We start from the raw sequence: 72089 nt of genomic DNA, 5'->3' as shown, positions 1-72089 counted from the left end.
GGCGAGTGCCGGCCGGGTGCCGGTTCCGCTGACCAGCTGGCGGCGCCCAGCAGCGGCAGCGACCGTGAGGCCGGAGCCAGGGTCCGATGTGGGGTCACGCTCACCACAGCGGCGTGAGCACCAGCTGGTGCAGCCTGGATCGACCTGTTTAGCCTGGGGCTCTGTAATATCAAATTACATATGGCTTGCCTTATCACAGTTGGCTTTTGACGGGCACCACCGGCTATTTATGACCTCAGCACCAGAGCAATAGATGTCTTACAGATGCCCAGCACCGATCAGTGTTGTTCTTGTAAGTGGCAGCATTCTTGAGCTGTTGCATTTGGCAGGAGCTGACCATCGAGCGGGAACTAGTCAGCAAGCGAGCGTGAGCCTACGAAGCCAATCAGCAGGCATTTACTGCAGGCTTGGGCCGCAGGCGACTTCTATCTGTCACTTCCGTCCGTCGCTGGACCAACGCCTGTCGTCACACTAACGGCCGCGTGTAACTCGCACAAAATGAGCGTGTGTGCTGTGGTACTCTTGTTCATATGACGTATGGAACAAACGCAGCGGTGCCATTTGTTTCTGTTCGTGGATCTGATGGAAGCTAAACGTCCGTTTTGTTATACGATTTGTAAGTCAAAACGTTTTGCTAATAAAACATTTTTACAAACTGCTTTCTTTTCCCCACACACACCGTTGGAAATATCAAAATCCATCGTTCCAGATCTTGTCAGCGTGTCACGTGACCCTTGAGACCATGCACAAGACATCATGTGGTTCGCTGTTGGGTTCCCTAACCGAAGCATCACAATCTCGAGTCGCTCTGTGCCCTGGGTGTCGAGGTATGGCGGAAAACGTGAAAACAGCCGAAAAAGGTAAAATTTATATTCCTAGCTCGCGAGTGCTCATCCGTGGCACGTGGGATGCAACACGTTACATCACGCGATTGCCAGTTGAATTATCTATCGAACTGAGCTACTTCCGAGTTCCTGTGGCCCGTCGTTGACGACTTAATTTCCAGGATGGCGCACCCAGTCGGCTGGGCGCCGATCTGTCGAAAATTTTATTCGCCCGTGTTATGGGCGCCGGCGTTTTCCGAAATGCCGATATTCCTTACTTTCGCGGCGATTTCCAGCGGAGCCTGCGTCGTACAAAGTGGTGATGTGAGCTGAAGTCGCTGATCGTACATTAGCGGACGCTCTCAAGTTGGATTCTATCTGCTCTTGGTGCCAAGATGTAGCGCGACACGGGCAAAAAAAACACAGCCAAAGGGATCTTGCCATCTCGCGGGCGTGTGACACGTGGCACGTGCGGCTTAAGATTTAATGACATGCGATTCCCTATCGGAGCGTGCTACTCCCAAGCCGTTTTAACCGTGGTTGCCTGGATATCGGTCCGGGATAACAAGCGAAATAGCCAGGTGATGTGTTTGGTGGCCGCCGTGGCCCGCCGGCTGTGAAACGATTTGGCGCTGGCGACCTACCACAGACGCACGTGTGCCGTCAGTCATTTTACTCCAAGGGAATGTGTCTAGTCTTAGGATTTTCGTCAAAAAGACGCCCCTGCAGCTATCTGAACCGAGCCATTGATATCGGCAGCGATGAAAAGGCCATTTCAGGCTTTTAACAGTGATCATTCTATAAAATTATTTCTCTCACCCGAGGTGTCGATGGCTGTGTACGCTTTACGAGTGCGAACACAGCTCTTTCAGGCAAAGAATCGCACCAATGAACGGGATGGAAACGGCAAGTAAGTGTAACAATTAATGATGCGTCCGGCACAAACTGAACCCACGCGAAAATCATGCTTCAATAGCCTGCTAACCAAAGGCCGTTGCTTTTGGTGTAAGCTTTTTTTACCTAACCGCCGGCAAATAAAATTACATTACATCACAGTGATGGGTAAAATAACGACACGCGCTACCCTTATTTGAGAAGAGATGTGACTTCGTAAAATGTGCTCTCATTATGAGCGAGAAATGCCTTGAGCTCCGTGATTGAAAACTCGGAAGTACGCTGGAATTCGATCAGTACAGAAATCTTGAAAGAGTGTCATCCGTCAATGGACAATTGTGGGATAAACCTTCGTGAGAATATGAGGTGCACCAGAGAGAGGCTGATGGCATTAAAATCGTAAAGGGATATGGCACTTGTTTAATAATCAGACGTGTTGGATAAAGAAATACCAATGCTTATTTATGTACGTTTTATACATGTCTGCAGGTAAATAAGTTAAGAATGCGCAGCAGAGACAATGAAATTATTTAAAAGTTACACTTAGGGTGTTAAGCTTCAAAGCATGACAAGGTGGCATCGTTTCCAAACCACTACACGCATATATGTGCCGCCACTTTAAGCTGAATGCCTATACCACTGCTATATGACACTTTATGAACATGTAATACTGATTTTATGAGTATCTACAACATCAAAGATTTGCTTCCACCGACAATGAATATTGATCAAAAAACTTACAGCATGCCTTCGATATGCAAATCATTTCTTGCAAACTGCTTAATTGCTGTCATATGTAAAATGCACCGTCTTTAACTCAATCTGCCTTCGATCATCATTCCATTTGTCAAATGTTTTCATCCTTTGAAGTTAGCAGACTGCTTTCACGAGTCTGTAGTATGGCAGGGGTTTTGTATGGGTTTGAAATGTTATTGTTTCAAATGAGTGCTGTGCATTATACTTAGATGTGCCTTGGTTTCAACTTGAATTCGCATACACTAATAAAACCGTCTTTCCTTGCACGTAACTCATATCCAGTTTGTGAACCCTCTACATTATGGAATAATGACTAAGACTGGCAGTGAATGACAAGCATGAATTTAAATGCATGTCACCTTGCGAACGTTCTAAGGCCATGCTCCCATATGTCTGACTTATGTGACTTGCCTTATGTTTTGTAAATTAGATTAAAGAGTTGAGGATTGGTCCTCAAAACATACGGAAAAATGCATACATGTTACATAACTGCAAAACTTTAAAGTGGCTAAGGTGCATCCTTATTTTCATTCAATACAAAAATTAGGCCTTGTTTGACATAAACAGAACGTTGTCTTATTCAACCATTATTGGATGTAGGACCACCAGCCCATGCACCTTGCAACTTGTCCAGCCATTGGCCACAACCGGCATCAAACAATATTCATTGAAGTTGTAGGCATGGTGCAGAGGTCAGCAAGAATTATAATGCTTTCTGGACGCACACGTTTGAAATAATGACTAATCTTATGATCAGTTTCTTGCTACCTTTCATTAACGCTATAGGTGAAGAGCTACGAGCAAAACTTATCATAAAATGCAGCATAAGTAATACTACAGGCTTGAAACAAACATCAACACATGATCATTATATTTCAGCAAAAATAGATAAGAACATCAGGCATGACACTGGAAAACATATCAGATGGGGTGTGGCCACCACCACATTGACACGTGCGAAAAACATTTCACCTTAGTGCAAATGAACGCAATTCTTTAGGAAACTGGAGGCTCCAGCATTGATAACTACGGATGATGTAATGTCTTGTAATATACTGCACATGACGACCCTATGCGAACACTATTACAGAAACGGTTTAAAAATGAAGGCAAGAAAATGCTGTGGAAACGTTGAGTAATAGGTAAGTAGCCCAGCATCAACTGCAATAGTAAGTGCCCATGCGATCACCGGCGTCAAAGCGTTTTGCCTTAACTGTCTTAGTATGCGTATATTCCACTTAGCATTCTTGCATGATTCATCTTGTCTGAAAGACATGGAAATAATATGGAAAAGGGCTGCGCTATGAATTTAATTTCATTGAGCTCGAAGTTTTCATATGGCTTTCAAGTTTGTCGCACTCACATTCTCAAAAATGCAATCCATTAGCATGACAAAGTCTGCTGATACAGATGCCGCTTGAGATCAATCGAGGGTGCCCTGAGCATCGACAATTGTGTATATATTACGGATAGTGCCCAGGCAGGTAAGCGAAGGCAATAGGAAATATATCAGGTTGCCTTACCATTCTTTCTACAAGTAATAGTAATCATCTATACCAGCCATGCTATCATGGACCAAATGGGCCAAACTAATGCCTGCATTAAGTTCCTTACTCATGACCAGTAATGGCTGCCTACCTTAAACGTAACTTGCAAATAAGGCAACATTGCTACAGGAGTCACACGTAGACAATGTAAAAATTGTTTCACATACATGATAAGTAAAACATTTTTTAAAGTACAGTCATGCAGCAAAATCTTCGAAAACTGTGTATACGTTTTTAGCAAAAAGTACATCACTTGAAAAGGAAAGAAGTAAATTCAGCCCACTAGTACGACCCCCAAAGCCATAACGAATCTGGTAAGGGCTACAGCTGACTGCGATAAAACTACGTAACGAGTAATTATCCCTCCAATAGTAATCAACCGATATTTATCTAATCACGTTCGGCAGGTCCTGAAGTTATCCACTACTTTTCGCGGGTCGTCATGCAGAGTAAATGGTCCTAGGAATGGTGAAGAAAAGGTTCCAAATCTTCACCAAGCTCTGAAAATTATCCGATATTTACGCTCGGCCAGGAAAATTTTTGCTACAGTTTTCCGTGTTCCCAGCGTCAAATGCTATTCCGAAAAACATGATGCATTTTGGGACAATTCCCCAAGATCAGCTACCGAAGGAGCGCAGTGCGCACTTCAGACTGGGTGTAAGCAGATGCGTTCTGGATGGAATAATTGTTCTGATCATCATCCCCGTCTGGCCCATTCGATTAAACAAATTAACACATCAAACGAGCACGACCGTCGGAACAATTACTCCATCCGTGGCTCTAACACCTCTTCTCAATCCTTCCTTAAAACTGTATACAAATACGCGTTTGCACAATGGCCGCGGTCGGAGTGTTTGAAATTTGCTGTCAGTGCTGACGAGCTCCGTTTTTGGAAGACCATTTACTGACGCCAACTAGACTTTCGCGACATGAGCGGTGAATTAGAAGTGAAACGTTTTGAGGTCACCGGATAACTTTGTGCTGCCAGCAAAAATCTGGGGCACTTGAAACATGTGGTCAATAGAAGTGAATTATTAGGAACAAAGGATACCAATCGATGTAAATAAAAATATTTCAATGCTATGTGCACAAAAAGTCCCAATTTGCCTGCACAATCTCCCTTTAAAGGGAGTGAGTCCTAACGTATTCCGGCGAAAGCAGTTTGCGGGTATAGTGTTTTGGAAAACTAGATCAGAAAGCTAGATACCTGTATTCCACTTAACATGGGTGAATACAGTGTTAAAGGTCAACGACTTGCATAAAGTGGTCTAGCTTAATATTTGACCACATTTTCCGAAACACACGGCATATCAATTTTCTTTACACCCATATGTAATTGAAGACCACCTTATTGCTGTTCAGAAAGATAATGAATTTATGATATGACCTTTAGATTGGCCACAAATCCAATTAGGACACCAGCGGATCATGCACGGCGGCACGCCATGAGCCGGAGGGCCTGTATCGGGTCACCGGACGCGATCGGCTCGCTCCGTCGGGAGCTGTGGCAGCTGTATAAATGAATAACACATTTTCGTCGACCTTGCATTCCTGTCACCCATTATGAGTCACGTAGATGGAGAGCCAAATCATTTTTCAACAACATGGTTTGCAGCCATATGTCATCACTTCAAAAGCCGTTTATAGTGGATGGTAGCAAGCTATGCTACTGACCATATGTTCATATCAGCTGATGTGAACACAACAAAGTAGAACAGGAGGCTGAAATCCCTGAATATTTTTTGTCTGCACCGTAGGTTTTGTCAAAGCTATGTCGTTGCACTTAGTGCTTGGCGCTGCATTTATCCTCACATAATTACGTTGGATGTTCGAGCTGTTATGTTCTTGATGTCACTGCAATTCAGACGTGTTTCCCAGGGTTGATGACGACTGTAGCTGTGGGTTTCTTTCAATAAGCGTGCGCTTTTAACCTATGTTCTAAGAGTCGCTGTGTTTGTGGATCAGCATTCACATAGTTGAGAAGTAGGCCTAAGAGTGAACACGAAACAGTTAAGCTTAACTACAAGAATTTCAAAACAAAATACAAAATGGCTCGTAGAAAGATACTGTGTGCGTGTATGCCTGATAAATAATTCATGATTTAAATGCACAAATTTTTACCTCTCCGCGTTGTGCCTCGTAGGGCAATTAACGAAATACGTTCATAATCTGTCTGTTCACAAACGATCAGTGTGGTTGGTGCAGCTGTGAAACAGATGTAGCGTCAGTATTTGATCTTGTTCTGGGCATTAGAGGCGTTGAATCCTGTATATCCTGTCAGGCGTTGAATGGTCCATTCCCCCTCCCCACACTTCGATGCGTGGGCATTTCCCATGAAAGGTCGCGAGGACGTGCAAAACGCATTTTAGGACCACATCCCCAGTATGGTAGCACATGTTGAGAAAGTTATATTTGTTTCATACTGGGCTAGGCAGCAAAAGGCAAAGCAATGAATTTGGTTTGTTCTAGGCGGAAACTTTTCAGCATGAGTAGTATCTTTTTCTGCCGCGTGTATACTACGGCTGCGGAATAAATATAACTTTCAATAATGATGCAGATAATTTTGCTGACGAGATCATATTAAGTCGCTTCAAAGCATTCCACGAATGGATGTCTATGGTTAAGTTGCTACCCGCTCAAGAGGTTTTTTATCATTGGTATACCTGTAGGTCTTGCGTCTTAAAGCTTTTTAAATAAAACGGCTTTTTGTGAGTAATACATGAACGTCTTGCGTTTTAAGCTTTTTATAAAAACATCCTTTATATAAAACAGCTTTTTTGGATAACCCAGCGTCAAATTGACGAACATTCCGCCATGCATTTCGGAGAAGCATCTAACTTCTTTCGTCCCTTCTTGAGCCGTAGTGTGTTCAACAGTCTCCTGTAACGGCAAACAATTCATTCACGAGCGCGGTGTCGTTACCAACCTGCCAAATAAACCGGACATATGTTAAGCAATTGTTCTAAATTCTTGTGTAGAAAGTGTTGTACACAATGGCAGCATTATCATAGCTGAAACCGATTAGCACGCGCAGACGTGTGGCGGGGCTCATCCCGCCTCTTGGGCATTTGCATGGACAAAAAATAATGCTGTTCTCACATGAACGGATGACAATTTTTCGAGCCCTAGAAACTATTGTATGCAATTGCTTCAAGGTGCACCGTATAATCATCATTGCAAGAACCAAGGTCATGAACTAATCATGAATCGCGGGATCACGATCTCGCGATCCGAGCTCACACTTCCGTGTCTGAACTCGATCTTGCCTTTGATTTGGGGCTTGTGTCTTTAGATTCTGTAGCTCCGACTTGCCCACTCGTTGACAGGATTGCATCAATCTTTGAAACTGTAAATGACTACTTTTTCCAGCAAGCTGTACGCGATTTATCACCAATTTTACCACCTCCTTTAGAGAAAGGTTTAACTGAAAGCCGTCGGGATTTTGCGTGTACTGCTGGTTGCTTTGTGCTTCCAGCGAAAGCCTCTACAGTTGTCTTAAATTTGGTACGGAAATTTCGGATATTTGAAACCGCTTAACAAGTTAACAAATCTTGTTCGTGACGAGGCTAAGTGGTTTGCACCGCACTTGCCGTAATGTCGCTGCGCCGCCCGAACAATTTTTGCATCTTCTTCGACTCATTTCCACTGATTCCTTTTAAGAGCAATCAATGGAGGCACTTACTGAAAGCAGCAAGTCTGCAGGTCTTCATTTCCACGATCTCCCGGCAATGGGACTCCGCACTCAATGCCCCCCCCCCCCCCCCTTCGGAACCGCAGTGGATTGCTCGGAGGCGGCGTCGAATTAGATGTGTGCTGTATCGAACTTCATGTGTGCGGTTCCGTGCGTGCTGGGCTAGCACTTGACTCCGGCTCCAGGCTGGATCACAAAGGAATCATGTAACTTTAGGCCAGTTGTTCGTCCTTCTCAGGTTGAGCTCCAGCTCGACTTTACGCAAGGATTAACGGTGTACTATGGGGGCTCATAGCGCATGACATTGTAATCTACGGACTCGTGAGGAAAGACAGGTGCGTGAAGTCGATTAACACGCGCTCATCAGACATCGCTTTAGAGTTCCTGAAGAAAGGCAGTGACTGGTTTTAAGATGGGAACGAATGGTTTCGTGGTCACAGTTCCCCGCGCTGTGAACCGATCGCGCCCAGCCACCCGATGCCGGCTCGTTGGCTCATGGCGTGCCGTCGTATGTGATCCTTCAATGTTCAGTTTCGATCTGCGACCGATCTAGGAGTCTTTTTGTCGAAGCCGCCATAAATGGTCTTCAAATGCATATCAGCTATAAGAAAACGAAGACTCGGTTCTTCATGACATTAGGTTAAATATGAAAATAGGTCACAATATGTGCCTAGTTCACTTTGAATGTTTCATTGGCCCAAGTTTGATAGAAAGATAGTCATTTAACTTTTGGATGTACTCTCTTATACATCATACTCCGCACGTTATTTTTGCCAGAGTAATTAAAAAATAAGGTTAGTGATGTCACCGCGTAAATTTGTATGTTCCTGGTACCTTATCGGTGCGCCGTATAGCTCTGAAACTTGCAGAATCGTGCTCTGGCAGTGTGATTAACACATACACTAATTTTCGTAAAATTTGAAGGGGGTGCCGCATTGTCTTCCAGTCAACTTGTGAAATCAACGGCATCGCCTTCAAATTTGACGGAAACACGTGTGGGGATTAGTCACACGACCAAAACACGATTCTACAAGTTATAAGCCGTGCGGCGCATCGGTACGAAATTAGAAGCTAAGCATATGCGATGACGTCACAAACCATATTTTCGAACTGCCCTTGCAAACAGATGATGAATGACTCTTGAGGCACGTTTAGAAGGAGTTCACTGGTCGTTGCTCTTAACACTAGCATCCTCAAGTAGTTGACCTTCTGACCTTGTACTCGGTACGGGCTATAAAACTTTCGGCTTTGCCCTTTGTGTCCCGGCAGCCCACCGCACGGAGATAGAATCAGGTTTGTGGGAGCTTGGATAACCACAATAATGTTCCTAGTAAGTGAATTTTTGTCATGGGCTACTTGTAATGAGGTAATGAGGTTGAGGTTGTGGTATTGTGTTCCTTGGCAGGCATTCTGGTTTATTGTCCTTGGGTAAGCACTGGTGCTCGTAGCTTAAGCTATTACATTTGATTGCACTCTACGAATTACGGGCAAAAAGCGGAGGCCCCGCGGCTCAGCCGTCCGTTTTTTGGCACCTTTAGCATACTGCAATACGTAGGGTGTCAGGATGAACGAGCTTTGGAGATTGCTTATTTTGTCGTCTTATGTGACGCGTTCAATGTGCATGCAAGAGAAATGTAAAGAAATGCGATTGTTCACGCGACACGTCGCAATTCTTAAGAGCAAAAAAAGAGAGGTGCTCTTCCCACAAGTGGAAAGTGCAAGAACGCGACCACAAGCTGGCTGAAAAGTAAATGAACGCAGTGTGTAAGAAGTGTAATGCATCATGTGCCGACTTTATTTTTCATTTTTGCCTTCAGAACGAATCTTCCCACTCGAGGTCTTCGGCCTTGGTGAGAAGACCATTTCCTCAAGCAGGAGGGAATGAGCGCTATTTTGCTTTAATTTTTCACTCAGCTGGTCATCACGAGCACCAAAGCCGCTCCTCCCCAAATGCGGTGCATTGATTACAACCATGAAAATCAGGCTGCAGCAGTTCATTTGTCACAGAGACAGACGCGTCAAGCCAGGCGCATGAACACGGAGGAAAATGCAGCAGTTGTTACGGTTTACTCATTTTAACACTGCATCAAACATTTTGTGATGCAGTGTTTCTACATAGCTTCTGCTTTAGAATTTTGCTATAGGTGGATACGACTATAATAAAGTGACCCAAAGGGGCACTGCCAACTGCAATGCAACACTTTCCCTAACATCAAACGCCCCTCCTGCATCGTCAATTTCAACGTCAAATTAAACGTCAGCATCACACCCGTCGCATTTCAATATTTGGCATCGCCATCGATTCGTGGTAAATTACAGCATATCCCTAAGTTTACCATGGTAACATCATTTAAATCCAACAGGAATTCTGCTTTGCTTTGCTTTGCGCAAATGATACACAGTATGTCTGTTACCACTGTCGTTTGCTCCGTGTGTGTCGCCGACGATTTACGATCTTTCGGGATGGCAAAGATCGGTTCAGGCCACACAGTTCTGCTTGAGACCTATCCAGTCAAACTTGGACCAGCATAATAGGAGTTTTCGAGATTTACGACACATAAGTTTTCTTTGGATTTGAAGCGAACTGTCGTCAAAAGTGAAATCTGATGAGCGGAATCGAATGCCATATGACGGCGCCGATGGCCACTGCGCTGTTAAATCCAGTTTATACATTAACCCAGGTCCAGTTTGCACCTCAACCCAGATCCACGCAGCGCCCGCGGTTTCCGTAGTATTCAGCCTTCTGGAACTATCAACATGGTCAAATGCAAGTGTTAGTTTACTTCAGTGCACGAACTATTTCTGCTCTACCAAGAACATTTGATGATGGCAGATACCATTCTTTGAATAGTTTTCGGTCCACTTTATTCCCGCTGCTCACCGCCATACTGCTAATTTGACATTGGAAAGCAGGAAGCTGGCTTAACAATCTGCAGTTCCGTTGGGTTCCTAGACCAATGAATGCCACCAATTATCCGCTTCACGCCCCGGCCCGGCATGGCACGCGCCGCTTCTATAAATCGGGAAACATTAAAATTTATGAGGCACTCGGTGACATCTGAGACACAACGCATGCTGCCCTCACTGCTGCCAAAGATGAAAACCCGGGCACAATGCTGTCCCGAGTTCAAATAATGCCTTCAAAGGGGCACATCAGTCGACAATTTAATGCTTCTCTCCGCACAATAAAGCCTGATTTAGTGGCGCGTGAGAGTGTTGCCGGACGCGTGTTCAAACCATTGTTCCATTCTGCTTTTTCCACATATTCGGAGAACGTGTGATGTTATTAAACGAGGGGTTTAATCAATTTCCCATGCTCGACTTCACTGCCCTTTTTACGATTCTAAGGCCTTTGTATCCCCGCAAGCTGCACAAAAATTGGGCCGTTTACGAATGCGGCGCTAGGAATTATGGCAGGTCAAAGGGTCCCGTTCGTATAATGCAAAGCGGCATCTGTGCTCCTTGTATGGGGAATCTGCGTTAAGTTTCTAAAACCAGTATTGTCCATCTTGTGCAGCGCGTGACAAGGTTATAAACGCCGAGCACATGACGTCACCAGCGCTCTGAGGCCACTATGGTGCCTATCATCTGTCGAAGTAACAAAACACAACGCCAAGCCAAATGTTACAATCAGAGGGCCTCGGGCAACACCGCGTTGCGATACATCGTGTGGAAACATTGCAAAGGTTAGGGAAGAAAAAACCTTGTTTGAAATCAACGGCATGCATGTGTGACAGAGGCGTCTCAATCCGAGTCTTATCGATAATTGTAGGGAGAGAGCAGGACTGTCTTTTCTCACGCTCGTGTGTACACAGTCAGTCTGATGTCTTCGGAACGCCCAGAAGCTCGGCCAATGTCTTATTCAGGCCACGACAGCCGTATGACACTGTCTAGCACTGGCCTGTGGCCGGGAGCTGGCCCTACTTTCCGCATTTAGTATGCCTGGTTGGAAGTACACGTGGCTTGGAAAAGGAACAAGTTGCGAATGGGATGCCAATGGATCCAAACAATCATCAGTCAAATATGCTTGCTTCATGTCTCATATTTTGTTCTTTCTGACACATCTTATAAAGTTGCGGGTTTTGAACATCAACAAATAATGGCACATGTGAAACCGTTTTTGATTATATTCTGAGCCTTTGAAAGCATTCTTCCAAGCCGGGTAATGCTCGTAACGCGCCAAAAACGCCTGGATTGCTACGGGAATTACCGTATAGCAAATGCTCCCGTTCCCGTTCTCGGCTTCCGTCGGGGCTTTGTCCCACTTCTGTCATCACTTCCTTCCGTCATCACTTCCGTCACTACCTCCGTCACCACTTACGTCCACACTTCCGTCACCACTTACGTCACCACTTCCGTCACCACTTCCGTCACCACTTCCGTCGCCACTTCTCCGCCACAGTTTCCATCGTCACAACTCTGAGCCCGTCTCCGCGGTCATCTTCAGCGTCATGGCCGTCAGCATGGCTGTCTTCATAACCGTCTTCGTCGTCATAGCTCTGTCCTGTCTTCAACAACTCAGTAAGCTGTCTCAATGCTCATCACCATGACATGTGTCTCCATGGCGTCCATCACTGTCATCATCGTCACAGCACTGATGGCATCCTGATCGTCACAACTGTATCCGCCATCTTCTTTAAGACTTCGTCCAAGCCGTTTCATCGAGTAGATTTTTGGGATCAGCCCCTACGCTAAGCGGTGCGTGTCATGTGAGCGCTCGTCCTACCATCCGATCGTGAAATTCTGCCTTCGTGACGGAATTTTGCGGCGAAAACTTTCCGTTTACATTCCGCAATGTTCGACACGGTCCGTCCTGCCCTCTGACGTCACCTGACCTTTAGCGCGGTTTCTGCCACCGGTCGCAGGTTACACCAGACAAGGGCAAATAGCGAGCGCCTGAAGTAACTCGAACCCGTCCCGCCACGGCAGCCAAATTGTACGACAGCCGTTCTAACCAACTGAGCTAACAGGACGGGCGGCTCTTCACTACCACAGCTTTATCCGTGTTTCATGGCAAGAGCTCAGTTGCCATCTTCACTGCTTCGGCCCTGTCACCGTCTGCAACGTCACCACTCTGTTCCCGCTTTCAGTGTAAGAGGTCTGTCCCATCCTCATCGCCAAGGCTTTGTTTCCATTCCCAACGTCGCAGCCTTGTCCCCGTCCCCAACGTCACGGCTCTGTCCCTATATTCAGCACCATAGTTCCGTTTCCTATCTCCAACGCCGCCACTCCATCCCATCTCCATCGTCGATATGCTCCCATCTCCCCGTCATAGCTGTGTCTCCATTCCCAACGCCAAAGCCCTCGCTCCACCTTCAACATCGCAGTCCTCGCTTCCCCCAACGCCGCAGCTCTCACTCCATCCCCAATACTGCAGCAATGTTCCCGCTTCCATTGCCACAGCTCTGCCTCCATCTCCAATCTCTAGCGCAGCAGTCCTTCCCATCTCCAGCGCCGCAGCTCTGTCCCATCTCCGACCATTTTCCGCGGGGCTCTGGCCGCACCAATTTATTTCCCTCCGCGCGGCCGGCCCGGTCCAAGCGTTCAATATTGGCGTTGTTTTTGTAAAGGGTTCGTCGGCTGACGAGACGTCGCCTGCGCCGCCGCTGCCGTCGGGCCGCCGAGAAATCGACATTTCCAATACTCGTGGGGTCGGGCCGGCGCGCCGCGCATGCGCATTCCTCAATTATTCACCGTACGGTGGCGCTGTAAAATTGAATTTTTATCCGTGTTTGCAGCGCCGGCCGGCAGCGACCAATCAATAGGCGGGCTCGGGGCGCGCCGTGGCGGCCGTGGGGTGGGGCGGCCGGGCCCGGGAGTGTGGGGCGGTCGCGCGCCGCCGACGCTCGCGCGCCGCCGCCGACGCCGGCAGGAGTTCAGGGGCGGGGCCTGCGGCGCGGCGCGGAGTACCATTTTTTCCGCGGGTGTTGGATTTCGATCAGCACCGTCACAGTCGTGCCCATGACGCCGGGCGGTGAAAGGCAGCGGCGCTGACAACGCATGGTGAGTTCACAGTGCAATGTTTGCGGAAGTCATATCCGGTGTTGGCGGATGCGGACTTGTGTTGTTTGCTCTTTTGTGGAGTGAAGATAAGTTGCATTTGATTTTGCTAAATGTCGATTTCAAAGGAGTGATTAGAGACATGTTTAGCACCGTTTTACAACTTCCCGATATCCACATGAGAGATGGCTCACAATAAGGCCACAACTTAGTTGTCTGAGTGCAACAATGCAACTATCCAATTTTTGCTGATTTTTTAGCGATGAAATCTATATTAGCTTGGAGAATTACAAGTTATGTTTCTGCACAGTGACAACTTCGTTTTTAAAGCGAGCCGAAGCATTTCGGTCATGTACATGGGTTTGGAAAGATGACACTATAGAATATTCGATCTAAATGTTGCTGTACAACAAAAGATGCAAGACAGAGCTAGTATACTGTAAGGTACACAATGCCTTCTTGTAGATTAGCCGAAGATGTTTCGTTAACCCTCGACAGGTGGCAACTTGACTTGAATCGCAGTCCACAGAGGGGCCGCATACGCACAGCTGTGCTTTTGATTTTGCGGTGCTTAATTTTTTATTAACTTTATGATTGAGGCCGATGGTCGAGGGAGGAAGCGGAGCTGCAGGGTCCGTTTAAGCCGCCTTGAAACTGATGTGGATCTCTTGTCCGTTTAGTAGAAGGGTTGTAGGGTCAGTTTCACTCCTACTGAAACTGATGCGGTTCTTAAGAGTGCAAAAATGAAAGGAGCTTTTTCGCGCGGTTTGCGAAACATATGTCCGTTGCATGAAATCATATTGTGATTTAGCTCAATCGAAGCTAATTTTCACCTACGAATTTAAAAGCTTTGGGACAACGCTCATCGTAGTATTGTGTCTCTTCTTGAGTCAACCGTCTCGTCTTTTTCAGCCCAACCTGACACTAAATTGCCACCTGCCATTTAATTGCTACCTGCCACTATCTAGATCTTTCACGGTATTTGTCGCTGTCTAGTTTGGGACACTGGGAGTAGGCTGGTAAAAACAGCGCATCGGCCGACCGGCCGGACTATAGCAAATACACTGATTTGTCGTCGGCCGGTCACCAAGGTGAGCAACCAATTGAAAACGATGGGATATTTTTTGTCGCGGGATGGGATGGATCTTAAGAAAGACACCAAGGGACTGCAGGGTACGGTAAAGGGTATTTACGTCGAGGCTTACTGGTGTTGTGGGATAAAATGTGTTACAATTGCTCATGTAAGGTTGCGGAATGCGCGCTGTAATATTTTGGCGTGCCCGTCACCAACACCACCGGTCAAAAGCATTTCTGGCACCAAGCGTCACGTGAAAGTGAACATTTTTGTCGCCAACCTTATCCACGACGTCGACAAGTTCCCCCCCCCCCCCCGTGGCAAGCTGCGTCAAATATGGTTCTTAAGACCCAAGATGTCACGCAAAAAAATGTTCAAACCAAGCTAAAGGCACTTCAACCATCGCGTGTGATGTGAATCTAAGGTTTATTTTGGAAAACCTCTGGCATCTTCTGAGGTCTTCTTATTTTCGTGGTGTTAAGAACCAAGGATTGTGGCCGGTATTCCTTTTGGTTATCGCTTCGAAATAATTGAGTGTTTTTTGCCAAGTGTCGTTTCAAACTGAGTGCATTGAGATCTGTGTCAAGTTCAGTGTGAGGTAAACAGAGCTATCGAGAGGCAGTATAATAATGGCCATAGTAAAATGCACCCAATTTATTTCGATGTACATGGTAAAGACGCTTCGCAATTCACATTCTGGCACGTAGTTTGCTTTTGAGCAGCATGTCTTTACCGTTTGCTTTTGAACAGCATGTCTTTACCGTTTGCTTTTGAACAACATGTCTTTATCGTTTGCTTTTGAACAGCATGTCTTTACCGAGCAGCTCGCGCTGTGCCTGACGGACGCGTCATATAGCGTGTATTTTTGTGAGTGGGTAAACGGTTATTTGTCTGGTCGCAGCGGCTGGCATTTCAGCGCCGCCCTAGGCTGGGTTCTGGGAAGTGTTGGCCGTGCATGTGTGTGCCGTTTGTAAATGGAAACGTCTGAACGTGTGGTTCACCAGTGGTCAAAAAGATATCTCCCGCTAAGTGCGTTTTAATTTCTAGCAAATTCACACTTTCCTCAAGGAGAGGATTTGCTTAAAAATTCGTACGTGGGTGTATGCTCGCTGCTTACTGAGCTGGGTGAGAATGGTTGACCTATATTTCTCATGTTATTTACTGACAAGGCTGTATGGTATAAGACGATTTACCTTCCGGTTATGCCACCCTGAAGATGTAGTGGTTTAATACGTAAAACAACCTTTTTGATGTGAGAAAACCCAAAGCACCCATTGACCCATCGACTATCAGTCATCTGAACCTGTTTGATTGGATTGGTTCGCGTGTTTGCTTTTTCACCAGGTTCGCTCGCTCTATGTTGCTTGTTTTGAATTTTGGTTATTACTAGGAGTACAAATAATGTTATGGTACTCACATTTTGTAGCATTGTTTTACATTTATGATGTCACAGATATTTTAGTGATGTAGAAATGATTTATGGAATTAGAAATCATAACATGATTTCCTATTTCTTGTTATTGAGGAAGAATCCTGAAAATGTTGTAAAATGTTTACCGAAGAGGAACAATAAGTCGTTCTCCCAAGAGTTTGCGGACAAATTTTGCCGATCCAACCGAAGCAACTCGATCCAGTTTATGTGGTAAATTTTCATCTGAAATTTATTTGCGGGACAGGACACCCGCTAGTTGTTCGTGCTGTATGTAAATCACTTCCGCATGGCTGCACGGGTCTGACCAGTTGCTAGCTGTCCGTTATTCTTCAGTCGGCCAGAGCTCCTAAACTGCACGTGCCAAGTTGACCCTGCCCGGCCACTTACCAGCAGACCTTTTTGACAGTCGGGGGGGGGGGGGAGGGAGAATAAGATCCATGAGCAGTCGCGCAGCTGGCGTTGCGCGCCTGCTCCTGCTGCTGCTCGTGCTCTTATACCACAATAATATGCTCAGACTAAACCCGTTAGCGAGGTTCATAGCTTGCACAGATCTCAGCAATGTGCTGTGGACCAACTTGTGTGGGTTTACCTAATGGCGGCAGAGCCCAGCCCACTGCGAATTTGTCACCATTGAGAAGAAAACCTCCGCCCGCTGCTAGTGACAGCAAACAATCATGTTCTTGCCTCCAGAATATCATTATTCATGTCTATTTTTGGTACTTGGCTTGCTTTATTTTCTAAATGATGTCGGGTACTTATCTCGTCTGGAACACAAACAGTTGCTGCAACCTTGAATTTCACCGATACCAAAATCCACGGTCCACATACACTTAGCTTTTGCTCGCTCGCACGGTGTTTTCCCACACGTTTTTACGGAAAATTAAACTTGTATGCTGCACCATTGTGTGTCTTAATTTATGACTGGAAAGAAACTACTTAAGACGAAACTAACCAATGTTAATAATTACTCACCCCAAACGACTTTTATAAGACTGGTATGCTTGTTACTGTGTGCCATAAATCTGCTTTCATCTCTCTAGTAGCCTTGGTTTCATCGTGATCCATTTCTTTTGTGCATTGCGTTTCAGCACTGACATGTGTAATCGATTCTAAAACGTTGTCCAATGAAACAATAAATGCCATCTCGTCTGACCACAGTCTTAACACTTAATGGTGGATTTAAGCCATCAACACCGTACCATAATGTTACACCGTAATTCGCCATTCTGGTATAACTTCGTACCATATACCATACCATCGCGAATTTTTTGAGTGGTGATGTATGGAGCTATAGAATAATGGGTCGCAAAAGTGATGCTAGTTGACATCATGCAAGATGACAGCCACCTTCTTCGGTAACTGGCGAGATTGAGGATCAAAGTTAGGACGGTCCTGAATAGATCATTGCGTAGGACGGTTCTGAACAGAACGATAAGTAATCAACATGTGATGACAATGTTAAACTTAAGCAAAGAGGCCAAAAGTTATATCGTTGCCCTGTAACGTTTTTACGGGCTCCCGGAATGCGACTCACGCGCCCTCTGGCTATACTGCTGGTACTGGCACGGACACGAGTACATATGTAGAGCGAACGTTCTATATTTTAAGATGTTGAAACAAACATCAGATATCATGAGATGATCTGAATTATAACTACTGGTATGCTTTCAAGTGGGAAAAGCTGCTCTAGTCAACACAATTTTTGTGTTCAGAAATATGCTTCTCAATGCGTCAATGTTTGAATGCCCCGTTGTATCTTGCACCAATTTGAGTTAGAGCCAACTAGCAGCCAGTGTATTTGGAAATCCTGCTCAGGAACGCCAGATATGAACGGTTCGACAACAATTTGTTCTTGATCTTGATCACCGCATGGCCAATGGACTGGCAGGATTTGAATGATATGGCGTCATGAAAGTCGGGGTGGCCTTGAAATAGTCCACACGAAATGGCCTGAACATCTTTGCGGGCATGTAGCTTAGAAACTAGGGAGGCTTAGGTCTTAAGAAGGGCTGGTTGTAAAATGCACCGAGCGATCTTCAAGATGGCTGTTTCAGTTCAAAATCCGATAGAAATGTGGAACAGTCGCTTTAATCAAAGGCGGCCATAAGTGCGGTACCGGAAGTAATGTCTTTTTGCTGGTTTTTACCGTGACTCAATTTAAAAAATCTTGCCTCTTCGCTGTTTATGACAGGAAAACCGTTGGTGGTAAACACCCAAACGGTATATTATCTGAATCGGCGAGTGACGGGAGGAAGAACGCCGGCCCGGCTCAGGCCAATGCGCGTGGTGCGGTACGAGCAACCCTGTCCCACAAGTTTTGCATCATCTGCCGAGATCTGCCGCAAGCGAGTTAATGACATTACGTCTTCCTTTTTCCGAGCCCCTCTGCAGTACTGGTCCGCCATTCGTACCGCTGAATAGGGCAGGAATCAGATTATCCCGCGCCAGCTATAAAAAATTGTGGCAAATATTTTGAGTGTATTTTCCTGTGGAATGATCGTTCGGGCCGACACGAGTCGCCCTGTCATTTTAAATTGTGCAGAGCAGCGAAGAGTGTCGACTGCCGCGCGCTAATCGAAGTCGACTTTGCTAGTCAAGAGGCGAGAGGAGTGAAAACCAGACCATATAGAGAAATATATGTTGGGACGAGCAATGAAGGCTTTCAGCTGCTTTTTGTATTCAACGTTCTTATGTTGGTACGAGTCTGACAGTGCTCCCTGTTCATTGGAAACTCTCCGCGGGAAATGTGTGGATGAATTATGTGAACTCTAATCCTGGCGTGACTTAGCATTGAACCTAATGTATTTCGTTGATTTAAATTTTTCTGAACTAGTGTCTTCATTCATCATGGCAAGTAACCATTGTTAAGAAGTTAAACTGCCTTGGTTTTCAGTCTAATCAACCCTTGTTGGCTGGGCAATTTTCAAATCCGGCCCTGTCTTAATCCGTGCTTTGGTGGGACTTTTTAACGTGATGCTACCCGATCGGTGGTGAATCCGTAATCGACTAATATGTCTGACTGTGCTCCTCTTGTGGCAAGCGCTTCCTGCTCATCCTGCCTCTAGCTAGCTAGCTCACGAGGTCTTGTCCCTTGCTCCTCAAAAGTGCTTCTCTTGTCGCTAGAAATGCATTAATGGCATGCGGGCAAAAGTAAAAGGAAAGAAAATATATCTCCTGACATGTGAACTAGTTACGTGAATGCGAACTAGTACATGTGAACCAGTGTAGCGTACTGACGTGGCCAATATGCCACACAATTATGACTTTCCAATCAAAATAGGAACGATATGGATCATTTTAAACTATTCGCTGCAATGTTCGCAGGAGGTAAAGCTTGATGCTACTGCTGAAACCAAACGTTACAAACCAACAAATTTTTGTTGACTGCAACTGCAGTGCATGCAGCAAAGATCACCAGTCATGGTACATAAGCCGCCTAACCATGTCAAAACTGTTCATAACACACATGTGTGGTTTAATGCTGATGCGCGCAAGAGGGAGAGATTCTGCCCCCCCCCCCCCATGTTTTTTTTCCTTCGCCATTTCTGAACGACTTATCACAGGTTCTTGAAACTATATGACGCCCCTACATCGGCGGACTCTGGAAGACGAACTTTGGTCTGGGCAGATCTAGGTTTTGATGTATATAGGGAAAATTGCTGAAATTTACCGTCTGCCCGTCGATGTGCGTGTTAACGTGATCATAACTGCCATTTTGCCCGTTTATGGCTTAATAGAACTTGTTTGTATAAGGTGTGAACTAAGATCTATCAGACTGAAACATTTGACAAAGACCTTTCCGGGATGGGAATTACTGAGAGTTCTGTAACGCTGTGGGAGATGTTGAGGGTGGTATCTTGAGGCTTCAATGTGGCATCATACCAAAAGCGGCATAAGCAGAGATGTAAAAGTTGACTGGTGATTATCGTGAAATTTTACAAACATTTTACAAACAAGTGCAATCATTCCGTTCTTTTAAATACGTTTCTGAAGATTATGCAGTTAAGCAGACCTTCACTGGGATGACGTCCATATTGGTGGATGTGATGCTACACCCAACTGGCGCAGCCACGCGCATGCGCCGACACACCTCTCGCGCCATCTTTCGCGAAACTCCTCGTCAGTACCTCTGACCATCTGCGGGATGTAATGGGAAAGTTTCCAATGATTTTGGACCACCCAGTCCCCATGAACAACTGATGTTTTTCTGACCCCAGAATTCCTGTATCTGTCAAGCTGTTCCATGAAAGTTCTAAGGACGTGTTCCACATCTGTGTGGGGGTTTGAACTGAGATTGTCATTTCGAAGATCATGCAATGTGATTTTTCTACCGGTGGCACGCCACGACACCACCCCCACGTCTACCCTGATTTTTATTTTATGACCTTGAGGGCAACAGTTCTGGTCTCCTCAGCGGCCTCATCTGCCTTTGGCTCAGGGATGCCACCTCCACTCAGAATGAGACAAGACTTACGGGAGTATTGCTCCGTCTCATGGATAGCAGCCTCCAGATCCTTTACCATTTCACGAGGCTCAGAGTTTTACCGTTTCAGTTTCAGAGTTTCACCTTTCAGTGAAGCTGAACCGCGTTTAAATAGGTCCTTTCCTTTTCCAGATGCATCAGCTACGAGATCCTTGACTTGCTCCACCTCCCCTCTGAACCCCCAGTGGACTGGTTTGGTTAAGTTACGTTAGATTTGGCGAGTTGTTTACCCGAAAATATTTGTGATTAGACTCTTAATACAAACCTTACCGAGATCACTGCGTTTTGTTCAATCCAGGTGAGATGCGTCGCACTCGCCGCAACGGAGCACGTCCGCACACATCGAGGTCTGGAATATGTTTTGTAGCGGCACGTAATTCACAGCCATGCCTTTTCAGACTCCAACCCCTCTTGTTTCTGAGCTTGACGAACGCGAGCTTGCGCGACTATTTCGCGCAGACCTTTTCAAGGCCACTGATGCATGCATGACGGTATAGAAACGTTATGTGAATAGTCCCATCCCAATGGCCATGAGGCGTGCAAAGTCCAGAAAAATATGACCATCTAATTATCTGCGTCTGGCGCACGTCAGCAGGATGCGTGGCTAAAACGGACAACAGTTAGCTAACAACTAATATAATGCGTTGAGCCCAAGTCTCTAACACGAAATACGTTTGTGCTACATATTAAAGAAATTGGGGCAGTTGTAGTAGTTATGAGGGCAACGAGAAAGGGATTCGAATAATTTAAAGGGGGTGTTTCACATTGATATGACAATTTGAGCTGAAATAGACACTTTGAAGATCATTCGGTGCAGTTCACAGCCATGTTCTTCTTAAGACCTAAACTCGTCTGGAGTCTATGGTCCCAAACTCTTCAAAAATGCCTTCCACTGACCAGATATGACCCCCCCCCCCGCACACACGCACACCCTTTCAGGTGTTCTAACCACGATATAACCCAGTTCTTGCACCGTCAGATATCGTTGCCAGGTGAATCCATGTTTGGGGTCGACGTATGGTTGGGGCTCCTCCCCACTCAGAATTTCTTTAAAAAACTCCGTACAACTTGTACAGCAGGACACACGAACCATTGAACCGCAGCATTTGTATGACAGTTATATAAAGGCAGACATAAATTATATATAAATAGCCATAAAATAAATAATAAGAGCAAATTTGTACTTACGGTCCTCGTAATGACTTATTTAGATATGTAGCCTACAATATGATGAATCAATCATCTCTTTTTTAGGGGAAATCGAAGCAGCGACTCGAGATTTGGGGGGGGGGGGGGTCTGTCCTTTCCCTGTGCGCTACCTTACTACACAACATCGCACACGCGATAAGGTTGAGTCTAGACCACGCGTTTATCGTGTTGTTTCTCCATCCGTGGTTTTTCTTGGAAAGGGGGGCGGCAAATGATGGTCTCACTAAAACACTGAACGTCGTTCGACAACAATTTTAATTACATTTCATGGGCTTCCGCTCACGCACTGATGACTGCACAAAGTCTTACATGGCCCACGTTCAAATCGCCTATGCACTAAACCATGTGATCCTTAATCAGTGCCAATACAGTTAATAACGAAACATTACATGTTCAGCATCGTGAGACACATGCTCTTAACGCTGGTCGGGCCGATGGTCAAAAGTGATTGCTATGCTGGCCATGCGAACTGTTCGGAAAGATGAATCAGTTCGTTCCGAAAAAGTCATAACTTGTAGCAGCAGCATTACCACATTGTGGCTTCTCGGTACCAGACGCGTGGGACGGAAGCCGTTCAGCGCATTGCTGCCCGGCTCAGTGCTTGCAATGCCATCAGCAAATTGATAACGCTGAATGGGTGTCAGTAGTGTCGGAGTGGTCTCCAACAGAGCGGCAGCGCTTTGTTGTGATAGCGCGCCGTCGGGGTCACTGAGGTGTGTCACCGAATGCCGTCGAAAATTGCGCAATCACCGAGGCTGACGTGGGTCAAATAGTTGCTGAAACCGGCGTTGACTGTGCGGCACTTGCTGCCGTTGGAGACGCCGAGCGGGTGTTGTCGGGGTGCAGCTCCTGCATCGGCAGGCCACCCGGTCGCTTCATGACCTTAGGTCGGGGGCGCGCCAGGCGGTCCTCATCCGCTCTCGGCGCGATGGGCATGTTCCGCGGCCTACAATTATCCACGCGTATTTTTGCAGCTGGTCGTAAAACCGACGCTAATAGCTTAATCTCAACGAGGCATCGCTAAGCGACCAACCAAACAATCCAAGGTGGGCGGCTGGCGGGAAGAGCGCGTTTGGGGTGCGCGAGCTCTCCTGGCACGAGCTGAACGCGTCCGAGCGCCCGCTGCACGTTGCGCAGGCAGCTCTGATCAGTACAGCTGGACCGAATACGTTCGAACCGGCAGAAACAGCCCGGACGGGCTTCCGAGCAGCGCCATTTCCGCTGAACAGCCGTTCTGTTCGGGTGTGGACAATCTGTCCTGTATATGGAAAAGGTCTACCGGGTCAGTTTCAGTCAGCATGTCCCGCTGGTTTTCAGAGCAGTCGTTCACGTACTGATGTTTAACGCCAGCGATAGAGTGCGTGACACCCGCCAGGTCTTCGCGGAAGAGTGGTTAACAACTGGTGGGTATTGCTGTCAGCTCCAAGCAGCGCTCGTCTCAGCTGGCTCATTACAGAAATGGCTTGCGTGCTGCGCAGCTGCGTCATTGGTGACGCAGCAGGCGGCGACCACGACAGATTCCCTCAGGCCGCGACATTGAGAGAGAGCGAGAAGGCGGCTGGAAATCATTCGCCGGGCGTATTGGCTTCATTTGCTGATGGTTGCGGCGGGTAGGAGGCCTGGACCTTGCGGTAAAAAGCCTCGTGGGCTTCAACTTTAATGACGTCTGGGAGCCGCGAGCTGCCAGAAGAGCGACAGCGCCGGCTAGACGGCGGCATCAGTTGCGGCTGGCGTGTGGTCGGTGCTGCGGGGCTGCTGCAGGCTCAGCTCCGCAGGCTCAGCTGCTGCAGACTCAGCTCTGGAGACTCAGCTGCTGCAGACTCAGCTCTCGACAGGTGACCGAGTCGCCGTCCCAGAGCGACCGGGGTGGGGTCGCCCCGCGGCGTCGGGCAGCTCTGGAAGCCGCCGTCCCAGCGACCGGGGGGGGTCGCCCCCGCGGCGTCGGGTCAGCTCTGGAAGTCGCCGTCCCAGGGAGGCCGGGACGGGGTCGCCCCCGCGGCGTCGGGTCAGCTCTGGAAGAGTCGCCGTCCCAGGGAGGCCGGGACGGGGTCGCCCCCGCGGCGTCGGGTCAGCTCTGGAAGAGCCGCCGTCCCAGGGAGGCCGGGGTGGGGTCGCCCCCGGCGTCGGGTCAGCTCTGGAAGAGTCGCCGTCCCAGGGAGGCCGGGACGGGGTCGCCCCCGCGGCGTCGGGTCAGCTCTGGAAGAGTCGCCGTCCCAGGGAGGCCGGGGGGGTCGCCCCCGCGGCGTCGGGTCAGCTCTGGAGGAGTCGCCGTCCCAGGGAGGCCGGGACGGGGTCGCCCCCGCGGCGTCGGGTCAGCTCTGGAGGAGTCGCCGTCCCAGGGAGGCCGGGGTGGGGTCGCCCCCGCGGCGGTGGTCAGCTCTGGAGGAGTCGCCGTCCCAGGGAGGCCGGGGCGGGGTCGCCCCGCGGCGGCGGGTCAGCTCTGGAAGAGCCGCCGTCCAGGGAGGCCGGGGTGGGGTCGCCCCTGCGGCGGCGGGTCAGCTCTGGAAGAGTCGCCGTCCCAGGGAGGCCGGGGTGGGGTCGCCCCTGCGGCGTCGGGTCAGCTCTGGAGGAGTCGCCGTCCCAGGGAGGCCGGGGTGGGGTCGCCCCCGCGGCGGGCTGGTCAGCTCTGGAGGAGTCGCCGTCCCAGGGAGGCCGGGGTGGGGTCGCCCCCGCGGCGTCGGGTCAGCTCTGGAAGAGTCGCCGTCCCAGGGAGGCCGGGGCGGGGTCGCCCCGCGCGGGCGGGTCAGCTCTGGAGGAGTCGCCGTTCAGGGTTGGTTGGGTCCCTGTCGCGGTGCCGGCCAGACTTCAGCCGTAGCTCCGCTTTGATGCCACGTTCTGGTGCTTGATCCATTGTATTCCGACAACTGACGATAAAGACACCGTTTTTGCCCACCTCGTGGCGTGTATTGTTTGGTGTAGGATCTTCGTTTTGGTTCGTACTCTAGCGTCGTCGTCACCAACGTTATGCTTTATCTTCTGGCACTGAATGCGGCGTGGTTCACCCCCTTAACGTCAGAGCCTAGCCTGGTTTTGTGGCGATCTTTGCCAGTCAGCCCTGTGCTGCTTCACTTATGATCTGACGTCACTGAATACCGTTATGTTTCCGGTTTAGTATTAGTTCACGACTTCTTGGCCCTGGTATGAGTGTGGCCATATGGAAATACTATGGAAAACTCACTTTCGACGAAACAACTTACTTGCATAGGTTTTTTAACCAACAGCGGCACAAATTTAAAGGAATGTTGTGACTTGCCGAAATTGCACGGGAATTCGAATTTTTGGTGCAGATAGCTGGCGACAAAAGCGTGGCACTAGGATGGTCAGCCCAAGCCGGACCGCACCGCTCCAGATGAAGGTGACACAGGTCAGATGACACCTCAGATCTACAGCCTGGCCTGTTAAAGTAAGCTGCAACACAGAGAAACGCGATCCTCATGAGGTGCACATGATGTGAAGCGTTAGGAAGCAAGCATGTGGTCGCCACAGGAAAAAAGCTCGGATAGCAGAGGGTCGTTACAAAAAGGAATGCGATACTGAACCATCATCAGAAATAGTACAAAGTTCAAAAGGCCCCCATGGCAAAATCTTGAAGTGGAAATCCGGATATCAACAGCTTATCGGCTTCGCACCTTTTGACCAGCGGAGACATGCAAGCTTTTTTGCCAGGTCATGGCCCCGGCACGCTAAGCTCTTGTGGGCCAGTTTTTTTTTACAAACCTACGTTGTATGTGTTGGAAGGAGCACTGTGCAGGCATGAGATAAATTTGGGAGCACAGCCTAAAACATCGCATAGATCAGACAAGTGGCATGACCATGGGAAAGGTAATAATTGTAGTTTTGGGACGACTAGATTTACCAGGACAATGTACGCAGCTCAGTACACCACATTATAGAGTGTATACAGATATTTCCACAGCAATGAGAAGAGATGTATGCAGTGGATAGCAGTTTCATGTATAAACTGCGTATTAAACTGAAAACAAATCAGAATTCTCAGCAAGTTCATCGCCACATCAACCGGTCACAGACACGATGCCAGCAAGGCAGCCAATTGCCATGGGACGCCAAAACGTACTTAAGCATGTTAATGCACGCACAAAGCATTTCTAAATCCAACTGCATTCTACAGTTTCCTTGATCGATACGGTCATCCTTATACTCAGCGGTGGACAAAAGTTGGCGATGATAATTTCGCAAAAATAACTATCACTCTCACTGTTTCATGTATGTTCTGATGACTGTTGTCCCCAGTACACACTCGCAGACGCCTACATCCGACTCACTACATCTTGGCAGCTGTACAGACCGACCTACAGACGCCTAGAGGGCGTCAGACTGGCAGCAGACTGTCCAGAGTGCGTCAGACTGACCTGCGGACTGTCCAGAGTGTCAGACATGCAGACTGCAGACATGCTAAGGTTGCCGAGGAAAACAATGGAAATGTTCGAATATATCTATGTTCTGCATTGGCTGGATTGAAAAGGAACCTTTTAGGCGCATGGTGTATATCCCGTTCTCAAAGGGGACGAAAAACGCTAGAGTGATCTGAACCTCTTTTAAGTTACTTTAGTTGGCCTTTCGCTCCATCTTAACGTTCAACTTACTTTGTTGCATCGCTTGTCCTTGCAGCCCATTTCACAACCGAGTTTAAGTGGCTTCTTCCCTTACGACATGAACATCATGGCTCTATTCATGAACTGAAAAGCATAGCATCCATCCAGAATACATCAGTGGAAAAACCGTGCAGAGTTTTTCGCAAGTGCCCACGCCTACACGGAGGCCACACCTGGACAACACCAACCGCTCTTGTAAAAACGTGACGAGCAGCCAGAGTCTGGAGCGATCATGTCACTGCGATCCAACCAGTGTCACCGGCGCGCAGGGCAGCTGGCGACCCCACGCGGGACGGGTGGCACGGCGCGGCGGCGCGCTGTGCAGGGCTTCTGCGCACCGCAGTCGGCGCGCCACCTCGATGCCATGTGTTTTGTCACGTCGCTCCCCGCACCCGCACCCCTCTTCCTGCTCTGTTTACCGGGCCTATTCAAGTTTAACATCCTTTAAACCTTCGGGCCGGCGCCGGCAAACATACGGTTTATATTTAACTCGCGCTGGGGAGCGGCGGATTTCAGACGAGCGGACCCGGAGCGCCGTGTGGCGGGGCGCTATTTTCTGCTGGCTGGGTATGGCTGCTACTCGCTTGGAATGGCTGCGGCGGGATGGTGACTTCAGCGGCGGGACCCGGCGCCACGCGTCGGGTCTGCACAGAAGGCTTCAGTGACCACTGGGTCCGGGATTTCCCGACGCCCTCCCCGCGGTTTTTGGCGCAACCATTGCATATAGCCTATCGATTTATGTGCTACATCCTTATCCATTATGTGCTACATTATGAGTAGCATTTCTGCACCTTGCCTATATGGCAGAGATCTAGATTTGGGACGGTGCTCATTTCGATGGCTTATTAAACGTTGTTGTACAGCTATGATGCACATATACATACCAAGCCTTTCGCGCTTCCGGACTGGCGTTCTTCTCGCCTTCACCGGACAGGGCTGCCAGCTTTCAACATGCTGGACATGCTGGAGCCAAGAGAGAAGTGACGTCGGATTGCTCGCCCTGAAACTGCGCCGGAATGAACGTCACTGACGATCAGCACCCAGCGGCTTTCAGCGAGTCAAACCAGACCAGTGGGGTGAAACTGGCGGACCTGGCTCTCTTATCAGTGGGACAGTGTTCTGAACGTTGGTTGATGTTCTTCCTCACACTCTCTCTCTCTCTCTCTCTATATCTCTCTATATACTCTCTCTCTCGCTAACTATATATAGATACAGTAATTGCCCGATTTATCTGCAACTTAAAAATAGGTATCCATCAGTGCCATCACCGTCGCAGTCCGGGTCTGCACGACACCGTACCTGTGTATGCTCCGGCTGCCCCCCTCAGGCGTTATTCGACGGCACACAGCGTGTAGGTGAAGATGGCCCAGCTGGCGTACCGCCCCCGATGAATTAATAGATGATCGGTAATTTCACAGCTGCCGTCGGACGGAGCGAACCCAGGGGCTGGCACGGGACGGGCCGTGCATGCTGCGCTGTTCAGCTGTTCACACCGGGTAGACACCAAATGTATGGAGAGGTTGGCAGCAACAGCGAGGGATCGTCTCAGAGGATTTGTGTACACGGCCGCTTCTTGAGGGCGTTATGATGGCAAATTCACTTCTTGATGGCGTTATGATGGCAAATCCACTCCGAGGTCATTGCACCCGGTCTCTCAGAGAGCTTATGGTCTGAGCTGACCTCGCTTCCAAGTTGGGCGTCACAAGTATCCGAAGTGGTCATTTCGCTGCGACAGAACAGTTCCCTCCTTGTCGCAGCAATGACCGATCACAGGCAGATTATGATGGTGTGTGTTGATTATGCCCCCCGAAGATTTTAAGGGACCGATCAAAAAGTTGTTATTGGCTATTGTCGAGAAATTAGCTCACTTTCCTGCTTAATAGCATGCTTTTATTTATAAGGAATTGTCCCTTTACATTGCACTCGTTCGGACAAAGTTGTGAAGTTAGGCAAGATGCGATACCAAGGGACGCGCTCCACATTGTGGTGGAGATTTTGGGCACTTTCGGAGTGTCAAGTTCAAAACAATATAGCAGGCTTATGCGAGGAAGGAACTTATTGCTAATATAGCCATGGAACCAAACTAGACTTCCAGAGCGTTTCATCTCATTTTCCATGATATTAATGACGGCATTTGTGTAATCAAACACTGAAATGTTTGCATATGTGGTGAAATGATCACGTGAAATGAAAAATTGGTTGTCATGATATGCCATGAATGGAGAAGAAGACCACTAAAAATCACCCCAATATCTAAAGCATCTCCATAACGTTTCCCACTAGGGGGGGGGGGGAGGGAAGGGCCAAGCTCATTTCTCCCGGACGAATGCATGGAACATCGATGACGTGGTTGTAGGCAGCAGAAAAAGCTGCAGAATTAAGAACCGTTTGATTTTAAGTGTATTCTCTAATTACAGCTGAAAGCAACTTTAAAACAGTTACCCTGAGTGGTTTAGTGGTATACGTCACACGGTTGCCAATCTCACCTGGTGCCTACATTTAATATGACTGGGCTTGGTACATAGCATTATGGTGGAGGACAGAGATGTATTTAGTAATATCTAATAATATATATATATATATATATATATATATCATATATATATTCATTTATTTATTTATTATTAAAAAACCATCGGCAATATTTCTGAAAGCCGATTAGTTTTTCCGGTTGAATTGCAAATCGGCAGCGAAACATATGCATCTAGATATCGGTGTACCCCGCCACATTCATATTCTTAATTACAGCGACCGCCTTATTTACTCCAACGACGAGAAACCGTCTCGCACGGGGGAGGGTGTTGAAACGAGCATAACGACCCGAGCGGTAGCGCCTTCTGTTCCCCACGTGGTGGGTCCGGGTTCAAACCCCGGCCGTGCCATGGCCGATGAGCGCTACTCTGGCCACTACAGCCAGTTAGTGGTAGATTGGTAGTCAGTGATAGCCAGTGGGTACGAGCCGAACGTCGCGCCGTTCTACCCCAACCAGCCGAACGTCGCGCCGTTCTACCCCAACAGCCGAACGTTCGCCGCCGTTCTACCCCAACAAGACGCGGAGCACTGGGCGACCATTGCAGCGCACTCCCGTCTAATTAGTTAGACTGTCTGGGAACAGCTCAACGGGTCTTCTGGCCATTCGGCAGATTACTTAAGAGCGTTTGCTAAATGCACAGTATTGAGATGTTCTAAAATTGATGACAGCTGAGACATTGGATGTCACCAATATCTGAAATCCTGATGTCGTTGTTATACGTTCTTGCGTTTAGAAATATCAGCTTTGATTCGAATAATTTGAATCGATTCACGATCCTGGCCATGAATTCATGCTTAAATGAAGATCAGAGTCAGAATCGTCATGCCAGTTTGCTTAAAACAACAATTGATTTAAGTCATGAGTTGAAAAGTAGGTAGGATTCCCATCTTGATTAGTACACCAAATATGTTGAGTCAGGAAAGACGTCTTTCATGTAGAGCTTAATCGAGTACAAATCTGACCGTGATGCGAACTCACTGCATACAGTGATCAGTGATCGATGGCGATAGCTATTGATTTACCTTTAAGCTCAAGTAACTATCTTGCGAATTACCAGATGAGCTATGCTGTTCGGACTATTGTAACTACTGAACCGCTTATTGTGCAATGGTCGCTTAGTGCTCCTCTTATTAGGGGGAGAACGGCCCCAACGCTCGACTCTACCACTGGCTGCAGATGTCGTCAGCCAATTGGAGTCGTTTCTCCGAACCAGCTGAATGAAAAGACTCCATATGCAATATGCGCAGCGGCAGCGGACCAACCAACGCGTTTGGAGAGCCTGCGTGCATGCCTGACCTTCGCAATCTTGTAGCGAGCGCGCTTCATCACGTTCAGGGAAACGAGTCGCGAACTATTCTGTGGCATAAACGCAATAGCTGCCAGCGTCGATCTTCCATGATTGACCGGGGCTTTGAGTGTCTTCAGTGCATTGCTTATATGAAAAAGCCGTCTGTGCCGGACAGTCTTCTACGTGATACATCTTCCTGTCTGGTGCTCCTCAAAACCTTCACCCTTATGGAGTGGAGTGAGCGTGCGACGTGGTAGCTGTCCTGACCTGAACCACCTACGCTGTGCGGACATAGGAAATACTGTGTAGAGATGAGAGCAAAATATGATTTGACCTCAGATATCCCAGCCTGGTGGGCTCACGATCAGGGATAACTAAAATGCCCAGATAGCAGTTCTAAAAGATGTTCGAGGATTTCATCCTGTTCATTGCCAAGAGGGAACTTTTTATGGTGAAGGTGGTGAAGTCATCGAGGCTAGCCGAGAGCTACCACGCATGCGCGCCATAAAGTTAGTGAGGACGAAAATCCGTTGGTGTCCAAATGTCATCAGTTGTGCTTTGGTAACAATGCTGAGAATGCATCACTGCAACCGCGCGCTCCAAACACCTGCAACAATAGAGCATCGAGGTTCCTGTTCGTTTGACATGTCAACCATCCCCGCACAGGTGTGATGAGTCCGAAATCTATTCAACTTTTGATAAGCGGCCACTGTGCACATGTGTCGTTGTGAAGAAATTCTTTTCACCAGCGCCGTTCCACAGGTGCAAGTGGCTTTGCGAAGTTGAAGTGACTCGTCACCGCTCGGCACATATGGCCACTGTCGACTAGCCTAAAGTGTGGGATGTGCGCTCAGTGTGTGGGGTGGGTGTCATCCGACAGGAGGTGCAGGCCTGACGGTGCAGGCTCTCAGCTGGTGTTCAGCTGCCGCTCGTGCACCGGTCAGGCTGTTAGGCTGCGTGTGTGTGACATTTCTGCCTCCTCAAGTGAGTGGGCCTCCAGCAGTTGATGTGCCTCACAGCGTTGAACCTAACGCAAAAAGTTTCCACAGGCCAGTGTAGCTGTTTGAACTCTGCTTGGAGGAATGCTCCTCTTTTGCTTATGGTTTTGAAACTGGTATCGCCAAATACTGACTTGGTGCTCAACCGTGCGCCAATTTGCCGCAAACTAACGCTGCGTGTTGTCATGGAATTTGGCTAAGTTATATTGTACATTTGCACCTCGAATATGGCCATTTGTCTCAAAATTCGTCTCGACCAGTGTGCAACAGTGACCAACAGTCACACACAGTGAGGCATTAAACAATTATACAGCTCCGATAACCTAAGAACCAATGCGGGTTATCCTAGACGCGTAAAAACATTTTATGCCATACTTCAAGATGACATGTGAATGAAACTATGGTGACGTCAACAAAGCTTTACGCGCGGACTTCGGAGCGTAGGAGCGAAATCTTAAAAACTGACATTTGGGATGTAAATCCCTTTCACTGAAAGCGAATTCTTTAACAACACCAAGTTGATAATTGAAAAGCGAGAAAGTGGAAATGATTCCCTACATAGGTCATGTAGTGCGCATGACATAAACCATCGCTGCTGAGGATCTTGCGACTTTCTGGCATCTTCTTTATCTCTTTTATAAAACTAACTATTGCGGTCCTCCGAAATCCCAATAAGTTATTTGAGCACTGTCGTACCGCACAGGAAGGTGAAACATTGCGTTGGTTCCTGGGCGTCGGGCCGAGCCCACAGTACCGAGCTGCCCCTGCTGATCCGCGGCCTCGTGCGTTCCAGTCGGCCCCCAGTATGGCTTCGCTGGCGGTGCTGGGCGGGCTGATGTCGGCCGGGCCTGGCTCGCCGCCGCCGCCCGATGACGACGAGGAGGGCGACCAGGCGAGCCGCGGCTACCCGGACAGCTCGGCCAGCCGCTCAGAGGATGGCTACCTGGACGGCAGCGGCTCCGAGAAGCGTCTGTCTTGCGAGACGCTCTTGAGCGGCGCCAAGAAGCGCCGCAAGCAGTCGCACCCGGTGAAGATCGGGCCGGGCGGCGAGGCAGAACCGGAGGTGCCGCCGCCGGGCGAGGCAGAGCTGCCGCCGCCCCTCCGCTGCCCCTACTGCCCGCAGGCGTTCCCGCACCAGGTCCAGTTCAAGTATCACATCGAGGTGGAGCACGTGAGGAGGGCGCTGGCGGACGACGCGCCCGCAGAGAGCGTGATCTTCGGTCGGGAGCTGCCTCTGAACCTGTCCTCCGGTCCGAGACATGACGGGCTGCGGGGTCAGGAGAGCAAGCACCAGGCGGAGAATTACAGGTCAGAGCACAGCCTGCCGCCGGCCATGCCACTGCCTCCATCGTTTCAGGACAAGTTCCCCGCTCCCGAGTTCCTGCAGTACGGGCCGCCGCCTTTCCTGCTGTCGTTCCTCTCGCAGCAGGCGGGCGCCGCGCCGCCGACTCCGACTCCAGGCGAGTCGCCGCTGAAGATCTTTAACCCTGAGGCGTACTGCGAGCTGTGCAACAAGGAGTTCTGCAACAAGTACTTCCTGAAGACGCACAAGGCCAACAAGCACGGTGTGTATTCGGAGCCGGCGAGCGGCGGCGCCGGTGGAGGCGGCCCGGCACCGGCGGGGGTGGGCGGACCGCCGCCGCCGCCGCCGCCGCTGCCGCCGCCGCCCGGCGCTCACCACTCACCAAGCGCGGACTCTCGAGACTCGGGTAGGCCCTCGAGCGAGGCGGAGGCTGTGCGGCCGGCCGGCGCAGCCCACCCGGACGCCTTCTGCGAGCTCTGTCAGAAGGAGTTCTGCGACGCTTACTACCTGCGTCGACATAAGCAGCGCGTGCACTCCGTGGAGGGGCGCGAGCCACCGCCGCCACCGCCGCGGCCGCCGCCCGGGGCTCCGCCAGAGGCAGGCGCCGCCGGCCAGGGTGCCGCCGACCCGTACGACGCGCAGCAGTTGTTGGAGCCGGTGGTGTCGCCGACGCTGCTGCAGCAGCTGAACACAGGCGAAACCCACGACCACCAGAAGGTGATCCATGAGCTCATGGAAAGGCTGGCGACGAACGGCGAGTCGCCGAAGAATTTCACCAAGGAACAACTCCGCGAGATTGGTGTCGTCAATGTTGACGCGTTCTGCAACGTTTGCTGGAAGGAGTTTTGCAACAAATATTTCCTGAAGGTGCACAAGTACAGGAAGCACGCCATCGGGTCGCCTCCTCCGGAGATGGACAGGCACAACGGCGCGTCCGGCGGGCACGATTCCATGGCTTGTCCGCCCCTGGAGAAGCTGCTGGACGCGCCTCTGAAGGAGAACTCCGAGCCGAAGGAGTGCGACCTCTGCCAGAGACCTTCCAGAGCAGCTACCTAGTGCAGATGCATCGGTACTACTTTCACGGTTCGGGACACCCGAACAGCCACGGCTCGATGCCACCTACGCTCCCTGGGAACGCGCCGGCTAAGAATTCCCCGTCCGCCGACCATAAAAAGAAGGCGCACTTCAGTGACGATCTGCAGAAGCTGCAGGGCATGATCAAAGGCCTAAACGACAAGAAAGGCGGACACGCGGCGGTTGCGTGTCACGTGTGTGGCAAGAACGTCGACAGGCAGGCCCTGCAAACCCATTTGATGAATGAGCATGGCGTGTTCCACAACCAAGAAGAGTTGATCATTCCAAAGCCGCCGACCTCATTATCATCTTCCAAACCTCAGAGCAACAAGGACTCCAGAGAAGCCTCGAGCCCCCCACCCCAAGGCTCAGAGACGGTTTGCAGCGTTTGCAAGAAAGATTTCTATGCCAAATTCTTCTTGCAGCAGCACATGCAAGCGGCCCACGGAATCCAAGCGTCGCCAATGAACGAGACCGCATTTCTCGCGAGGATTCGACTGGAGGTGGAGGGCCAGAAGAAGTTGGAGCGACCAAAGCCAGCCAGCACCAGCCGCAGCTACTGCGAGATCTGCAAAAAAGAGCTCTGTAACAAGTACTTTATGAAGACCCACATGATCAAGATGCATGGAATCAATATGGAGAACCACCAGATTCAAGGTGGCGTCAAGTGTGATGTCTGTCAGAAGGAGCTGTGCAGTAAGTACTTTTTAAAGGTCCATAAGCAAAACACACATGGTATCTACGATCCGGAAGACGACAAGGCGCTGAAGGCAAGCGATGCCGTCATCAAGACGAGGAAGGCCTGGAGGTGTGCACTGTCTGCAGCGGCAAGTTCAAAACGGCCAAGCTCCTGGAGTCGCACATGGCAAGTGACACGGCGCACCGAAGGAGAAGAAGCCCAAGTCCAGCTCGGTGCCGCGGAGCGCACCCGGCATCGGCGTAACCTGCAGCCTGTGCGGCCGCTGCTTCCCTGACCTGCTGTCGCTGCGACTGCACGCGATGCAGGCCCACCCGCTGCCGGAGCAGAAGGGCGAGAACAACGGCACGGCGGGCGAAGAGACGCCACTGGAAACCGGCCCAGCTGGGCGAGAAGCTGCTGCGGCACCCGTTCGGCCCGTTCGCCGGCCCGTTCCCGCCGTTCCTGCCGCCGGAGCGCGTCATGAGCCTTCTGCCGCAGCTGGCCGGGCCGCTGCTGGAGCCGGCGCGCTCGCCCTTCGCGGCGCCGCCGCTCGACCTGCCGCCCAGTCTGCTGTCGCGCCAGCTGGCTGGCCTGGTGGGTCCGCTGGCGGGAGGGGCCGCCGCTGAGCCGCCGCCTCCACCACCCGGTGCTGCCGCCGCCGCTGCCGCTGCGCTGCCGCCGCTGCCGCCGCCACGGCCACCAGCCAGCCGCCGGCGCTTGCCGCGAAACACGCCTCGGCTGCCGCCGGCGGCCGGCGGTACCGCTGCAAGCCATGTCGCCTGAGTTTCCCGCAGCGTCACCGCTACCTGAGCCACTGGCACCAGAAGCACGGTCACAGCCGCCTGCCGTACGCGGCTAGCCTGCTGCGCGGCTACCTCAACCGCAACTATCGTTGCACGCGTTGCGGCTTCAGCTCGCGCATGCGCAGTCTGGTGCGGCGGCACGTCCGCCGCCACCACCGGCGCGGCCCGGACGGCGCCGCGCTGCCCTACCTGTACGCGCTGCCGCTGCCGGTCGGCGACGGCGGCAGCGACCGCTACACGATGCAGTCGTTCCTGATGCAGTCGTCGCCGGCGGAGGGGCAGCAGCCGCCGATCGCGCCCGCCTTCGTGGTGCTGCCCGTCTTCAGGGAGCTTCGGGAAAAGACCGAACTGCGCCTGACGCTACTGCCGGCGTAGGCGACCGCCAGCTGACGATGGTGGCGGCAGAGAGACAATGCGAGGGGAATCGAGAGTACGGGTGAGTGATGTGATGATGCTCCTTAGGTATATTCAACGATCTCAGGGGTTCATTTCAGCTATTTTAGTGCGCGTTCATCGATCGATGGCTGCATAAAGCAGGTAGTTTTTCTGTACATACGATGACTTGTACATATATCCGTAGAGTACTGCATAGCGAGGGGGGGGGGAGGGGCTTAATTTGAGCCAAAGGGCCACTTCAGTCGACTGCAGAGGCCACGTACAACAATCTACCTCCACGACCAATCAACGCGCGTGTAACTGCCACGCGTTCGGCTAGCGGTAGTAGACCCACGGTAAAGTAGGGCGCCCCATGAGGGCGGCGCACGGGCCCACGTCCAAGTCTGAAGGGCGATAGTCTGATCGAATGAGATCCTTTGCTTTCAGGCTCGGTGGCCCTGTTAGCTCCCGTTTCTTGAAGGATGCGCCCCGCATAGCACCATACATTCCTAATTCAATTTCAGCGAGTGGGACGACTCGGGATTTCGGTACAAGGGTAAAAATTGCCTTCTTTCTAGACAACTACGGGTTGGTATGTTTACGGGAATGACCTGTGATCTTGGGGCATTCTAGCATGATATTTAGTGTAGGACAGAATCTATATAAGCTGGGTCTCTTCACTGAGATCCGTGAGCTTATTCTTTCGCAGGCTACCTCAAAAACTGCCGTCTGGTCTGTGGCGATCTATATGAAGTCGGTCGGTGCGAGATGCATTTGAAGCTGATGATGGTTACAATTCTACATTGCAGACTAAAGGTACACCTGAGCGCGGCGGTAATAAAGCGCACTTGGCTGGAATTCTACACTCGGGCGAGGCGATAGCACGCTGTCGCGTGGGGCTGAAGAAGTTACAGCTGAGCACTTTGGGTCACGTGTCTAATCATTGTCATTCCCAATGTGAATTATAAGTTAGCAAGAGCATTAAGTTGTATTGCAGTTCGTCTAGTCTTACGATTCAAGATTGCAGTCCCTTTCCCCTGTCGGAAATGGAAACATTTTGATTTATTGGTTTCAACGGTTGAATGGAAGCCATTTGCGTTTTTGTTTCAGAAAGCAGTGAGTGCGGCCGTCAGTATATTTTGCACTCCAGAACCGCTTTGCGCGTAATTCAGAATTGCTGAAGTCTGACCGCGTGTGGGGTTGTGTCACCAAGCAGCAGCAGTGTCAGCATCTTCCAGACAAGCCAAATGAATTGAACTGCCATCTCCCCTGTCCAGAAGAAAGCTCGCGCCCAGTCCCTCGTCTCATTTGATTTCCACTGTTAGCGGGTGATGGCCGCATCGGCGCCGGCCGCGGTCGCGCTCCACAGGCCGCAGCGGCGCCGCTCGCGGTCTCGCTCCACAGGCCGCAGCGGCGCCGGCCGCGGTTGCGCTCCATAGGCCGCTGCGGCGCCGTCCGCGGTCTCGCTCCACAGGCCGCAGCGGCGCCGCTCGCGGTCTCGCTTCACAGGCCGCAGCGGCGCCGCTCGCGGTCTCGCTTCACAGGCCGCAGCGGCGCCGGCCACGGTCGCGCTCCACAGGCCGCGCCTCCGGCTCCGGTTTGAGCCGACGAGGCGCGCCGTCGCGCCGGCCAATCTCGCCCGTCCCATTCGCCGAGCAATGGCGGCCGACGCCGACGCCGGCGCCGGCGCCCGCGCCGCCGTGGTCTTCGTTTCGGCCGTCGGCGGCCGGCCGCCGGCCGGCCGGTTTTTCGTGCTCCCGCGCCGAGTGAAGACCGTTTGCCGGCTAAAAATCAATAGCGGCGTGTGGGTGAGCGGCGCGAGCGCTGGGCCGAGTCGGTGGGCCGCGCCGGTCTGATCAATGACGTGGTGGGGCCGCCCGGCCGTCCGCCCGGCCGGCCGGCCGGCCGGCGCGTTTTCATTCCTCTTGAAGCCAATAACCAAAGCCGTCGGGTCGATGGCTGAAAACATGGGAGCGGCAGGCGCCTGGGGCCGGCCGGCGGGCGGCGCGCGCCGGCGCTGGCCGCGACGCGCCGCCGACGACGCGCAGGCACCCACCGCCTCCGGTGAAGGAGCGATCGCTGTGAACTGCCGCCCGAAAGATGGCGAATTTGAGCGCGTATTGATCGGGAGGTGGCGCCGGCGCGCGACGGTCGGCGCCGCCGCCCGGCCGGTCGGGCCGCGGCTGGCCGAATTTGGAACCGGTGGGCGGCTATCGACCAGCTCCACCCGCGGGGTGGGGTGAGAACTGGCCCGTAGTTAAACTGGCGCCGCGCCGCGCCGCGCCCGACGGCTGGGCCTGAATAATGAAGGAAAGCGACGCTGTCCGGACCCGCAGGTGTGCTCCCATCTGGGGAGGGGGGGGGGGGGGGCGACAAAGTGATATGTCAGCGACAGCACGTTCAGGCAATTCAGGCCAGGTATATCGCTAAGTGAATAGCTTTTTAGCCCTTGATAAGTTGTTGTTCTAACATTTTCTATTTTATCAAGAATGTCTCTCAAAATCGCGATGAAAACTACCTCAAAAGAGCCGTATGTGCTGTCAAACGGTGGAGGCCATAGACTACTCCTTGAGCGTTTCTTCATATCAGTATGAAGAAACTCTTCATATCTTCATATCAGTATATGTCGTCGAAGGACGGAAACCGGCCACATCTTGTCAAATATGATGTGGAAGTCAAAGTTTTTGAACTCATACCTTCTACGCTGTGCTCACGAAAACATTTTACAGCCATTCCAAGCAACATGAGCCGCCGGCCACGATATGAACATGCATTATTCACACGCACTTTAAACTGGCTCACCCCATTTCACACGAACTTCTTTTTTTCGTAAACCCTGTCGGATATGGACTGTAGGCCCTTAAGAATCATGTACTTGTCAGGGGCTATTCAAGTGCAGCGAAGCGCAGGACTGCGAATCAGGTGTATGCCAAAAGCATTCAGTGGCAATGGTCGACGTACCACTCCACCAGAGTTTTCGCGGAAGGTAATCCTCACCTGAGTCCCGTAGTGCGGGTTTTTTTGCTGGGAAGCACCAGAACTCGAGTCCAGCGCACACTGTACCACAGCTCGAGCTCATTTTATTTCTTGCTGTCCGGTTTTGATGGCTGCTCTGCCTACGGGATAAATTCGCTGAACTGCCAACCATGGCATGATGCGCCGCTGCCTGGTGGGATTTACCATGTCCGGTTCATATGGACTCCTACTGCGCACAGTGCAGCGGACGCTGTTAGGAATGACACTACCCCCGACCTAGAAAGTCACGCCTCGAAAAGTGATCAAAATGCATTAGATATGGAATACCGCATGCGCTCTTGTGACTGCATTGCCAGAAAGGCCTGAATGAAAGTTCGTAACAGCCAAGCGTCCGGGTGGCAGGTGTGTGATGTTGACTAACGACTGCTATGTACATCGCGTATCACATTCACAATCTACAAATCAAGAACTAGGTAAACAAAATGGCCGCACAATCGATTAATCAATAGGCAGTTCGTGGGACCGGCTATATTTTGCTTATTGCTGTGGCTACAGTGAAATGACTTGCAGGCCTTAAATCTTTGGTAGATATTTGAAATCCATATATATATATATATATATATATATATATATATATATATATATATATATATATGAAGCACAACACTTTGGCAGGATCTTTTCACGATTATGAAAGTGTGATTGTTACAAGTTAGTGCCCACTATTGTTAGACGTGTTTTGACGACTGCATGACTGGGCTCAAACAGGCAACGCTCGTCATACATCGTCGCGATCGCGCCACATATCGTCACGATCCGCTGCACCTTAGAGTCACAGCCCTCCACGAATCAGCATCAGCGCTAAATTTGGCCAAAAGGCTGGGTAATCTCGCTTTGCTGTCGCCTAGAGTGTTACCTGTTCGTGGTGGCACAGTCCCACTGTCATCCTCAGGCCGTGTTGAGGGGCAGTGATACCAAAACAGGTGACTGTGTCTTCTAATATGGCTTTACTGCATGACACCAGAATGACGCACTACCACCGTAAGTGCTATTTTAAGCACTGTCAGAAAGCAGGTGTAATTTTTTCTTCAATTACCAATATCTTTTTTTTAGCTAAGTTTAGCATGGATGCCGAAACTGCGGAGCTGGGACTGGGGGTGCAAGTGAAATAGTCATTTATTTAGTGACAAACATCGTCATACCTGAAGTGTCCAGTTTCCTCAAAGTGGCACCACTGTCGCGGCAGTGTCTAACCGTGCTGGAGCTGTTTGCAGCGTTTGTGACCAGCCTACAGCTGTTTCCATACTGATGCCAAACCGAAGCCGTTTCCAGCATGTGACCCGGCAGGAGCGGCTCGCTACGTGTGGTATCGCGCCGGAAGTGTGCCATCGTATTTACCAGCAGGAGCAGTTTCTGCCGTGTTTCGGAGCCGTGTCTGTTTCCAGCGTTTTTCCGATCCGGAGCTGTTTCCTGCGTGTGACCACGAACTGGAGCTGTTTAGAGTGTGACCGTGAGCCGGAGCTGTTTGCAGAGTGTGACCGCAAACCGGAGCTGTTTACAGAATGTAATCGCGAGCCGGAGCTGTTAACAGAGTGTGGCCGCGAGCCGGAGCTGTTAACGGAGTGTGACCGCGAACCGGAGCTGTTAACAGAGTGTGACCGCGAACCGGAGCTGTTTACAGAGTGTGACCGCGAACCAGAGCTGTTAACAGTGTGTGACCGCGAGCCGGATCTGTTAACAGAGTGTGGCCGCGAGTCGGAGCTGTTAACAGAGTGTGGCCGCGAGCCGGAGCTGTTAACAGAGTGTGACCGCGAACCAGAGCTGTTTACAGTGTGTGACCGCGAGCCGGAGCTGTTTACAGAGTGTGGCCGCGAGTCGGAGCTGTTAACAGAGTGTGACCGCGAGCCGGAGCTGTTAACAGAGTGTGACCGCGAGCCGGAGCTGTTTACAGAGTGTGACCGCGAGCCAGTCCATCACGCAGAGATCGGGGCCGGCGCGCCGCCGTCGTATGTGCGGCGCTGCTGCGTTTGCCAGGACTGGTTCAGCAGCACATGCCCCGCGGTGCATGATAAGGCTGCGTGACAGGCGGCTGCTGTCATCACACGCCAGCTGCCACGCGAGAGCTGTCTCGTTAACGATATGTGTTCCATAGGCGGCAATTTTCCGGCATGGTGTTCGGACTGGCGGTTTTCAGAGTGACTTGAAAGGGCCATTGATGGCAGGGATGCCAGACAGAATCAGTATGGGGGAGATTTATTCCGGTTTCACTTCGACCGATTCGTAACTAAAACGTGATCGCGATGTCGCAGGCAATAATAAGGCCTTTATCAAACTAGCTGCAGTTGCCGCTTTCAACTGACACATTAGATGAAAACCTGCTGCACTCTTCTAATATGCGGGTAGTGGAGTTGATTCACTTTGGTGCTTATTGGTCTTGAAGTTGCCGCGCGGCTCGTGTATATATATATATATATATATATATATATATATATATATATATATATATATATATAACGTATGTATGCATGCACGCGTTTATGTGTGCGTGTGTGATCAATGCCGAGGCTAATGCATTGGAGCTTTAAGTTTGCCGGTGATAGCTGACGCACCACCAAAGGTTTGTCTGAATCTTCAAAGGACCATGCAAGAGTCAACACGCCCATCTGGACTTTTTATCTTAGTTCTATGACTTTTTCCAAATTCGGGACTTTTGCATGGCGTGGGCGCTGTCGTGCGCAGCAAAAGTGAGCGGATCCTATTTTTCCGCGCGTTCCGTGTTTCACTCCCCCACCCTCTTTCCCTGGGTTTCCCCGCCGCATTACTCTCTTTGTCATTTCCGCCCTCGCATTCGGCGCCATGATTTGAGCCATGTGTTTGTGAAGTTTTAGCAGTGCGCAGCTGCACAAACCGGAGCGAACGGAGCGACACAATTAGCGTAATTTGCATATGCGCCCCGCTTGATTTATTTCGCCTGCACCTTTGTGCTCCCCTTCAAAATTCCAGTTTTCCCCTAAAAATGCGCCAATGGTTTCGTATGGAAATGAGCACACAGCACATTAAATTCGACGCGACAACATTCATTACGCCGACAGAACCTTTGCTGACGCGTCTGCCACGTGTGTCGTTTGAACGCGTCAAAGGCACCCCACCTTTTCATGTGCCGTATGCAGGACTGGCGCACACGCGCCCCCTGCGACCGTTCTCGGTAATGAAAAATTAACTGCCTTTGCGATAAACACGGCCTAAATTGTTCGGCTTCTGGCGGAGTCATTGGCTGACCTTGGCCAGGCAGAAATATTTATAATATAACGGTGGAGGGCGACTGGTGATCTTCATTGCAAATAGCTTTCGTAAATTGTTTGAATGAGTAGTTTTGAGATAGGAGTCCTAGGTACGTAAAGCTTGTTGCTTATGGCTGACCCTGACACCCAAGTGATCTGAACAAGGTTGAAATTTTGACTCAATTTATCATAACATCCGAGACCATGGCGTGGCCTTCTGTGGCAAGTGCACACTACGCTGGGTGAAATACAACGCCTTAGTCAGAAGTCGAAGCCTCGCAGTGACGCTGTTCGATACCTGCTTTTCTCCGTCTCCGGCGGCCTTATTGTTTTTTCTTCCTTGTCAAACCGTGACGCTCCGCAGCAATTCTCAAAAGGATGCGTGCGTTGCTTGTGCGTCGATTCACTTGCCAAGGCCGCGTGCGGTTTTGGGTACCTCAGTGTGGGTCAAACTTGCAGTATGTTTGAGTATATACGACACCGCAGGTACTTCAGGTTTGTTTTACATATGTACCGCCTCAGTCGGACTTCCCATCCGCATGTGTCCTCAGCGGTGCGAGCGAGTGGTCAACCCCGTGTTACCAATCTTTGGCACTTGGACTGTGGGCGTTGCAGTCGTGTGGAATCTAATATGCCTGGTATCCCCCCCCCCCCCCGCTCCCGCTGACTTCAAAGGCCCCATCTTTTTGGTTCCATTAAATGTTACCACGGATTCACCAAAGCAATTTTTGGTTGCATCCCATTTGTTTACTTTATGCCCTGTTGGTACTTTTGGTGCATACTGACGTCTGTTTTGTGGCGTAAATGAACTCCAGAATAACCAATAACTCAATTCAGCTGGTATATGAGATGTTAGTTCATACCTGGTTTCACACATGAACATCTTTGCATCTCTTGCACCTGCACTCGAGTAGACATCTGTCCACGTTTGTTCGGGCGCAGACGGCCGGTCGGCTCGCTCTTTCCAGCCGTTCATGAGGCAGCGTGTGCTCGGTCGGCAGTTCGCAGCGCGTCACTCCTTGCTCGGCCCCACCCCTGGGGCGGCGGGCCACTCGCCGACGCTCCCTGTCGTCTGCGTCGGGGTCGTCGGCCCTTCCCCCAGGCCAGCTGATTAACGCTGCGCCGTTTGTGACACGACTCAGTTTACCCTAAATTTTGAATAATAACAGTTTCCATGGCGACGGGGTGGGGGAGTTCAATCAATCGGATGTGCGTGCGCGCATTCAGCGCAAGCGGGGCGCGGCTGTGCGTGAGCTCCGGGCAGCGCGGCGCGCCCGGGCAGGCGACGTTTGCGAAATCGATGCTGTCGGCCGGTCGGCGCTGCACTGAAGGCCGGCAGTGCGGACTCGGCTGCAAACTCGCGCGGACTGACGCGAACACGAAACGGGACGCAAGGCGGGGAGCGAATGAGCAAAATGGCAGCCGGCCCTGTGGACGGAAGCCGACTGAGGAGATAAGAGAGGGAATGACGTCACTACATCAGCTCCAGAATGCGTCTCGCACCGACGGCAGAGTTTGCCTCGGGCGTTAGCTGGCAGTTTACTTTGAACCTACCTCACTGATGCCTAACAAACGTTGGTTTTGTGATGCATTTATTGGAGGCTATCGGCTATATACTAAGGCGTGCCTGCCGACATGTAAAAAGGGATAGTTACGCACTGGTAAGGTGGGTGGTTTCAGAGAAAACGACATATTTCAGATAGCTGTTTTTATTTAGCACGAGTCGAATTGTAAATAAGGTATTTTGTACATAATCTAGTATACTTCTGGTTTTATCATGAAATCGTGGTCTTCAACAGTAGAAGTAGGTCTGAGAAGAGGGGCAGCAGAGCGGTAGGTAATGTAGGTGTCCTGGGGGCAAAAGCCGGTCATATCCAGCCCGACATAACTGTAGCATGTACGCACACCTATGCTTGCGTATATAGGATTGCTGGACGAGAAGGCCAGCGATCTAAGTGGGTGTGCGGGCAGATTTTTGGCCCGAGCCGTCTCGGTTTTGTGGATAAGTTTATTGCCGGCTGCACGTGACATGTGGCGCCTTGACGCGGGCGTATACAGGTAACGCGGGTTAGTGTTCGATGCGAACTGCACCTGCGTGCCAGAAACGAGTTTGGTTTTATTTTGTAATTGCTTTTGCATAAAGTGCTTGTTGTGTATGCATCTGATCATGCCTCTGTAGGCTTATTGTAAATAGCAGTTCTAGTCCGCATCAATTTTGTGGTAGACCAAAATCACATGCTTCAAGAGCTGCGCTGTAAGCTATCCAGCGCTTTGTAATGGCTCGTGCCTTGTGTTCAGAGTCGCAGCTTTAGGTGTAGCATTCGAGCCACCGTTCTGTTCCCAACTGGTCGGGTAATGCCCCTGTGTGTAGAGATGCAGGCATAGACCACTACATCGGGCTGTCGGCAGCAGCAGTGCAGACGTGACGTTCGTTGAGAATGTGCCGGCGCCGAAAGCGCAGCTGTGCGACGGCACGCACCGTTTCCAGACGGGGACAGTCTGTGTGTGTGTTCGATGTAAGCGTGCCAGTGGCGGGTGTGTACTGTCTAGTCATGTGGTGAAGCTACCTTAATGTGTGTTATCGCGCTATGTTAGATACAATGCTTATGCTACAGTACAGTCTCTCTACGAAGGTTATTCGTCATTCGTTTGTTGTCAGAACTACGCAATTTGCTGTGTGTAGTGTGCTCTACAAATACAACCGTTGTATGATGATCAGCGTCTGAAAGAGGTCACGGGACGTCACGGAATTAAATGGCTTGAACCACTTAAGATAACATTATCTTGACGGCGCATGTAATCCTTGTATTGGATCTAAGGCCCGAGAAGAGACCACGTCTCATGGCTTGGCGTATTGGCATAGGTGGGAGAAGCTGTCTTCATCCGGCTGCTCGGGGCAGGACTCTGGGGACGCTCGAGTCCGGCAGCAGCCCTGCAGCCCACTCTTGCCACAGGGCGCCATCAAACTCATGGGGCAGGACTCTCCGAGGACGCCCGAGTCCGGCAGCAGCCCGCTCTTGCCATAAGGCCCCGTCAAAGTCATACCTCGAGCTGCTGTATAATCTGGGCCACGCCATCAATATACTAATTAACAGGTATAACGAGCCCGCCGTGTTAGATGCACTGCGCGGCGTTCCAAACCGTACGGTGCCACCAAGCTCGGCTTGTTCCTGCGGGTCGCCGTGGACCGGCGCGCACCACGCCAGCAGAGTCCTCTAGTGGCGGTCATCTGGCGCCACCTGGACCGCCGGGCGGTGTAACCTCAGTAGGAACAGCGGGGCGTGACGCCTGAATAATCACGCCGTTCGGTCCTCAGCACCGGCGGAACCACAAGACAACTCTACCAGGTCAGATGACACTGCACCACACTGCCAGGGTGTCATTGTCACACCAAAGTACAGCAAAATGTCTGATGCGCTTAATAGTTTGGTACTTTTTACTCCAGCAGCGTGCCAGATCGGTAACACGCGGGGTAGGTAAAACGACTCAAATGTCGCGGCTGGGTCATCGGGATGCTGTAGGTCGTCTCGGTTGGGTCAGTAGAATGAGTTGCAGCCGTCGCTGTTGGGTCGGTTGGATAACGGTAAGCTGCTTTTTTCTGGGTCGGTAGGGCGACTGTTTGCTGTTTGTCTGGGTCCGTAGGGTGGCTGTTAGCTATTTTGTCTGGGTCTGTGGGGTGGCTGTTATCCGTTTTGTCTGGGTCGGTAGGGTGGCTGTTAGCTGTTTTGTCTGGGTCGGTGGGGTGACTGTTGGCTGTTTTGTCTGAGTCGGTAGGGTGGCTGTTAGCTGTTTTGTCTGGGTCGGTAGGGTGACTGTTAGCTGTTTTGTCTGGGTCGGTAGGGTGACTGTTTGCGGTTTTGTCTGGGTCGGTAGGGTGACCGTTTGCGGTTTTGTCTGGGTCGGTAGGGTGGCTGTTAACTGTTTTGTCTGGGTCGGTAGGGTGACATTACTACGTCAAAGCGCGACCGCACGCCACACCAACAGACCACCACGGGTCGCCCCACCGCACCGGGACGCACTCGACTGCGGGCCGCGCGGTCAGTCGAGGATGGGCTCCGGGTGCACCACGCGGCCCATCAGCAGCACCATGGCCGAGTAGTAGTCCCAGACGAGGAACACGAACGGGTGGTCCACCTCGAAGTACTTGTCGGTGAGCGCGCGCCGGCGACCGTCCGTGGGAGACGGCCGGCCGGGCCCCGGCGACGGCGGGACCCCGCCGGACTCGTCCACCACCACACTGGCCCTGCCGACCCAGGCGGAGCATGGCTCAGTTAATTATTGTGTAACGTCAACACATATGCATCAAATACGCTCGGCTCCCAGTGTTCATTTGCCACAACAGTGTAGTAACAGAGTGACCCAAATGACTCCGAAGTGGGGCAGCACATGCCAGGCCAATTTGGGCCCCTCCTTGGTTGAGCTTAGTCGACTCAGTCACACAAACAAGCTCTTTTCCAACGGACGGCTTAGGAAGTGCAAGCACTCATCGCAAACCCATTATGGCTTTTAGTGCTGGCAGGGAAGTATTCCTACAGCCGTAGAAGTGCATTTCGAAATGGCTGAAGGACGTATCCAAAAGGTTAAATGTTATGCGGCGACATTCGCTAGCACATCATAAAATGAAGCTAACATTGCGCAGTAATGAAGCGTAAAACTGCCATCAGCCGACTTCCTACAATTTCAAATGAAAACAAGAACATTGTTATCGTGACATAGCAAGAAATAACCATAGTATAGGACGTAGAAAAGCTTCCATAGTTGCGCCATTATTCGCGAGCAACGTTAACGTGCGCGGTGGTCCGAAAGAAGGCTAGGAGTCTATCTATAAAGACGAATATATATATATATATATATATATAGATATATATATATATATATATATATATATATGTACATTATACAAGCTAGTTGAGATAGAAAAAGATCGCGACTGTCGGACACGGGGCCTTGTCGGCGTGCAGGCGCGTGCGTGAGTCCGCGGGGCGGGTCTCACGAGAAGAGCAGGTCGCTGAGGTGCACCCGGCCGTCAGCGTTGATGCCGGTCATGGCGGCCGTCCTCGGGTCGAACACGTGCGTCAGGCCCTGCGCCATCAGCACGCGCCGCAGGTGACCAGAGCAGGCCAGCCGGAAGCGTGGCAGCTTCACGTGCACCGTCTCGTCCTGCGGCACGGCCGCTCCGTCAGCTGGAGCCCTGTGTGATGGGGCAGGTCATGGCCGGCCCGGCAGCCACCAGGTCAATGTCAAAGTTCGTTGGTAGCCTGGCCGTGTGTGGCTAGTGAAGACCGCATGTCGCCCAGGGGCTGCTCTGCCGGGTGGACTGGGTGGACAGTCGCTCTCCCCGCTGTCAGACAGCATGAGAGAACCTTCAGCCTTCTGTCTGTACTGAAATACTGGGAAACCCCTCAAAAGACGTGATGGATATGACGAACGTGGTCGGCGCGCGGCGGTACGGCCATGAGCTGTGGTCATGGGTGGCAACGGCATACAGTGACAGAGGATAGGATCCAGTTATTGAAGGATTGGGTGCAGTCGGAAGTAATCGTATTGCGGTAAACTCCTATCATGATTAAGAGAAGGCCTTAATGATATTAGGATTTCAAGTGATTAAAAGCTAAGATAGTGCAGGAGGCCCACAAAAACCGAGAACAGGTAACGACTTAGACTGTAATCAGCTTAGTCATACAGAAAAGTTGGCCGGTTTAAAACCGTTATGCTACAGGAGATCCCCATTTGGATGGATAGAAGACACCATTGATTTCTAAAAGGACGTCATAAGCGACAGAAAGTATCAACCAGGTACTGATCTCATCAGATGGAAAGCCAAGAAGGGGTAGGAGATCGTGTCATGTCCGAGAGAGGGGGCCTGTCCTGTCCTTCAGAGCTCTTCTGCCCTGTCCCTGCCCTCATCGGGGGAGAGGGACAGGGACGTGAGGATCAGTATCTGAGGGATATTGCACGGCAGATCAAACCTAGTACCTAGACTCGCACCTAGTATTTGCAGCCGTCAGCCCTCATTATGCATTCCCTCGTCTTTCCCCTCCCAATCGTCGTCTTATTTTGGCGTTAATAGCCACCAGTGAGAGCAGATGCGTCCGTTAATAGCCACCAGTGAGAGCGGACGCACCGGCACGTAGAACAATGCAAAGTCATGTAGTAGTGTATTACTACAATGCACCGCTGTAATAATGCAATGTATTAATACAGTGCAATGCGATGGTTGGTATTATAGAGTGCGTTGGCCACTTAGAACGCAATACAATGCGATAATGCAAGCGTATGGATAGGACTTTATAAAACTATATGGATGCTAGTATTGCGCTCAAATTGTAGGCCTTGAGAGATTGGTCCACGTTAGAAAAGATTGAAGCAAGTATCAGATATGATAGAGAAATATGACGGAGAAATATGACAGTTGGAAAAGGCTCACTTGAAACTATAAACATAGTTTCAAGTGCTTAAGATTGCTTTATATAATACAATTTCACTGTTTCAGTACGCGCCTCAATACGTCATTCTTTGATAACGGCACAGAACGCTTTTATGACGTCAGAGTCGCAACCAGACTGGCCGTGTCAGGGCTGACTCACTGGTATTCAACTTACTGCAAGGTAGCTTGTTAATTTGTGCGCGCGTGACAAGCCTGACAATCGATCTGTGCCCAGGTTCTGGCCCTTTCCCATGGTGTCCTTGTATTTTTGTTCGTGATTTTGTGTTGTTTTTTTTACTTGCATTTGCATGCTTGGTTACGGCGCTATCCTTGACGTTATTTAATGCCCAATTTCAGGTCCGTCATAACTACATAGTAAGACTGCTCAATTGCTCGTATTATGTATCATAAAGCTACGCTTCGTGATCGAGACCTGAATTTCACCCGCTTAACTGGCTGAACGCTGACTTACGTTCAGAAATGCAGCGATTCGTGCTGACTTGACGAATGAGCCAATGGTGATATTTTTCTTGACCTTGAATACAGTTTTGCCGTTGAGGATGCGGAATACGTCCGATGTCTCCTTGGCGCAATGAACCTTTGGGTGTCCTCCAAATAGGTGGCGCGAAAAAGTCTGCACAGATTCGCGTGCGCCTAGCTCAGAAAAGAGAGAATTTAAAGCCTTAAAAAGAGCATAACTGAACTGCAGGGAATGATCTCGAAAATGGCTGTCAGTTCAAAACCGCATGCAAATGCGGAACAAACCATTAAGGACGCCTTGGTTGCGTTTCATATTCATTCGCAAAAATTTTACTTACCTTTATTTTGGAGAAGTTACAAACGGCTTTTCATACAAGCAAGTACAACGAACTTTATCATCTTCGACGTTTCTTGGAAGCATTTGTAGGCAAACCCAAAACTGTAATGCATTGAGGGCCACCTTCAACATGGACCTTCCCATTGCGTCGGAGGCTGATCGGCGATGCCCACATCTCTGCCAGTGCCCACCTTCCAAAAAGTTCGTATGGCGAGCTCATTATCGGGGGCTCACAGTGTAACGCGCCTCAAAATCGTAATCATTACGGCACTTTATGCCCGACGGATTGTAACGTACAAGGTGGCCGCTTACCCTTGTAAAGGCTCTCCATGCAGCGGAAGAAGGCGGCGGCGCCCTTGCTGCCGTCCTGCTCTCAGCGCGAGGCGCTGACATTGTACAGCCGTCGTGTCCTTAGCGTGGGGAGCATGGCACGCGAGGCGCCGGCCACCCTCAGCCCTCAGTCCTCATGTCCTCCACCCTCAGCGTGGAGGACATGGCGCGCGAGGCGCCGGCCACCCACAGCAGCCGCCCGCATCCTCAGCGTGGAGAGCATGGCGCGCGAGGTGCCGGCCACCCACAGCAGCCGCCCGTACCTTCAGCGTGGAGAGCATGGCGCGCAGGTTGTCCGTGGTCAGGTTGGTCTCGAGCCGGTGCAGACCGTCTTCCAGCGCGTCTGGCAGGAGGATGAAGATGGAGAGACGACGCTCCTGGAGCGGCAGTTCCAGCACGCGCGCCTCCAGGTCGTGACTGTAGCCGATCGGCAGCCGGAACCGTCCCGTCATCACGGGCACCTCCATCCTGCTGGCGCGGACGAGTCCGGTCACACCCCTCGGTCGCCACGCTGGCAGCTCCTCGCGGCTGCGGCTGTGCACCTGTTACAGACACCGTGAAATGGAGACTTTATTTAGTGCATTGGTTCATCTGCAATGTCCGGCTACGCAGCAGGCGACACGTTTGAACGCTTGACAAGGCCTGACGAACATGATCACGAAAGTGAAATGCGCAATTCCCTCTAGCGTTGGATGTACGGCTCTTGGACAAGCTCTATCGCATCAGGCCCCGGGGTGACTGGAAGCCACCTGAGTGAGCACGCGCGGCTACAGTGGGGTCGTGGTGGGGCCAACAGGCGATGGTACAACCGCTCACCATCACAGCCAGCAGCACCCCGTCATCACGCCCAAAGAACTCGAACACTGTGCCAAACATGCAGCCTGCAAGCACGCCGGAGTAGAAACGCAGCAATGGCTTCAGTTAAAGTTGGGATTGGACGGAGGCAAAGCACTGTAGTGTTGTAGCATTGTATTCTCTAAAATACGTCACTGAAAATCCGCTTGAAACACTTATGCCTGCTAAATAGCCCGCCTTCTACAGCCAAACCTAGTCCGGGTACTAGCAAGAAGCTGAGGCCCGCAATGAAGAGCAAAGTTTATGCCGACTATGGCAACCCTGTAATATTTAATTGTGCTTACGTTCTGTTCTACACTTGCTTTTTGTAATAACTGGCAACAAACGTGCTCCACAGCCAATTAAGCAGACATTTCACGTTTCGACTGGGAATGGTTCATGCCGTCAAAATTTATCGGCTCTGCATTGCTGAAAACTGATAGTGTAAGGCCAAACGATGACGGTAGCCCCATTGCATTGCTGAAAATGTATGTGCTAAAAAATCCATCATGTGTGTGCGTCTGTTCCTCATGCTCATGATGCTTACCTCACCTTTGAGAGCCTTCGTGGAAGAAAAGACCCTTGTCAAAGGTCATGGAGGCGTTGAACGGCTGCATCCACTGTCCATGGAAGTGGACCTTCGACATCATCAGCAGCACCGGTCGCTCGGGCAGCCGGGCGTCAGCGGGGCGTTGGATGGTCTTCGGTGCTGTTCAGTAGCCACTGGCGCAGCCCGAGCCTGACCTCTGGCTTGCCGAAGTCCACCGCGACCACTGTCCGCCGGTAGAACTCGTCCAGCGCGCGCGAGTAGAAGTCTGACACGTTCACGTCGTGCGCCAGCAGCAGCGCCATCTCCTCCAGGAAGCGATCCTCGTAGTAGGGGTGTCGCATCACCTGTGCCGCCTGCTGGAAGGCGCGCTGCACATGGGAGTAGCTGATGTTCTGGAAGTGCAGCACATCGCGTAGCTGCGCCGCCGATGGCGACTCGGCGCCGACGCCCAGGAACAGCATCGACAGCAGTGAGAACACTGAGTACGGCGAGACGAGCAAGTCCTGCTGTCGGCTGGCGGTGTCGTCGGCCAGCGCCGAATAGAGGCTGAGCGTGAAGTCGAAGTGGGCGCGCGACAACTGCTGCAGCAGGTCGGCGCCGGCACCAGGGGTCGCGACGCTGGCCAGCAGGAGGGCGGCGCCCGTCCCAAGCCAGCTGCAGCCGCGCATCCTCACCGCCTGCCGACAGCGGGTCGGTGCTCACACAGACAGTCCTCACCCCCTGCCGACGGCGGGTCGGTGCTCATACAGACAATCCTCGCCGCCTGCCGACAGCGGGTCGGTGCTCACACAGACAGTCCTCACCGCCTGCCGACAGCGGGTCGGTGCCCACACAGACAGTCCTCACCGTCTGCCGACAGCGTGTCGGTGCTCACACAGACAGTCCTCACCGCCTGCCGACAGCGGGTCGGTGCTCACACAGGCAGTCCTCACCGCTTGCCGACAGCGGGTCGGTGCTCACACAGGCAGTCCTCACCGCCTGCCGACAGCGGGGCCGACATGGTGACGATGGACACTGGACAGCGACACTGACAGGCGTCCACAGACAGCTACGTCGTCCTCAGCACATGGCGACATTGGACGCTGGACAGCGACACTGACAGGCGTCCACAGACAGCTACGTTGTCCTCAGCACAAGGTGACAATGGACACTGGACAGCGACACTGGCAGCCGTCCACACACTTGGCGAATCCTCGCCACTTAATGGTGCTATGCTCCTGATAGGTCGCCTCGAGAAGACGCATGATTGTTTTCATCTGGAGGCATCATAATTCAGCAAGCTTACGTATAGGTGGGGGCTAAATGAGTGTGAAATACATATACACACACACACACACACATACACACACACACACACACACATATATATATATATATATATATATATATATATATATATATATGTGTATATATATATATATATATATATCATCGCGAGTGACTTAGATATGCAGTCATGCCCAGCTTCAAAAGAGCTCGCTATTTGAAAAAGGAGTTTTGGAAAGATACGAACCACCACGAATAAATCCTATTGCGATCCTCCGCATGCCACTCTGGCCACTCTGGACCCGGTGAACTTCGATCGTTCGCTGCGGGCAGCGCCCTTCCCCACACGCCCGCACCCGGAACCGCCGGCGCCCCTGCCCACCCCTCCCTGTACACCTATCGTAAACAGACTGTCCCCGTCAGCAGACCATTAAATTGGAGGGCTGGGGTCTGCGTGCCCACAGCTGCGGGCGTAACTGTCTGTCGGCCTGAGCGCGGTGCCGCTGCAGCGGGCCGCGAGCGGCCGGGCCACCGGCGCTGTCCGCTCATGCTGCCCGGCGCCGCCCGCTCACACCGCCGGCGCCGCCCGCTCATGCTGCCGGCGCCGCCCGCTCACACCGCCGGCGCCGCCCGCTCACACCGCCGGCGCCGCCCGCTCACGCCGCTGGCGCCGCCCGCTCACACCGCCGGCGCCGCAGCTCACACCGCCGGCGCCGGCCCGCTCCACACCGCCGGCGCCGCCCGCTCACGCCGCTGGCGCCCGCCCGCTCACGCTGCTGGCGCCGCTCACTCACGCCGTCGGCGCCCGTCTGCTCACACCACCCCGCTCGGCCAGCAGCCAGAAGCGATCTGGCACGGGTGACTCTAATGGCTTCAGCAGCTTCACGCGTCCATGAAGACCGCAGCAGCGCCATCGGCCCTCCCCACCATTGTGATTGCTATTGCAGCCAGCCGTTGTAGCGGCGCGGTCTCACGGCTTGCCACTGAGCCCAGCCGCGGGCACTGCGAGCGCGCAGCCCTACTTTCAGAAGGCCCTTATATAGAAGGTTGATGTTCAGAAAACCTATTTCCGGAAGGCTTTTCTCCAGACAGCCTATGTTTTGAAGGTATACTTACAGAACGCCAACTTCCTTAAATTATATTCTTAAGAGACCCTTTTCAATAGGTCCAGTTTGAAAGGGCTTGTTTTTCAGGAACGTCTTCAAAAGACCTCTTCAGAAGGCTTACATTGAGGGATCCATTTTTGGAAAGGTCCTTGGGTCAAAGACATGCATTCATGAGGCCTTTCTCCACAGGGTCTATTTTCACGAAATATTCATTCAGAAAGCCTACAATCAGAAAAACCTAAAAGCCCAAAAAACTATACCCAAAAGTATGGTCAGAAGATTGTTCAAGTCTCTTGCTGCCAGGCATGTGGTATAAGGCCTACGTCCAGATACACTGTGTTTACACACAGAGGAAATGCTTTCACTGGGCTTGTGCTCAAGAAGCCTGCTTTCTTGACCCCTCTGATTAGAGGAGACCATCTGCGCAAAGGCTACGAGGTCAGAAGATGGCAGAAGCCGAGGTTTTTCAAGGCATGTACTACCATGTAAGGGCATGGGCGTAGTTTCAGAAGCCTGAGAGGATTAAATGGGGTGCGTCGCACCCGCCCCTCCCACCCCCCCCCCCCCCCCCCCCCATCCCTTAGGTGGACGAGTGCGGTGCGCCCCTAGGAAGCCTTCAGAGCATAGGCTTGTACAGGAGGCGTTCTGAACACAAGTCTCATGTGAGCAAGCTTATTAGACACATGGTTTCTGGGAGCGGGCCTTCTTAACACAAGTGCTGTGCAAACAGGCCTTCTGAACGTCGATCTCAGGAAAGTTAGCCTTCTGAACGTAGGTCTCTTGATTACAGGCCTTCGGAACGTAGGCCATCTGTAGGCCCTCATAAGCCTCGTGAAGGTAGGACGTTGTGGAAAAAGGCCTTACGATACGCAATTGAGCATCCAAGCGTATCGATCCCGATTATTTCGTCACGAGTCTAGTCACGCCGACACCAAATAATTACAAGTCTGGTCAAGTCTGTCAAGTCTTAAGCTATGAGGCTTAAGCGCCACCAGCTTGATAGCATGACAAGCAGCCGGCTCCATGGAGGTCTCTAATATAATCAATGACCGTCGATTGAGGTAATATGTTAGAGCCAAAACATGGTTATAGGGTTAGTAACCGATGCCAGCCACAGGTGTGGTCTGACAGATTCCCTGGGTTAGAGAAGTGTTCGTGACTGCCAGTGCGGTGATTTGATAAGAAATCTAAAGTCGCCTAACAAGCCGATCCGCCTAGCGAAATGGCGGATCCGGAATTCCATTGATATCATCGACGTAAGACGCACATCACTTCCATACAATCATTAGTTTCTCGCCACATCTTCAATGGCGTTTTAACAAGATTAGATGAATCGCAGCGTCTGAGCAGCAGTTCAGTGTTGTTGTTTTAAAGATTTCCGTTCAATGGCCTCATTCGGCTTCCTCGTCATTTTTGAGACCACAAGGTCATGTTGAGCCCGTCGGCGCGGGTGAAGTTCGTCATGCAATGTTGCACGGAAAACGTCCGTGGGCAAGATCAATGACAATGAGATAACGTAAGTAAAAGGCGCCTTGTACCTGTTGAACCGTTTACTGATGGACACATGAAACGGTCCGGATTTTGCCCACGGTACCGGTTTTCTCGAAGTCCCCCTGCACAGCTCAGCATTTATAGCTGAATTAGCCGCCCTGATGAGCCGCTGATAAACTCCCGGCTCATCACTATGGAAGCAACACTTTCCGTTTTATCTGTTTTTACCAACGTGAGTTGTATGTAATGTTTGCAAAACACTGCTTTTCTCAAATGCTTTTTGCATTAAACGGCATGAGCGCAAAGATGAGAGCTTGAAATACGCATATTAGGGGAACCATATGTAACAATAAACATCATCACATGGCTTATATAGATACTTACGACCCCATCCCACAATCAAAGCCTTCTAGCAAAGCCTTTTTGACAGAAGGTTTCGGTTGGCGAGGCCCTGGCGTCATTCCATGTCTTTTATTCCTCCCTTGTGGTGTTTAGAGCAGTGACTTTCCGAAGAGCACTTTGGCTCTGGAAACATTGTCCACTTGGACGTCCAGTTCGCCGCAAGGTCGTGTTATAAAGCGAGCATGTTACCAGCGACATAGTACGTCGTGTAGCGACGCACGTGTTCAAGCTTCCAAAAAGGACTTCTCGCTGAATGGCTTCCGTCGCCTGCTGTGCAAATCATCAATGTTCTTTTCTTCTGACGTCATTTCTACCCTTGAATATTGTCATAGGTATGCTGGATACCAATCACTATTACCATAGGTAATAGTATGCTCTGCCAACCACACTTCAGGTGAGCCCAAAGGCACACACGCGCGGTCAAGGGGTTTCGCTTTGAACCACATTTGCTCCCTTTTCATCATGAAAAGCTGCTGACAGGAAGTTAAAAATCGGCATCATATATTCTCATTGGGCTCTGCCTCGCCCTTAACTGTGAGGAAATTCCGTCTCCCTCCTGCAAGGTCATGATTGGAATTACCAGCAGGTAATTTTTATCGGCATTATGCCAAAAAAATGTGGCGATTAGAAGGGATCATCAGCATCAAATCTAGTTTCTCTCGAGACAGATCTCGAGCGGTCTCGAGAAGTCTACTCCGGCTACTCTAACACGTGTTGTGTAGAAAACGTTCATAAAGGGGATGCGTCTGGCACCCGACCTACGGTAGACGCATCTGGAAACCGCCCTCCGGCGGACGCATCTGGCACCCGACCTCCCGTAGACACATCTGGCATCCGATCTCCCGTAGACGCATCTGGAAACCGCCCTCCGGCGGACGCATCTGGCACCCGACCTCCCGTAGACACATCTGGCATCCGACCTCCGGTAGACACATCTGGCACCCGACCTCCCGTAGACACATCTGGCACCCGACCTCCGGTAAACGCATCTGGCACCCGACCTCCGGCAGGCACATCTGGCACCCGACCTCCCGTAGACACATCTGGCACCCGACCTCCGGTAGACACATCTGGCACCCGACCTCCGGTAGATGCATCTGGCACCCGACTTCCGGTAGACACATCTGGCATCCGACCTCCGGTAGACACATCTGGCACCCGACTTCCGGCGCATGCTCATCGAGGGAAGAGTCTCCAGATATGGTCAGTGGACGCAGCCAAGCGAGGGGCTGGAGGCCCGGGCCCCTCTCTAGGCCCGGATTTTTCGTTTTTCGGCATAGATGGCTTCCGACAGATAGTTGAAAATTGGCTCGACGCGTACTCACTGGGCTCTTGGACCCTCTTGTAAGAAAACCCTGTCTGCGCCCCTGAACACGCCCCCAGGGATTAACCTGACACCTAGCAACCGACCTAACTAGGGGCGTGGTCGGAAGGTCAGTACGTACCTGGCAACGGCGAGCGCACGTGACGAACGGCCGCTTAGCTGCATAACTAACATCGAACACAAGAACAGGGGCTATATCATCCCCCAACAGCACTAATGCAGTTCGCTCGGGTGCGGTCCGCCCTGCCAGGCGCCACCCCTACGGATTTGACCGTAGCGGGTCGGGCGCCCGACGTCGCCTGACACCGGACGCAGGTCAACTCCGTCCACGCCGGCCTGCCTCGCCCTGCGTCGGTCCGGTCCGGTCCGTCCACGGGCGCGGCCACAATGCTGTCTGACTGCTGTCCGGCGGCTGGCCGGCCGCCGCGCCTCGCGCTGGGACATTCTTCATAAACCACCCGATTAGCGGGCGCGCCTGCCGCTCACGGGCGCCGCTGCCTCCCACCACCCGCCGCGGCCTCGGCATGGTGCGGCAGGCGGCCGGCAGCGGCGCCCGCCGCCAGCGGGCAGGCCGTCAGAGCCGTCGGCGCCACCGCGTTGCCGGCATGTTCATGGCGGCCGCTCGACACCAGAGATAGCTGCTTAGCTTGGTGACTCTGGTCTAGGTGTGTCGTGTGTGTCCTGGTGATCCCAGTCCAGGTCGTCTCAGTCGGGCTGCACTTGTCATTCGACTCCAGTCCCGCTCCTCACTGCAGTCCACGTCCAACACCCAGGTGTGGTCGCCACTTCCCCCTCCTCACATTCGCTACTTGTGATGCGTCATTGTTGCGTAAGCAGATCACGGACCTTTACTACAGGGCTGTAGCATCGCACCACACCCGGTGCAAGGGATCACGCTCGACACAGACATAAACCAACATAACAGACACGACCATCACCGGCAGACACCATCATGACCAGACCGAATCATTGCCAACCGGTTGCATTCGCTATGACTTAGCGCAAGGGAAGCCACAAACACATCGACGTAAACACAATCCGCACCACCGACCGCCTCGACTTCCAGTACAGCATTCTCAAAAGACGGATGCTATTGTCCTCGGACGGATGCAGAGACCATGAGGATATCGCCCCGGCATTTGTAGCGTAATGAGGCAGGCAGGTGGCACAAAGCACAGGAGCGGAGCCAGGCACACCTGGTACATTTTTCCTGGTGCAATGACGTCAGAACATGAGGGTTTATCTCAGAAGGCGGCGGGACATGTCTTCCGCAGTGATCATGACGTAACGTGAAGCATTCCGGCCGTGATGAAGAACTGAGAGAAGCCACAGATGTCCCCAGACGACAACAGTCGGTACATTCCGTGGCTGATTTAGACTGCAGTGACCGGATCCAGGGTGGCATTGTAACAGATGGGCAAATGTGATTAACGGCGCACCCACAAAGCAAGGGGGAGCGACATCTCATCGATCTCGACCCATCGCCGTTCCAGATCTATAAGCTGGCGATTGGCAGGCGGCCGTGCAAGAAAAGCATCCAATGGAACGCAGCTGACGCAGTCAATTCTGCGGGCTCCGCTTGCACCGGTCCCATTGTGATCCTGACGCCGCCATCACAATCATTTGATGTGCCGTGACTACAGAGCGCAAATTAAGGTATCATCATCAATAAAATGACTGAATTAAGTCCAACGAAAGCCGCAACCGCTGGTCTGTACAACGGCCGGACAGACCAGTGCGAATCTGCCGACAACGGCGGCACCTCCCCAAAGGGTCCCACGATGCTCAGGGCCAGACGACTTCCAAGAAAAGCTGCATTCTCACGCTCGCGTGCCCAGCGGCCAAATCAACCGTTGCAATTTTAGGTTTTCCGTTTAACAGCTCGGTAAGGTAGCGACGAATAGCCGCTACGCTGTGCTACGAGCAATAAGCGTCATAATAAAAAACGAGCCGGTTGCAAACCGGGCGAGTCTCTCATGGCTGGTTACGAAAACATGTGTCAGTTCCGACTCGGGTCAAACATTTCAGCAGTAAATCAGCTTTTAGCTGATAATTTCGAACGTTTCCACAAGTTGCACACATATTGTTCAAGCAGCTTCATCATGAGCCTTCTACGCTGCCCTTCAGCAGCAAAAGGTAAGTCAGGCAGGCTTCCGCTGAGGTCCATCGGCCCAGTACATACCCCCCCCCCCCCCCCGCCCTCCCCACCGTGGTCCAGCGTTACCGACACAGGACAGTGTTTCCCGCTTAGGTCCAGTGATGCGAGACAATTGCAGCCAAACAGAAAAGCATTTCCCACCGTGGTCCAGTGGCGCGGCGCTTGAGTGGTGTCTGCCACCGTCGTCAATTCGTACGAGACAGTGGCGCCCGCCGTGGTCCAGGGAAAGGCTATGCCTCTCACTGTGGCTCGGCGATCTGGGACGATCCTATTCCACTGTGTTCCTGTGGTGGTGGGCGGCATCTCCCGCCGTCAGTCGATGGCATAGCGGTATCAGTAGCAGTGGCAGATAGCACGACAGCCGTCCCCCATGGCCCAGTGGGACAGAATAGCATCTGGCACCGTGTTCCAATGGTAAAGGACAGTATTTCCCAACAGGCACGGGCCGTTTTAAGGAATTGTGACTGACGGGCATTTGAACGACACGGCCGATCAAAAACATGGCTTCATATAAACTACCTTCAAACACCGAAATTTTGCCTCGGATATAGGCCACTTGCATTTTTGCGTTCGGACGAAAAACGATAAAACAGATGTAGCGAACTGACCGCGAATCATGATGGGAACCTAACGGGACTGTATCGCGGCTACGGCAGCTGTGACTGTGGGGAATAGCTCGCGGAATCTGACCGGGTATAGGAGTATTTCTCCGCACTTATCATGCTAAAAGAACTCCATCTGCGGTGGTGATACATTGTTAGAGCAGAGCTTCCGGCTTCAGTTGTGGTGCCGGACGCGGCAGTGCCGAGAGAGCACCAGCCCGGGCCCCCGGACTGGTCCGGGGTGCCGAGATCCGGTCCGGCCCGGCCTCCGGACTGGTCCCGGGTGTCGAGAGGGTACCGGCCCGGTCCCCGGACTGGTTCGAGGTGTCGGGAGGGTACTGGCCCGGCCCTCGGACTGGTCCGAGGTGTCGGGAGGGTGCTGGCCCGGCCCCCGGACTGGTCCGAGGTGTCGGGAGGGTGCTGGCCCGGCCCCCGGACTGGTCCGAGGTGTCGGGAGGGTGCTGGCCCGGCCCCCGGACTGGTCCAAGTGTCGGGAGGGTGCTGGCCCGGCCCCCGGACTGGTCCGAGGTGTCGGGAGGGTGCTGGCCCGGCCCCCGGACTGGTCCGAGGTGTCGGGAGGGTGCTGGCCCGGCCCCCGGACTGGTCCGAGGTGTCGGGAGGGTGCTGGCCCGGCCCCCGGACTGGTCCGAAGTGTCGGGAGGGTGCTGGCCCGGCCCCCGGACTGGTCCGAGGTGTCGGGAGGGTGCTGGCCCGGCCCCGGGACTGGGACAGGGTACTGCAAACAGGGCTGTCTCTGGGGCCTTTACCCCAGCTGACGGGCTATTGGTGGCGGTGTCGGGTAGACAGGGTGGAAGCAGAAGATTGCATGCCATTTATGGAATGGATTTGCCCCTTACAAATTAAAGACTGGCCGACGCAGGGTGGCCAACATTTTTTCAGACACCCCTACCAACATAACAGGCATTTAGTGACAGTCATGATCCTCGTTCGTGCTCTTGCCTGGAGAAATGTGCCCCCAGGGCCCAGACCGACAAAGAACGGATTGTATGATATCCTTGGTCCCTGACCGAAGCAGAAATCCTCATCGTCCCAGGCGATGAGATGGGCGCAGGAGGCCTGACATTTGGGTGTGGGGCCTCACGTGCCGAAGTCGGTCAGATCCCCGGCCGGCATTTGGGACCCTCCAATCGGGCCCCGGACCGATGATCCTCAGTGCTCCGGAGGACATATCGGGAGCTTAGGGGGCGTGTAGTCCCTGTGCTCCCCCGCCTGCGCTCTAACCCTTCACCGATTTCATCCTTCCCGGACGAAATCCTGGTTGCGCCATTGCCGGGGGCCCAGTGTACATGGAGGCTTATTAGAAGCCAGGGCCCCTTCGGTTGCTCAAGGTCAGTTGGGACCTCTGGCTTTGAAATGGCCCATGGATACATCAAGGGTCCCTGACCCTCTTCAGATTACCCTGTCCATATCCCGATGGCCTTTGGGCCTGACCGAGTACTTTGGTATATTTGATACATGGTCAGAAGATGGCCATGCATAAAAAGCGGTCAGGGCCTTTGACCAGGACGAGAAATCTTCCCCGAGCTAATTGCGTCTTCTGGACCTACGATGGGCCCTTTCCAAACATATGGCCTTATAAAGGGCCCCTTAATAGGGTTCTTCATGAGCCTACGGTGGGCCTCTTACTGATCAGGGATTGGTCATTTTCAAGCCAAGACTTGCGTCGTCGTTTCCCGTCGTGCAATGGTCCCTTTCTAGAGCTGTGACGGGCCCTTCTTTACTCTAATGTGCGAGAAGAGGCCATCATAGGCTCAGGAAGGAGCCCTCGATCTAGAAAGGGCCCATCGTAGATTCAGATACGGCCCTTTTCAAGCCATGACAGGACTTAACAAACCTGAGACAGGCCTTCCCGGGCCTAAGGTGATTACTGCCCCAGTTTAGTATGGGACCTAACGGAATTGAGAAGCCCTCTCTTAGTCTATAATGGACACTTCCCAAACATAGGGGCCTTGCTGAGCCTTCCATGGCCCCTTCCGGGCCTGAGACGGTCTTTTTCTGGGCCTACGATGGTCTCTTTCCAGATTAGAGGTAAACCCTTCACAGGCCTGGAAGGTGAAATGGGCCTTTCCACACCTGAGATGCTAACTTAAGCAGTTTAAAATTGGTCACCACCTGACTTGAAATGATACGTGTTGTTTCTGAACATGTGATAGACTCTTCCCAGACCTACGAGGGCCATCTCTGAGCTTGACATGGGCCCTTTCCAGCCATGAGACTGGTTCTTTCTTAGTTTATGATGGGCCTTTCCTGATCAGGGACGGCCCTTTCCGGACCGCAAAAAGGGAAATGGGCCTTTCCCGTGTCTGAAACAAATATGGATGATTTCTTGTTTTGAAATGGGCCTTTTCCAGCCCAAGACAGGCCAACAGGCCACTTCCAAACACTACAAGATTTAATTCTGAGCTCAAGATTTTCAAACCAAATGCAGAGGAACCGAGACGGGTCCTCTGCATTTGTTTCGGTGATGCGATATTTGAGGGCCCTTCTGGACTTCCAGAAATCGTCGGACAGGGAGGAGGCAAAAGCTAGGTTTGCTTCCGCCGTGAAAAGATGGGGGAGGGACACTTTGCTCTGCCGTCCCTTGTAAAAGCCACCACTGCTCTCGTCTATTCATTCTCAAAAGTAATGCATGGTTCCTCAGATCATGTCGGCAACTGACACACTTAAAATCAGACCGTAAAACACGGCCATGCAAACAACAATATGTGTTTTTCATTTGAAAGCGTACGCTACCGCTTTGGCTTGGCGAAAACAGATGGTACTGCAGCCACTCAGAATACACCATGGACATCAAACAACGAGACCTATGCATTCAAAAAAGTAAATCACACTACCTCATGTCAGTTTCTCTGACCCGTCCATCGCTTGGTTTGTCAGCGTCATGATTATTGTCTGTGTGGTATTTGCAACATTGTTTCATGTAGATAATTCGAAGGTTTAATTCATTTGCATTTTTAGTGCTGGTGTGTGGTCAGGAATAATTAATTCTTCCTAGATGTTGAGTTTCCTCTTTTCATGCGCTGATGAACAATCTACAGCCAGAACGACTTACCTCCCTTCGTTACAGCACTGTACAGGAAGAGGTCGGGGGAGTGTTTCGTAACAACCATACGCACGGGAATATGGCACACTGGAGGAGGGAGCAGGAGGGGTGGCTTGTTCCCCCCCCTCCCCCACACACACCCTTTTAGACGGAAAGGTGGCGCCCTCACCCCAAATTTGATGTAAATCATCTAACATTTTCCACATTCAAAATCGATATCAATTTCTGGACAGAATGTTTCAGAAACATGGAGGCTGGTTGGAGTTCCGTTTCATCAAACTGAGGATAACTTTCAGAAGTTTTTGTTCCCTTCGCTTACCTAAGAATCGCTTTTCGGTGAGAAGAAGACACATTTTCAGTTTGGTGGAAGTTCGCTGCTTTGCGCGCACCCGTCAAAATGACACATTGCCGTCGAGGAACAAACTTCGCGTTATTTTGTTTATTATTCTTCACCGTCATGCACAGCACAATCACCACATTAGCGGGACGAGTACAGGTGCATGTATCTGCCACTGCCACTGACACAAGGGCTGATCCAGAATTTTGTCAAGAGGTGACCACTCGACATGGGTTCGTCAAGCCGGCGGCAGATCCAGATTCATATCCAGACAGATATTGGCGCCTTTGACAGGCCACGGGTCTCGTAGCAGGTCTTGGCGGGCCAGTTTTTGTGCTCATCGTACTGAGAAGATCAATATCTATCTCTCACACGAGTTTTTTTTCGCGAAAATCGAAAGGGTCTGTTCTGAATGCCATGACCTTACAGCTGCAGGTACAACTCCGCTGATCGGTTCATCAGTGATAGAAGCATAGGACCGAAGGGAAATTGCGCACCGGTCCTAGTTTTTGTGCTCGATGCGGTCAGGAAACCACGTCACATCGGTGTACAGGTTTTCAGGTACACTGAATGTTCGTTGCCGTACAATATCGATCTGAATATGAGTCTGGGTGTTTTGGCAACTTGATGAATGCATTAGAAGTGGTAAGATAACCTCGCATTTGGTCCTCCCCCCAAAAAGTTCTGGATTTAGGTCATAGTATTCTACGTTTTTGGTCCCTAATATTTTATACGGTGAAGGTTTCTTAGCGGGTACAGCACTCGACGGCTATTCACGGCATGTAGATACCTGAAACGCGCTCAATCTTGTCTATCAGCTAGGGTATGTGGTGAAATAAGTTAAATTATTCTACTAACTACCACCAAACTCCGGGACAAAATTGCCGCACGCAACGGAAAAGTTTTGTGCGGCAAAACCGCAAAAATGTGTCTACGTTACTGAGCTTATCTATAATAAATCGCTCAAAATAAAGGCGATGACTACCACACAAATTACAAATCGTGACCACCCAAGTGACATCGAGTGACGCGAATATTGATATGTTTGCAGAGGTAGTTGAAAGTGGCCAGGGCAGATCTAGCCTGGGGTTTTTTTTTTTGGGGGGGGGGGGGCAACCGTTCGTCGCCAGCTGGCTGGTGTGGGATCCGAGGTCCAGCGAATGGTGCCTCTCGTGAGCACCTAGTAGGGACACCATTCAAGCACCAAAATGCTTTTGAATCCTAAACGGAACTTAAAACAAAACAGTTAAAACATACGGTAAGTAGATCGAAACTTTTATGAAGTTCTGGTAATGTTTTAGGGGGCCAAAACATACTCTGAGCTTTTTTTGGCGGCCATTGCCCCGTGCTCCCCCCCCCCCCTCCCCAGGATCCGCCTATGAAAGTGGCGAAGGCGGTTAAAATTTGAGGCTTGAATCAGCACTCATCAATCAACCGATCTGATGTCATTGTGATCTGATCCGACATCAATCTGATGTCAATTACCAGTTTGGTAACAACTGTCCTTTATCTTCTGGCAATGAAGCCTAAAACAAATCTCTGGAATACAAGAAAATGTTTGGCGCATGTGTCGTTTCCATGGCGGTTAGCAAGTACCGATGGCATAATTGTCCAGGCTATCGTTTTCGTTTGGTGTGTTAGTATGTTCACAACGTTTTGGCTCGTCAATTCTCTGGTATCTTCAAGTGCTGCTGAGTGCTGAGAAGGGCCGCCAGCAGTCGAATTTTAGCCATTAAGCGTCACAACCAAATTTGTCTCCTTCGAATTGCTGGAGTTTGAGCTGGGGTCTTCTGATTACAAGACCAGCTTTCAGCCTGTGAGAAAGCCAAGTAGGGCTTGCGAAACGTAATACATACATTGTCACAACAGACGTGGCCAAAAGGCCCGACAATTTTCCCGTCAGCAACATTAATAAGTGGTCTTATTCCGTAAAACAACAATAAGCAAGTATTGTGTTGCGTGTTTTGACTACACTGAAGGATTACGAAATTTCTTAAAACGCGAACTAGGTTACGAATGTAACTTAAGCCATACAAAAATGATATGGCTGTCACTGTACATTAAAAATACCACGCTGTTGGCGCGGAGACGTACCATGCAAACAACGTGATGAAGTAACGATCGAGAGGAGGCCCCGGTTATGAAAGCAGCGGTGTGGTCGGGAGTGGACCTGATGCAGGTAAACCGCATCATGAATGAGGAGAGGCCCCAATAATGTAAAGGACCTCAAATGATCGACGGCCAGGGTACGGCAGGAGGTCCATGGAATCACTAACAGGCTGCTCGAGGCCCGTGCAGCAGACTGGTTAGTCGTATGGGTGAACTGGGTGGTTTCGGACCGCTCTTTGATAGGAGGCCCGCTCCGACTAACGGGAGGCCCTCTAATTTTCAGGGAGACTCTGTCATGAACAAAGCCTATTTACATAAGCATTGTCTATTTCATTATTGGACTCTGGAGACCCCAGTGAGGTGAGCATCTCGAATGACGGAGCCCCGAGGGGCGGCAGGACACTCTGTCATGGTCGAGAGAGGGCCCCCGCCGACTGCGCTGTGCACATGCTGGATGATTGAGATATGTGGTACGCCCGGCGACCTCCTAAGACCTAAGTTAGGACCTAAGACCTAAGACCTAAGTTAGGTCATGACGGGTATTGTCATGGTGGGAGGTCCCTTTCAGACGAGTAGGAGACCTTCCATATTTAGAAGCCTCTGTCGCGGATGAGCGGGCGCCCACACCGCTCGAGAGGAAGTCCCAGTAAGTCAAGGATCAGTACCGCGGACGTAATGGATGACTGCAAGCATTGGGCGCAAGCCTTGTTCTGATATTGTGGGATATGACACGTGTTTTCTTTAGCTCCCACAACCATCTTCAATGGTCGGGTCACCTTGGCTTGCGGCGAGTGACAGATGACTCTCAGCACAACAAATCATGAATTGTCGGCATTACCAGGCATATATATGCGTAACTATGCACGCCACCACAAAGCAGTTGTATGCGCAAGCGAGACCGCAATGAAATGAACGCCCCTTTCGCCTCAGCAGGCCCCTTCATGTTGGAGACCTCACCACGAGCACTGCCCGTCCTCCAAAGAAGGCGAGATGGGCCTGCCAGCGCTGCGCTGACTCGTGGCCAGGCTGGCGCACACGTGGATGAATAGAGCGGTACGTGGTGAATAGGATGACTCTTGGGTAAATAGAGCGATAGATGGGTGCGGCTGGGCTGATTGACGGGCGGGCCAGCAGGAGCCGACACTGCCGGACGGCCGGATAAGGACAAACGAAAGAAAACCAATGGGTTTATGGAGGACATGCGGCCCGATGCCAGGATGAATGAATAGGGGCACAGACACCGAGAGACAGACTGAGCAGTCTTGCATTTACTGAATGAATAGGAGTACAAACACCTGACAGACAGACTGAGCAGTCTTGCATTTACTGAATGAATAGGGGTACAAACACCGACAGACAGACTGAGCAGTCTTGCAGTTACTGAATGAATAGGGGGTACAAACACCGACAGACAGACTGAGCAGTCTTGCATTTACTGAATGAATAGGGAGTACAAACACCGACAGACAGACTGAGCAGTCTTGCATTTACTGAATGAATAGGGGTACAAACACCGACAGACAGACTAAGCAGTCTTGCAGTTACTGAATCCCTTTGAGCCAGGCACTCTGATCCAGCGGCGATAATGGATCCCGGCGCCAGACCCTGGGATGATAGGGAGACAGAGAGCAGAACCCGGCGCCTGACCCTTGGATGATAGAGAGACAGAGAGCAGATCCCGGCGCCAGACCCTTGGAAGATAGGGAGACAGAGACCAGATCCCGGCGCCAGACCCTTGGATGACTACGGGGACAGAAAGCAGATTCCAGCGCCAGACCCTTGGATGAAAGGGAGACAGAGAGCATTGCCTGGTTCCAGACCCTTGGATAATAGGGGACAGAAAGCAGATCCCGGCGCCTGACCCTCGAATGACAGGGAGACAGAGAGCAGATCCCAGTTCCAGACCCTTGGATGATAGGGGGACAAAAAGCAGATTCCAGCGCCAGACCTTTGAATGATAAAGAGACTGAAAGCAGCGTGTCCGACATCCGTGCGAGCGCTTTGAGGCCTTCCCGCCAGCTGATGTTTAGGCCAGTGGCTTCGGTCTGGCTTCGATGATGAAAGGTATCCTCCATGGCGCGCCTTGCAGCCGATGTTGTCTTCTAGCTCACGCGGTTGGATTGATACCAAATATAATGTCAGTTACAGTGCGTGACAAGTGCGATGAAAGGGCTATTGCTGGTCGCCTTAGCCTGGATGAACGGCAATTAGTGGCTAAAACTGTTCGGTCCTTGTCACTGCATCTGGTGCAATGATGAAATCTACTGCAAAAGTATGCCACCTATTAACGCGTGCCACAGGCACCAATGGTGCTTTAACCTTCTGAATATGTTTGGGGTGGCATTTAATTGCAGTCGATTACCAGCACTTCTCCAACGTGAGACATTACCAACTAAAACTGCACTGCAATATACCAAAGCTTATACCACCTGCCTTCTTCTCAGAAAACTAATGCATCTGAAATGCTCTGCGCTTCTTGAAATGTCAGTATTGCAATTTGTCAACTATCCGCTATGTAAATATACTTCAGCGTACGTGCGTGGATACGTCATATTAAACATCCTGAAATCGAGGACGGAGAACATCTTTGTAGACTCATAGCAGCGTATAAGTGTTCCGTGCCACACCCAGACACTACATCGTGTAGGTTGGCAGCAATAAAGCAAGCAATCATGCCATGATCCCACCGACTTTCCTGCTCGCCGTGCTGAAACCAGCTAAAAGAACCGTTCGTGGTAGATACGGCTCTGCAACTTTCAGAGCATTGCAACTTGTCAAATGCTAACGAAGCCTCCCCTGTCATTCGATTCACTCGTCGGTTGCATGCTGGGATTCTCACAGCAGCTGTTCATTTACTTGCAGCTTCAAATTTTATTCACACTGATAAACTGTGCGCGAATGGTATGCACGGGCAAAATGATTGAGCCCAATTAACATTTTAAAACACAAATCTCGATATCAGTCTCATACAGATGACGCAACGGACACGACCCGTGTCGTCCCACCTACCCGGGCCAACCCGGGCGCGACACCCACCTTTCCATGCGTTGGTGGGTGGGCAGCGGCGGCGGCGGCGGCGGCGGCGGGTGTACCCCGAGTGACGGCGGCGGCGGCGGCGGCGGCGGGCGGCGGGTGGACCCCGAGTGGCGGCGGCGGCGGCACACCTGGTCACCGGCTGCCGGCTGTCGGCTCCGTCGCCGCCGGCCCCGCCGCCTAGCGGCCGGGGACGCGCGCCGGACCAGGTGGCCGGCCGCTCCCGGTACCCGGCCGCCGCCGCCGCCGCTGCCGCCGCCGCCGCCGCCGCCGCCGCCGCCCGTCAACGAGTTCGGGTGAAAACCACAGTGGCGGGCTGTCCGCCTTGCGTAAACCGTCTATTCAACCCTGATTCGGCCCATTGCGGGTTGATAAACGTGAGAAAGAGCGGGAGTTCTGCGGATGGCGCCGCCCGAGATTTCGGCCGCCGGGCCGGCGCCGGCGGCGCGTCCGAGTGCTGCCGCCGGCCGCAGCGCGGCCGCTCGCCTGTCTGTCCGGCCGGCTGACCAGGTCACTGGCAGAGAAACGCTCCATCGCGCTGGGTCATTTGGTGACTTGTTCGTGACCGTTGTTGTCTATTAGTGGCGCCATGAAGAAACGAAAATGCGCGGAGGATAAAATTGGCCGAGAAAACGTCAGAAGCGGCTTGCCCCACATTTCAAGCAGCAAAAGCATGCTTTCAAATGTATAGCTTTCCCAGAACATGCTCTGCGCAGCAGTGTTCATCCTTATCGAGCGGCCATATGCCATGCAAACCAGCAACGCCATTTCGTTTCCTTTGTCGTCAGGTTGATCTGTTTTATTTCCGGGTTTTCGAACAATACCGAAGTGAGGTCCAAATCTTATCAAACAGACCATGCATTCTGATGGCATTGTTCTCCTTTGAGCAATGGTCGAGTGAACCTTAAACACACAACTTCGAATGGCCTTTCCTGAGCACACCAGACCAGTGCTCAAGCATGACCAATATCATCCCAACATGCGCCACAGAGCACACCGATTTTGCTACAGCGATGTCCAAGAATCGGAAATCAAGCCATAACAAGTGGGTTGCCAGTTCGCAGTTAAGACCGCTCCTCCGTTCTGTGAGTGTCCTGCTCGTGACCGTGTCAGTGACCTCCACTGCTCGGCTTTGATGCCGTCAGCAGGGCACACGGGCTGGGAACCGGGCGCTCAGTGCTAGTAGTCATGCAGGAATACAGGCACTGCCATTCCCTCAGGGATTTAAGCATATATGCTGCCGCTAGACCAGACGCGGATTTATGCAGTCTCCGTCACTGGACAAGACGCACGGATGGACCAACTTCACTGCTGTTCCAGACATCCAGCGGTAGTCTAGCCTTGCTACCGGGGTAGACAGCGGAGCGCTGACATGCTGACGTTTCCAACGCACGGCATACGATACATCATTGACTTTATCACCGGAGAATACGCACAAATACACACACAATACGCAGGCATGCTAATCATGTGACTGGACCAGACGTGCACGCACCCGCCGTAAGCCTCCCGCCGATGGACGAGACACACAGGTAAGCTGGCTCTGTCGATGGACCACATACACAGGTACACTAACCACGCCGCTGGGCGAACGTCACGACAAACAATCACGCCGGCTCTGTCACCGGACCTGACACAGGCATGCCGGCTTTGTCAAGAACCAAACACAGAGGCGTACAGTATGTGGCTACAACCACACAAAAGCATCTATGCAGCGAGACCAGAGGCTAAGGTGTACGTATATAATGATGCATGCTTTGTCGCTAACGTCGACGTAAAGATGGTTCCAGTTCGTTAATAGCCTATAGGCAAATGTCAACACCACTGTCGTTTGACTGGAAGCTCAGGTTCACAGGCTGTCATTAGATTAGACATTCATGTAAACTGGTTCATGCTCCGTAACGGTACACGTATCAGGTGCAGCGTCAGGCTCAGGCACGGTATCAGGCACAGACACGATATTGGGAATATGTATGGTATCAGGTACAGGTTAGGTACAGGTGCGGTACCAGGCACAGGTATGGTATTATATAGAGGTGTGGTATCGGTACAAGTATGGTATGGTATCAAGGTGTGGGTATGGTATCAAGTGCAGGTACATAATCATGTACGGTATGAGATACAGGTACAGCATCAGGTACAGGTACGTTATCAGATACGATATTAGGTGCGGATACGGTATGAGGTACAGCATCAGGTCCATGTACGGCATCGGGTGCTGGTTGATATCAGGTATATGGTATCAGGCACAGGCCCAGTATCAGGTATATAGAAGCAGGTGCAGGTTCCGTGTCAGGTGCACGGTATCAGGCTCTGTCCCGGTATAGAGGCCGGTGTGTATTGGTCCTATCGCTGGACTAGACACGCGGGCACACAGACACCGCCGCTGGAGTAGACACACAGCTGTATGTTGGCTATAACACTGGATCAGACACACCGGCGTACTTATTCCATCATTGAAGAAGACACAGAGCTCTGTCCATTTGACCCCACATCTGCGAACGGCCTCCGCACCTGCAGCACGCATACAGATGCTATGGCTCGGTCATTGGACTACGCGGCCGGTACGCGGACGTCGACCGGGAGAAAGGCCTTGGGATAGCTTACTCCATGCTCAAAATAACACTCAGAAATCCGGCCATGTTTCAGATTAACGGGAAAAAGGGGTTAGTTTAGTGGGTGTTGGACTCTAGTGGCGCCAATGCATACGTATTACGGTTATTTCGATGAAACAGCAGACACGTAGGCGCATAGACTCTATTGCTGAGCGCCAACGCGTCACACTGGCTCCTTCGACAGACAACACGAGCGCCAGTCTCGCTGGAAGTCACCCGGCCAGTCCCGCCGTCATGGAGTCAGGCGCACGAGCATTGGGGCCGTCCTTGGACCAGACACTTGGCCACTAACGCCGTCATTGGCCTAAGCATGCCTACACTGGTGCCTTAAATCTTCCCATAATTTTACGACGCACGGCAGCCGCCAGCGTCAGGCGCTGGTCGTCCGGACGTCGGCGCCGCGAGCCGACGGGCTCACCGCAGCGGCGAGACCGGATCACGACCAGCACGGCGCCCGCAGCCATGTCATTCCGTCATAAGTCAGGCAGCTGACCTGACGGACGTCTTCGCGCGTGGTAACGGCTGGTGGCAGTCTCGTCGGATCCGACATGTCGACATCAGCGGCGCACCCGAACCAAGTACGTCCGAAATGGCTGTGTAGCGCGCGGACATCTTTAAAACGGTCAAGTTTTTTTTTTCGTTTACAAGTTCAGTTTAAGTGTTATAACGCAATCAAAGCACAGTAATCATCACCCGCTGATGGTGCGTCTATGACCAGGAGCGGTGCCACATATTTTTAGGGGGAGGGGCAGAATTTGTCATGCGTTTTCCCAGAGAAAATGAATCCTGCCCGCAGAGGAACATCCTGGTGGTACTTACCAATGAGATTTCCTAGTTTGGGTAGGAAGAGAGCATATTTCTAAATAGGGCTCTGGACGTTTAGGTCATCTGATCCACACCAGCCCGTCTCTTAAACAGAGATGAGTCCGTTGATGAGGCAGCTCATTTCCATCCAGCATGCACTGCGCAACAACTAAGCAAATAAACAACGATAAAAACACGACACCGGTATTCCTGGTGTATGTAAGGCCAGGCTACCTTGTGTGCAAGAAAGTCATGTGTATGACCTGTAATATGTGCTAATTCCCTCGAAAAAGACATCGTTCATGTCAGTCCGGCATAAATCGTTATATGATGCAAACCCGTTGCCGGAGTATGTGCGGTGCGACCAAGAGAGAGAGAGAGAGAGAGAGAGAGAGAGAGAAGAGTAGAGAGAAGAGAGAGAGAGACGAGAGCGAGAGCGAGAGCGAGAGCGAGAGCGAGAGCGAGAGCGAGCGAGAGCGAGAGCGAGACGAGAGCGAGAGCGAGCGAGAGCGAGACGAGCGGAGCGAGAGCGAGAGCGAGAGCGAGAGCGAGAGCGAGAGCGAGAGCGAGAGCGAGAGCGAGAGCGAGAGCGAGAGCGAGAGCGAGAGCGAGGAGCGAGAGCGAGAGCGAGAGCGAAGCGAGAGCGAGAGCGAGAGCGAGAGCGAGAGCGAGAGCGAGAGCGAGAGCGAGAGCGAGAGCGAGAGCGAGAGCGAGAGCGAGAGCGAGAGAGAGCGAGAGCGAGAGCGAGAGCGAGAGCGAGAGCGAGAGCGAGAGCGAGAGCGAGAGCGAGAGAGAGAGAGAGAGAGAGAGAGAGAGAGAGAGAGAGAGAGAGAGAGAGAGAGAGAGAGAGAGAGAGAGAGAGAGAGAGAGAGAAGAGAGAGAGAGGAGAGAGAGAGAGAGAGAGAGAGAGAGAGAGAGAGAGAGAGAGAGAGAGAGAGAGAGAGAGAGAGAGAGAGAGAGAGAGAGAGAGAGATAGAGAGAGAGAG

General features: G+C 51.5%; 1 protein-coding gene and 1 pseudogene across 1 annotated transcript; one reads left to right on the top strand and one right to left on the bottom strand.

Annotated features, from left to right (window-relative positions):
- The first annotated feature begins 13600 nt into the window (after positions 1–13600).
- LOC119095374 (uncharacterized) lies at positions 13601–40635 on the top strand (annotated as a pseudogene).
- A 5237-nt stretch (positions 40636–45872) lies between these two features.
- LOC119095383 (leukocyte elastase inhibitor A) lies at positions 45873–70763 on the bottom strand. The gene is made up of 8 exons (XM_037218233.1): positions 70656–70763; positions 51682–51684; positions 51467–51469; positions 50987–51373; positions 50795–50907; positions 49672–49876; positions 46854–46994; positions 45873–45977 (listed from the first exon to the last, which is right to left on the bottom strand). The coding sequence occupies exons 1-8, from the start codon at positions 70761–70763 to the stop codon at positions 45873–45875; spliced, it is 1065 nt and encodes a 354-aa protein (XP_037074128.1).
- Positions 70764–72089: the final 1326 nt, after the last annotated feature.

Source organism: Pollicipes pollicipes, unplaced genomic scaffold (assembly GCF_011947565.3).
Source record: "Pollicipes pollicipes isolate AB1234 unplaced genomic scaffold, Ppol_2.1 Scaffold_1608;HRSCAF=1887_pilon_pilon_pilon, whole genome shotgun sequence".
Lineage (NCBI taxonomy): Eukaryota > Metazoa > Arthropoda > Thecostraca > Pollicipedomorpha > Pollicipedidae > Pollicipes > Pollicipes pollicipes.
The sequence above is the reverse complement of the archived record's forward strand: the minus strand, read 5'-3'. Positions and strand labels throughout refer to the sequence as shown.

Coding starts and splice junctions, on each gene's coding strand:
- LOC119095383 (XM_037218233.1), bottom strand. CDS start 70,763: ATGGCTGCGGGCGCCGTGCTGGTCGTGATCCGGTCTCGCCGCTGCGGT. Junction 50,908..50,986: donor TGGACTTCGGCAAGCCAGAG/GTCAGGCTCGGG, acceptor CGGCTGCCCGAG/CGACCGGTGCTGCTGATGAT. Junction 46,995..49,671: donor CCATGCTCTCCACGCTGAAG/GTACGGGCGGCT, acceptor GCCGTGCCGCAG/GACGAGACGGTGCACGTGAA.